General features: G+C 35.9%; 6 protein-coding genes, 1 long non-coding RNA gene and 2 other non-coding genes across 13 annotated transcripts; 7 read left to right on the top strand and 2 right to left on the bottom strand.

The window, feature by feature from the left end:
* Window positions 1–2,655: 2,655 nt before the first annotated feature.
* On the top strand, window positions 2,656–8,037 carry LOC116297417 (F-box only protein 16). 2 transcript variants are annotated; one of them, XM_031705640.2, is made up of 7 exons: window positions 2,656–2,902; window positions 2,999–3,034; window positions 3,939–4,310; window positions 4,684–4,880; window positions 5,294–5,402; window positions 6,872–7,049; window positions 7,366–8,037. In XM_031705640.2, the coding sequence occupies exons 1-7, from the start codon at window positions 2,726–2,728 to the stop codon at window positions 7,434–7,436; spliced, it is 1,140 nt and encodes a 379-aa protein (XP_031561500.1). In that variant the 5' UTR covers window positions 2,656–2,725; the 3' UTR covers window positions 7,437–8,037. The 2 variants fall into 2 exon arrangements, with proteins under 2 accessions (XP_031561500.1, XP_031561508.1); XM_031705648.2 differs by having other exon boundaries at window positions 3,939–4,298.
* Window positions 8,038–11,335: 3,298 nt separating this feature from the next.
* LOC116297409 (uncharacterized) lies at window positions 11,336–14,459 on the top strand. The gene is made up of 2 exons (XM_089028618.1): window positions 11,336–11,454; window positions 14,013–14,459. The coding sequence occupies exon 2, from the start codon at window positions 14,028–14,030 to the stop codon at window positions 14,340–14,342; it is 315 nt and encodes a 104-aa protein (XP_088884744.1). The 5' UTR covers window positions 11,336–11,454; window positions 14,013–14,027; the 3' UTR covers window positions 14,343–14,459.
* A 2,530-nt stretch (window positions 14,460–16,989) lies between these two features.
* Window positions 16,990–20,380, top strand: LOC116297251 (large ribosomal subunit protein uL30). The gene is made up of 5 exons (XM_031705445.1): window positions 16,990–17,061; window positions 17,777–17,876; window positions 18,807–18,973; window positions 19,337–19,474; window positions 20,015–20,380. The coding sequence occupies exons 1-5, from the start codon at window positions 17,048–17,050 to the stop codon at window positions 20,331–20,333; spliced, it is 738 nt and encodes a 245-aa protein (XP_031561305.1). The 5' UTR covers window positions 16,990–17,047; the 3' UTR covers window positions 20,334–20,380.
* On the top strand, window positions 18,493–18,719 carry LOC116297439 (small nucleolar RNA SNORA73 family). The gene has a single exon (XR_004197229.1). It is a non-coding gene; the product is annotated as a small nucleolar RNA SNORA73 family (small nucleolar RNA).
* LOC116297431 (small nucleolar RNA SNORA73 family) lies at window positions 19,014–19,240 on the top strand. The gene has a single exon (XR_004197228.1). It is a non-coding gene; the product is annotated as a small nucleolar RNA SNORA73 family (small nucleolar RNA).
* A 955-nt stretch (window positions 20,381–21,335) lies between the features above and the next one.
* On the bottom strand, window positions 21,336–22,609 carry LOC148911582 (uncharacterized). Its single transcript, XR_016119572.1, has 2 exons — window positions 22,245–22,609; window positions 21,336–21,988 (listed from the first exon to the last, which is right to left on the bottom strand). It is a non-coding gene; the product is annotated as an uncharacterized LOC148911582 (long non-coding RNA).
* A 145-nt stretch (window positions 22,610–22,754) lies between these two features.
* On the top strand, window positions 22,755–51,989 carry LOC116297298 (transducin beta-like protein 3). 2 transcript variants are annotated; one of them, XM_031705513.2, is made up of 28 exons: window positions 22,755–22,905; window positions 23,026–23,077; window positions 28,114–28,209; window positions 28,692–28,736; window positions 29,288–29,365; window positions 29,745–29,808; window positions 31,653–31,737; window positions 32,941–33,033; window positions 33,166–33,243; window positions 33,372–33,462; window positions 34,445–34,538; window positions 35,260–35,459; window positions 35,923–36,123; window positions 36,896–36,999; window positions 37,546–37,621; window positions 38,359–38,412; window positions 38,488–38,559; window positions 38,988–39,217; window positions 39,881–39,959; window positions 40,765–40,842; window positions 41,198–41,256; window positions 41,365–41,468; window positions 43,132–43,203; window positions 48,505–48,570; window positions 49,126–49,218; window positions 50,570–50,604; window positions 50,870–50,940; window positions 51,321–51,989. In XM_031705513.2, the coding sequence occupies exons 1-28, from the start codon at window positions 22,871–22,873 to the stop codon at window positions 51,661–51,663; spliced, it is 2,748 nt and encodes a 915-aa protein (XP_031561373.1). In that variant the 5' UTR covers window positions 22,755–22,870; the 3' UTR covers window positions 51,664–51,989. The 2 variants fall into 2 exon arrangements, with proteins under 2 accessions (XP_031561373.1, XP_031561382.1); XM_031705522.2 differs by having other exon boundaries at window positions 50,870–51,008; window positions 51,321–51,559.
* LOC148911583 (uncharacterized) lies at window positions 43,304–45,526 on the top strand. 2 transcript variants are annotated; one of them, XM_089028601.1, is made up of 3 exons: window positions 43,304–43,637; window positions 43,838–44,063; window positions 44,146–45,526. In XM_089028601.1, the coding sequence occupies exons 2-3, from the start codon at window positions 43,838–43,840 to the stop codon at window positions 45,480–45,482; spliced, it is 1,563 nt and encodes a 520-aa protein (XP_088884727.1). In that variant the 5' UTR covers window positions 43,304–43,637; the 3' UTR covers window positions 45,483–45,526. The 2 variants fall into 2 exon arrangements, with proteins under 2 accessions (XP_088884727.1, XP_088884728.1); XM_089028602.1 differs by having other exon boundaries at window positions 43,917–44,063.
* LOC148911584 (uncharacterized) lies at window positions 45,668–48,170 on the bottom strand. 2 transcript variants are annotated; one of them, XM_089029305.1, is made up of 4 exons: window positions 47,868–48,170; window positions 47,474–47,667; window positions 47,182–47,345; window positions 45,668–46,990 (listed from the first exon to the last, which is right to left on the bottom strand). In XM_089029305.1, exons 1-4 carry the CDS (start codon window positions 47,881–47,883, stop codon window positions 45,808–45,810), a joined length of 1,557 nt encoding a protein of 518 aa, XP_088885431.1. In that variant the 5' UTR covers window positions 47,884–48,170; the 3' UTR covers window positions 45,668–45,807. The 2 variants fall into 2 exon arrangements, with proteins under 2 accessions (XP_088885431.1, XP_088885430.1); XM_089029304.1 differs by having other exon boundaries at window positions 47,474–48,170.
* Window positions 51,990–63,640: the final 11,651 nt, after the last annotated feature.

Below are 63,640 nucleotides of genomic sequence, written 5' to 3' on the forward strand. Positions count from 1 at the left end.
TTTGGGGGGGGGGGGGGGGGTGGGGAGCTATGATTTTCATAATTACAGTCTTTTGACTAAACGTTGTCGTTGATCGGATCATCCCTACGCGCCTATACCGAAAAGGATAACGGGTAAATTACCCAGAACTTGCGTCATCAAAACTGCTCGCCAGTTTAAATCTTCGCCGTATGCTCGAGGCATGGTTTTACCAAATTAAATGGGATCGAAAACAGCGAGCTCAAGACGTGTTAGATAACATATGCGGCAGCTAGTAACTGTGAATTAATTATCCCCATGATCCTGTTCGGTCTAGGCGAGTAGGGATGAAGCCGATCAAACGACAGCGTTTAGTCAAAGGACTGTATATGCAGGGGGGCACTCGTTTTCTTTTGTTTTTATCGTAAGGGGGTCAGAAAGTTGGGATTTTCTTTATGATGAATCGATTTTTTCAATTTCGGAAAATTTTTTAAAATCTATTTAAGGTGGCTGACTACTTTGGTAAATAATAGACAGAAAATTGAAAATTGAAACTTTTTTAAAATGCAAAAACATGTGGTGTCCCGAGCATTTTTTGAGATAATCACTCCCGAATGACATGCGTTTGTACAATTTTTGAAGAAAATTAGCAAAAATCAAGCTCTGTACAAAAAAAAATCATAAAACCAAATCTAAGGAAGAAATATGAGTACTTTTCTCCGAACACGTAACTTACACTATATTTATAACATGCTGATAAAAGTTGTTTTGATAAACAATTGCAGACAATGGAAAAACTTTTTTTCGTTCAGGTTTTACGGTGTGCAAAAATAAGTTATCGTAAAAATTGAGCACAAAACGATTTTTTACATTGTTCTAATGAAACAGAATTGTATTAAACTGTGAATAATAATGGGATATTACCTGTTATGCCGGAAAATAACAAAAAAAGTGTAGATTTCCGTGCAAAATTTGAGGGTTTTGCCCTGTTGAAGTTCAAAACGTGTATGGTTCTTCAAGTAAAATTGTAAAAATTATTCAGCGTTTTTTGAGCGCGCGCACATCGTGGGCTCAAATCGAATGTTCACAAGTAGTCAGCCACCTTAAATGAAAAATATTACATCTCACTCGCAATGCATGATGGGATAACTCTGGATCCTCTTCTGTGTAAGTCAAAAAAATGCACAGAAAGGGCACAGGGTAGCCTGAGGTGCAGACGTTTTTAGTGTCGGCTCGTTACGAGCCGACATAAAAACGTCTGCACGGCAGGCTAGGCACAGAGTACATCCACGACTACTTCGTCAAAGGCCGTTCGATTTACATACATATATTATATATAGGCCTCTTTTCCACAAACAGTCACGTGTTGATATATCACTTGGAGCTGGAGAACAAATCAATTTAGCCAAAGGTACCTTGGGGAAGGCTTTGCTGGATTGCAAACAAAAGGGCGGTGTACTAACAACAAAAAGCTCATGATCTCGATAATAACATGTTTCAAGGTGGTCCCACCTCGTGATCAGTGCACAAATCAGTAGAAGACTTGGCTATTTATAGTCAAGTCTTCTAATAGCTAAATCTTTATTATTGATTTGTCCCGGGGGGGGGGGGGGGGGGTATTACCACCCCAACTTGGGTAGGGGTGTGCCGCCAAGACCTCACAACCCTGACCCTATCCCAGACCTAAAATTTTGATTTTACATACCCTACCCCAGACTAAAACTAAGAATTGTACACCCTATCCCAGACTAAAAGACGGAAAAAACGGTTTTACAATCGATTGCATCAATATTTACTAACATTTTTATTGTTTTTGTGTCGACAGAAAGCGTAGGCTATTCGCCAGACAAAAACGACCAAATCGTTTACCCTATCCCAGACTAAAATCACACCCTATATCCCAGACAAAATGTCAAAAAATGATACCCTACCCCAGACCCAAAAGCCGAAAAATCATACCCTATAGGGCGGCACATACCCGTATAGCAAATATAGGGGAGTACCCCCGCCCCCCGGGTGATTTGTACAACCAATAGCATTATTAGAGTGCAAACAATTAATCTGTAAAACACTAATTACTAACTAGTACAAAATAGTGCTAGTTAAACAATAGAAAACAATGGAATTTCTATGAAATTGTGCTATTTAGTATTACTAAAGTTTCAAGGTTATATTGTTTGCACTCTAACAATCAAACAAACTTAAACTGCTTCGTAACAAGAAATCAAAAGTATCTCATAATAAGGAAAAAAAGTATTTTGGAAGAGGTTTTGGATATAACACAGGCCAGTAGCTAGGATTTTTGTTGGGGGGGTGCTAATTTACAAAAAGTGGGCCAACCATATACATTATTTTTTAAAAGTCCCATAGGACGCATAGGTATAGATAAATTATTAAAGTAAAATTGATTTTTTATGTGAAAATATCATACCAGCCAAAATCTCACTTGCTTAAAAAGCGGACCTTTAGCTCGCGTGGGGGGGGGGGGGGGGGTGTGTGCGAACGCACCCCCTGCACCCCCCCTAGCTACGGGCCTGTAACATTAGTAATCCAACAAAAGTTATTTAAATAAAGAAAGCCTGAATTTTGTTGTCATCCAGTAGTAACAGTCATTGGTTATTTCTGCAAGATGGCAAATGCATTGCTTGGGCTCCCTGTGCCTACCCATGATATCGCGGGCTCATAGTAAACAAAACTGTTCAAATATTCAAAAACTCCTCTGTTTTTGCTCTTGATTCTGTTATAAATTTTTACTTTTACCCAAAATATGACAACTAGAACAGTAGATTTTAACTCAACAGCCTATGCTAAGACAAAGAGCTTCATCGCAAAAGAAAATGTTGCATCCATAGCGAGAGCCAAAGAAAGTAGGAAACAAGTTTCTGTTCCACCTTCAGGGGTAAAAAGTTCGTGGACGCCTCAAAAACAAGAGTTGAATGAGAAGGTTTGGAAGCTTTGTTTCCCTTGTTCTTTCATGATTTGTGTTTTACAAGTATTTTATTATTTCTTAGTAAGGTGTTCTTGTTGTTTTATATCATAGTTGTTTGAAGAAAGGAAAGAATTGGTCGGTAACTGGGTGAGTTAAGCTTAAACATTTGTTAAAAGTACAACGTTATTCTTTTTACCCTATTATCAGTTGTTTTCTGTGTTGTTTTTGACACTTTTTCTTTAAAGTTATTATTTTAGCTATGTGAAAAAAGGATCGTAGAAAATACTAAAATTATAATTAATAAATCAAAAGATCTTTATTAGAAAAAAATACAATTTATTTGCAATATATATATCAGACAATACAGTTGCAGCTGTTTTGAGACAGCATTCATGGACTTCATGTTGTTAGAAATATGTCCCAGACAACTCAACTCATAACATATAGACTAATAGTATGTCTTTTATTGTAATGGCTTTCATCAATTGAATTTAGAGCCGTTCTTGTTCTTCCAATACTAAACTCTATAAAATGACAATTATCTTCCTCCTATTTTGCCTGGGTAACAGTATACAAATATTGTCTGGTCTTGAGAGAAATAGTTGACGGTGGTATTGTTTCCCCAAGAGTCTCGATATTCTTGATAGATTGTCCACAGGGGCGTAAGCGGGGATCTTGCAGGGAGGGTGCACAGGTAATGGAAATGGTTAAGAATAAGAAAGGTAGTATCTGATTTCTTTTGATTGACAGCCATCTAAAACCAAAATTCAGCATGCAGCTCACATTACTACCAAGTAATATCAAAAACTGTAGTAAGGATAAACTAACGTAATTTGAATTAATTTCATTCTACTTAGTACAAAGAACATGATTGTCCTTTAACACAGGCATTATCGAACCAGGACCCCCTGAATCCATTAATACTGGATCACATTTACTATTATGAGACTACTTAGTTTATATTTTAAAAATGTCATACTTTATTTATAATTTAAAAAGTATCAACTTATAATTTTTAATTATGTGTCAATAAGTAAATGTTTCTTTTTAGTTTGATAGATGGTCAGACCCTCAGAGAAGAACCGTCCTAGATATCTTGGTATCCAAGTGCAAGCAACCACAGTTACAATATATCTTCTCCTTACTTGATGCCCATATACCAGTAACCCATGTAGACTTCACAAGGAAGTTACCAAGGGTGATAACAGTCTATATATTTTCATATCTGGATCCTAGGAGCTTATGTCGGTGTGCTCAAGTTTGTTGGTATTGGAAGTATTTGTCTGAGTTGGATGAAATATGGATGCCAAAATGTCTGAAATTCAACTGGGTGTTGCCATTTGTTCCGAGTCCATTTGAGCATGGTGTTTGGAAACGCCATTACCTAGAGTCAGTCAAAGGGCTTCAGTATGTAAGACCAAAGGTATTCACTTGCTTATGTATCTTTTGCATTTTATGAATGACATTACTTTCAGTTGATGATGAAAGAAGTTTTGTCTATATGCATATTATGTGTAACACTCCAATACTCAAGAATGTTTCCATTAGGCATCTACCACATTCTTTGCAACTTATCAGTCAAAACACTACCTATGGACTGGGCCTTCTGAGTATTTGGCATTTGGCCATTGGCAGGTTGCTATTTCAAGCCCTGTATAGGTCGCAAAGCCTAATGGAAAGAAACTTGCAAGGAGTGCTGCTAAATGTACAGCAATTACAACTTTCCTGGCTCTTAATTTTTTTATGGATGAAATAGTCGTATATTAAATGATATTTATTTATTATATTTTTCCCAGTCGCCTCCATCTGTAACATTCCAAAGTATTAGTCGAGAAACTGAAAGGAAAAGCCAAAGCCTGACAAACCTAAGTAGTACAAAAAAAGCTATGAAAAAGGGAAGCAGTACAGACTTACCCCCTTGGAAAGGAACAGACAATAAACCTAATGAAATTATTAGAAAAGCATCAAGAGAAGGACCTTTAATAGGGTGCAGGTAAGAATGTGCAAGCTGTCTCTCATGGCTGTGAAGGTCATGCATGAATTGGATTCTCGTCTGAACAGCCACATTTGAGTTGAGGTGGTTTGATGTGCTGTTTCAGATACCGCAGAGCGTATTTCTGATTGGGGGGCCATAACAGCAGCCCAAGGCAGCCAGAGATCCTCAGAAATGTGATTTCCAGTAATTGAACATGGCAGCAAAATTATTTTCCTAGCTCCTGCCATCCCTGTGTTTTCTTTCTAGCAATAAGGCATTTGTAACATGGGTTCTGTCTCTGATTCTGAACAAAAGCGATTAATCCCCAACCCTGTGCAGGGCCCTAGGCCTTCTAAATGTAATAGTATAATTATTGCAAAATTGATGAATGAATATTAAAAAGCAATTGTAATTAATTTTATAATTTTCAGACGATGCCACATGTCAACACACACAAATGACGATGAGCACAGCCACCCAGAAAACATTAAGAAGACAAGTACAATGCCTAAAACAAAACCAAGAATAAGACCTGCATTGGTATGATATAAAAATAGAACATTTTATTGTTTTCAAACCATGTGTCATTCTCTTGAGAATAAGATTGTCTGGATATATTAATATTATGTCGATAGTATTGTGTAATCTCATGCACAATTAAATAAAGAAATGATACTCATAGGCCGAACAACACATGGTCTGAAATGGAAAAACACTACAGTAAGCTCTCAACTAAAAAAGGTCAATATTAGAAAGGAATGGCAGGATTTCAACTGTAAACCCTTATCCTATCTCATGTGTTATGACATAATTATCATTTTCTAAATTTAAAGCATTGCTGTGCTTTTTAGTAGGTCTGGAGGGTCTGGGTTAAGGTGGCAATATAAATATAAAACAAGAGTAATATTTTACGACAGGTCAAAGTGCACATAAACCCTTTGACAATACATTCAGTACTGGTTCTGCATAAAGTAAATACTTGATTGGTAAAATATTTCTTGATTTGAGTGATGCGTCTCTAAGTTATGAAGGTTTATACTTCCAATATGTTAATGATGGTGACGTCAGGTAAGGTATTTGAGTATTTTTGTTGTAACTAGTTATGCATTCTGGCCATTTTGAAAATACAAATTTAAAATAGCTTTCATGTAAACCATGAGTAAAATAATGATGCTTTTTAAATACTGTTTCTATGAACCAGTTCAAGTTTGTATATTTAATTAAGCCTTAAAAGACCTCACACTTATTGGCAAATGTTTATAAAGGAAGTATAAACTTTTTAATAACTTAGAGACACATTATTCAAATCAAGAAATATCTTACCATTTAACTATTTACTTCATGTATAATCAGTACTGAAATATTAATAACTTAGAGACACATCACTCAAATCAAGAAATATCTTACCATTCAACTATTTACTTTATGTAGAATCAGTACTGAAAGTATTGTCGAAGGTTTCATGTGCACTTTCAAATTTGGAAAACTTTATATCTTGAAGCTAAAAGTTCACCTGGTCATCATCTGATTTGTCTTCCAGTATCTACAGGGACTATGAAAAAACTTTCTTGTTTCAGTCTTTTAACTTTTTACAATAGTGTTTTGGGACCACCTAAGCCTTACTAAAAAATGATCTTCCATGGTTTGCTACAAAGCAAGTATTGCAACTTAAAAGGGAAATGCAGATTCCCAACCCCCTCCCCCCCCCCCCCCTCCTCTTCCCCGCTCTGAAAAAAAAAAAGCTCTAAGAACGAATATCTTCGAGATATAAAAGAGAAAAGAAATTAATATAAATAAAAAACAATAGTTAAAAAATTAATTTGATATTCAAATCTAAGCTACACAACTTGAATGGGATATCTAGAACTTATAATTTGTGCTTCTGAAGTCGCTCTGGAGGCCACTTATCCTGCTATTGCTCTTAGCCCTCTCTCCCATGCTTCCTTGAAGAGATACCTAGACAACAAAATATATATACTTTCTACATCCGATTTCTTTCTCTTAACCAGGCATCTTTCGCTCCCGAAGCTGAAAGTACAAGTACAAAGTTGGATTCCCGGACAGGACGACCTGACTGGGCCGTACAGTCCACGATATCTCCTGTAACCGCGAAACGTCCTCCGCCTCCTGTTGTAAGACCGTCTGCTGAAGCACTTGGCAAGAGAAGAGAGGCCAGACATCCACCATGTAAGAGGATTTGATCCATGCATCTTAAGGGCCAGCTTATTTTCTACCAATAAGAGGCTGGGGAGAGGATGGAACAAATAGAGAACCCGAAAAAAGAAAGGAAGGAAGGAAGAAAGAAAGAAAGAAACGAACAAACAAAGGAAGGAAGGAAGAAAGAAAGAAAGAAAGAAAGAAAGAAAAAGAAAGAAAAAGAAAGAAAAAGAAAGAAAGAAAAAAAAAAAAAAAAAAAAAAAGGAATTAAAAAGACGTACATAAACGACTTCTCCTTTTAATTTTTACTTTTAATATCTGCTATATTTTTTCTTTTCTTTTGCAGCTCAAGACTTGTTTCCCACTCAGCCCTGGGCAAGACCTCCCGACTACGATTCAGACGAAAATTCAATATAATGAAGCACTAATAAGTTTCTAAACGATAATCGTAAATGTAAAAATGCGTACCGCCTAAAATAATATTCTATCTGTAGATAGTATGAACGTGAAAATTGGTGGTAAGACAACATTAGACGGTAATTAAAATTAGTATGAGCGGGGCGAGACCGGGGATTTACCTTCTCGTGCACACTAACTACAAACTCTTAGCCGCTTTCCAACGAAAAATCGAAGGTCGCAAGTTTGATTAACGGTAGCCAAAACGCCAAACGTTCTGGAGTCGGCAGGTCACAGAAACATGACAAGGCCGGCTAAAACAGCGTGAAAGCACAGGGAGACGGGAAATTAAACGCATATTTCAACAGTTTTATCGATTTTAACATGGCACTAACGGGTAGCAGCCGTATCCTCAACAATTTTATACAAACAGCAAATCTTTCTGCGGGAACCGCGAGAAATAGGTACCTTTTAGGGTTCATTTTCAAAACGCTCTGTTTTATCTGTATATCAAGAGAATATGAATATGGCAAGCCAAACAGGACAAAAGTATGGTGACATCAAAATCACATGTTGAGAATAATGCATCACTGTACGAGAATAAAAAATTGCTATGCGAGAACTGAAATCATCATATGAGAATAAAGAATTACTATGCGAGAATAGAACTCGCCATACGAGTTTGCGAAATCAACGTACGAGAATCAATAATTATCATACCAGAATCAGAAACAAAATCACTATGTGAGTTCAGGAAATCACTATACGAGAATATCGATTAGCAATCACAAAATATCGATTGAAAAGTCATCATTTAGAGCATGAAGCAAGATGGCGACTGCGTTGACTTCTCGGTAAAGATTTGACAGAGTTTTTTTTCATCTTTAAAGCGACATCGCTGATGGGATTCGTGTTTCATCTATTAATTTAAGATAGAGATGATGTTCAATTGGCGATCGGCGGAAGACGACTTGAGGAACATTTAAGTGTACTTGTAGCCAATATGTAATTCCCAGGATAGATTTGATTCATCTTTGAAAGGTTTACTGGAGATATTGACTGATTGTTTAGCTGTCTTGTTGAACCGTATTTCACACATTTTAAGCGTAAAAAGTCTTGGGAGTAACGAAAGAATTGCGATACTTCTCCAGTTCAATCCTGTCTCTCACAGCTCTTCAATTTGATCTTTTTATATATCGTACGCTGGTCTTCCTCCGGCACTTTGTGACAAAGGAACAATTCTCAAGTCGTCTTCCGCAGATCACCAATTGAACATCATCTCTATCTTAAATTAATAGATGAAGCAATCCCATCAGCGATGTCGCTTAAAGATGAAAAAAACTCTGTTAAATCTTCAGAAGTCAACTCTAGTCGCCATCTTGCTTCATGCTCTAAATGATGACTTTGCAATCGATATTTTGTGATTGCTAATCGATATTCTCGTATAGTGATTTCCTGAACTCACATAGTGATTTTGTTTCTGATTCTGGTATGATAATTATTGATTCTTGTACGTTGATTTCGCAAACTCGTATGGTGATTTCAATTCTCGCATAGTAATTTCTTATTCTCATATGATGATTTCAGTTCTCGCATAGCAATTTTTTATTCTCGTACAGTGATGCATTATTCTCAACATGTGATTTTGATGTCACCATACTTTTGTCCTGTTTGGCTTGCCATACCGCTTCCATCTTTGATTAGCATACACCCGATTACGAAAAAACGTTGTCATACGAAAATTCTCGACTTTCACATCCCCAAAATGCCTTGCGTTTTGGGGGGTTAAGCAATCAAAAAACTGTCCCAAATTGAAAGGTTTCTTCATTGAATTTTATCTGTACAATACTGATTATCAGTTTATTCCAAGTTATTTTTGCGTGTACAGATCATCAAGAGTTTTGATCTTACAGAAAATGTATTGACTTACGAAAAATTTTTTAAAATATACCTTAAACGTCTTCAAGCTTCTATCTTTTTATTTTTTTTACTTCTTCATTTTATCTTTGGATCCCAAACAAGGTATTTTCAACATTGTCTGATCAGTCTTCAGCAAAATAAGTGGGGTTTTACCCTCTGGTTACCCCCCAAGGACGCAAAGTATTATGGGCAAAGGGGATGTGAAAGTCGAGAATAGGACGTTTGTTTTTTAAATTATTCTTTTCTCATTAAATGTCATTATTTGAAGTGACAACGTGAACTTGCAACGTAAACTGACAAGTGCATTACAATCAATACAATAAACTTTATTAGGTTCCCAATGTGGGATCTTCATACCTAATTTACATTATAATTAATTACAAAAATGCATGAATAAAGAAAAAAATACTTAAATATAATAAGATATATAATGTAAGTGAGAAATCTAAGTACTAAGGACTAGGAGTGTAACCAACGTTCAAGATAGTGAGACTTCAGTTTTCTTTTTGAAAACAAACACTGATGCAGAATTTGTGATTTCACTAGGAAGGGAATTCAAAACAGAAACCCGCCTCTATTTAAAAAAAAAAAGAATTTTTGGCCTACATTCATAATAAAATTGCCATTTATTAGACCGTATGTCAATGTTACAAAGGTTATTGTTTAAACTTATAATGCAGACTGGAGACGGATCTTCAACTATATTTAAAAGAGAAGTATCATCAGCAGTATAAAAACAATCAATAAGATAGAGAGAGAGAGTAATGGGCCAAGCATCGAGCCTTGATTTTTAAAAACTGATCGATTTCGAACACGTTGGTATCTATCTGAAAGATAACTACGAAACCATTTTAGAAGTAGATCACTAATGCCATGCCAATTTTGGCGAGGTTTGAATAAAACAATGACAGCAAAAGAAAAAGAAAATAGTTCTAGCCATAAATGGCATTCAACCCAGGCCTTAACATACTTGAGCCAGCAAATTCCAAACAGGAATGAACTTGCTTGTGGTTTTTATGAAATAATTGAACCATTGCCAGTATCGGACCTATCGTGCTGCGCTCAAGTAGGAAATTTTGAACTTTTGACAAGATATTCTACTTCGTTTCAGTCCATAGGTTTGAGATCTATAACATATAGAATTTGGTTGCTTATAATAATTCTTTTATTATTATCTTATCTTATTTTGGCCTCCTGCGCAGCAGAAGCGCCTCACAGCGGGGTGTTGCTAAACCCCGAAACCCCGAATTTCTGAGTGGTCGAGAGTCGAGAGTACCAGGTCGAGAGTCGAGAGTCGAGAGTACCAGGTCGAGAGTCGAGACTACCCTTTATCTGAGTATCCAATTATAATAGTTTCTATGACTTCTGAGCATAATTAAAAATTAATTTCCTCAAATATAAATCAATAAATATAAATGAGAGCTTATATATAGAGAGTTTAGTGTATTTAGTATATCAGTTCTGCAGTGTTCGGCGCGTAAGAACTTGTTTACATGTTTCTTGGGTCCATCTGATGATGTTGTTTTGGCGCAAGAACAAAATTAACTGCTCATTTTTCTTACAGCGAGGACCCTCATCAGTTTTTTTTTTTTTAATCTATGGAATAGGTCACGGTCGCCTTGTCACGTTGTTCTATTTAGGTCTCAGTCACGTTTTAATCCCAATTATCGGATTATGACAGTACAGCTGAGTGATGACATAAAACTTTCCAGATATACGATTCTTAAAACATTGTAAACTGGTCTTAAATAATATCAGTTGCTGTCAAAATCAAAAGATTCATTAATCTACTACTTTTAACTATTATATTGTAAAGTATTTGTACACTGGTGTTTCGTTTTGGTACTGTATCGGTGTTTCGGGGTTTAGCAACACCCCTCACAGCGGCTGTGCAGGAGGCTAATCCGGCTTATTTAGGATGTGAGTAATCATATCCCGGCTTATTACAAATAAAGCGGTATATATTGCTCATTTACCAGGAATGAGATCTGTTTACAGTACGGATAGAATTACACTACCGTTATGTATTTATAAGCTGGGAACTTTAGCTAGAAATAGTCCAATTGTAGGATACTGTCGAAATTGAAGCTAGCTCAATCTCTTTGAATTGCTCGATACGGTAGGTACTTTGCTATCTTATCATGGTTTATGAATGCATTCATCGATTTTCAGAAATCAGTTACTTATCCCCTTAGTTCTATACAAACGTATTCTCAAAACATTATTACATCACTTTATACACTCTTTCACTGTAAAAAAAAAAAAAAAAAAAAAAAAAAAGAAGAAGAAGAAGAAGAAGAAGAAGAAGAAGAAATGCACTTCAAAGAAGGTTGATGGAACAAATGGAGATATGAACGTACGGCTCAAGTACGTTAAGGCCTGTGTTTGAGGTCATTTGTGGCTAGAACTATTTTATTTTGCTGTAGATTTTTGTTTAAACGTCGCTAAAATTAAAAAAGGCACATAACTTTATGGGCTTAAGGTTTTAGGATGAAAATGTTTTAGAGCACGCACCCAATTTTTTGAAAATTGGGTTGACGGTTATCATGATCATCTGTAGATAAAACTCTATGGTATATTTTCATTCTTCCTAGTTAGAGGTATATGAAACTGCCTTGACACCTGAACAACCATTGATCATTTAGGGGATATTTATCAATTATTCGCCGAAGGCGAAGTGAATATCGGGGAATATTTACCGAGATGCGAGTAACTTATTTTTATATACAATAATTTAACTATAAAAACAAACAAACTGAATCTTAAATTTTAGTATGCATGACAAATTCACGCAAATTATTTAGCAAAACTTCTAGCAAAACTTTTAGGCCATACTTCGTTGCCTTTTTAGTATTGATAGGAATGGCATTTACTTTCATTTTTTTCAATTTCCTCAATTTACTCCTCGAATTAACCAATGAGCGCGCGCGTTCTTAGGAAGTACACAAGTTGGTATATGCTAATTGTCTATATTTGGTTGAACGAGCTGATCGCGTGACTTATTTTGCATAATGTCCCTTAAACGAGCAATGGTAGTTCAAGTGTTAGGTAGATTCATATACATCTTCTGCAGAGAAGTGAAAATATGCCATAACATGATAAACATCACCCCATTTTGATTCTTATGGAAGTCAGGATCAAGGTCACGTGACTGCCTTATCTCAAAAATTAAGAATCTTAAGTTCATGAAGTTATGTGGCCATACCAATTTTGGTAAGGATTGAGTAAGAAAAGACAACATAAGAAAAATACAATGGTTCTAGTCGTAAATGGCCTTCAACCCAGGCCTAACACGAAGTACTTCACGTTAGGGTTAGGTGACAATTGGTGAATTTGTCGCGTGATTTAGTATTCGCATTTCAAGTGGATTCATTTCAGTCGTCATGTTGTAAATCAGTATACAACAACTTTATTCCCATTTCATTAATAATGTTACAATTATAATTGCTTAACCGCAGTTAGCATAAAAAACTATTCGAGGCGGAAGCAATTCGAGAAAAACAAAATTAACATAGCTTAATTAATACAGAAAAGAATTGTAGAAAAAGAATGAAACGAAACAAAAGAAAAGGGACAAATTAAAGGGACAAACTTTCGAGAGGTATATATATCTTATGTAATATACATATATATATGTGTATATATTTCTATTTATGGTAAGTGTGAACTTTAGACTAGACTTAATTGGCAAAAAGACAACAATTTTTGCAGAGGCATTCCTTGAAAAAATAAGAAATAAGATTAAAATGATGTTAATTTAACTATGCTGTAATCGATGTTTTCACGAGATAAATGATTTGTTCCAATTCTATATAATCATTTGCTTTCTCTAAGATTTGTAGGAGAAGGTTTCTGATTTGAGATTTAAATTGTGGCTTCCTTAAAAGTTTTAGTGATAATGGAAGACTGTTCCATATTTTAGGATCCATAGATAGAAAAGAACGCCTTAATATCTCAGTTCTGACACTCTCAATGTAGAAACATTTGTTTGAAACTGATCTTGTTTTGTAGTGATGAATATTTTCCGACATCGTAAATAACTTATTCAAATTAACAAGGGCTGCATTATTAAATATTTCGAACATTATGATGGACATACGTTCAAAGTAAAGAAAATTTAAAGGTAGAGATCTTGCCTGGAGGAAGAAAGGAATAGCATGTTATTTTGTGCTAGAGAAGTTTATTATTGTATAGAACGGTCTGAACCCAGGTGAATGAATGTTAATTGAAGTATAAAATTTATTAGTCGAAGAGCGCATTTTGGAGTACGAGCAGTCGATTTAGATTTGTCTTGGCACTGTTACCCCAGGACCAAATTCCATAGTAAATATAAGTAGGATTTATCAGTGTTTTATAAATATTAAGAATGGCTTCACGTGGGATGTAATGTCTTAGTTAACTATGATACCTATAGATCTACTTATTTTCTGTGAGATATAGTCTATATGCTGTTTCCAGGATAGCTGTGAGTCGATCAACACCCCTAGATACTTAATAAAATCTTTATGTTCAATTTTTTCAAGTTTGTTTAAGTTATCTGAAAGATAGATGGAAGGAATAAATGGAAGTATTTTTTGCCTAGTTCTGAAAATTACGAAGTTAGTTTTTTTAACGTTTAACGACAACCGATTGATTCGTAACCATTCCGACAAACATTCCGTCATGTTTGTATTGCAGATCGATTGATCAGTCATGAAGTCTTCATACACCATCCTGGTCTTCCTGCTCCTGATTGTGCATGCGTCAGCCTGGTGGTTTGATAGTTCGAAGGAGAATGCCGAAATTGCAAACAAAAACTACCCTGACGAACTCATCCAGCGTCATGTCGCAACATCACTTGGTGATGAAATCCCAAACATGAGGGATGACCTCATCTGCAGGAAGAACGCCGGCCAGGGTGAAATCGAGCGACACATAGGTGCTTGGACCACTTTAAAAAACTGGGAAGTTGATCCCAACAATGATGAAAAGGAGGCAGCCGACCCAGCGGACAGCCCTAACGAGTGAACTGTCACCAAAAAGAAACCGGGATCTTTAACTGACAAATTAAAATGAAATAATTATGTCTAATAAAAATACCTTGATTTAACAAAATACTGTGATTAAAAACCTTGATAAGCCAAATGGTGTTTTTGAGGTTTCTATTTCTTGGGGCTTTTAACTGTAACGTAAGCCAAAAAGGACATATCCTAATGAATATATAGTCACTATATATCATCAGATTGGCCTGGTAACATCGATCCGATTGGCACTGGATTACTTGGCATGTTATCCAGTGTAAATCTGATGTTACTTTATCTCAAATAATGATAAGAATTATTTCGCGGTTCGTCAAACCAGAGGGAAGGAAAAACTCGAGTTATGATTTCGAGTTACGATTTTTGAGTTACACATTTTTCGAGTTACGCGATCGGACACACCCATGTTTTGGGGGCCACGCCCACTTTGACATCCTGTGCGTAACTCGATGACCAACAGCGTTGAAATCAAACTCGAGTTATGTAACTCGAACCCAACAGATGGAACCTTATTTTTCGAGTTACGCGCTATTTCAGTATCTCCATTCTAAAAGTGGACAAATATTTTTTCGAATTAAACTTTTATTTTTTTCGTGTTATTTTTTAGACTTATTTCATAAGTCGAGGTGGTTGTCTCGCTCAATTATTCATTTATATTTTTTATTCGCATTTCTTCATTTTATAGTGTCTATATTTACTCGCATTTAATACGTTCTATCCGTATATATCATACAGATATATATTACTCGAATATCATTACATATTTTCTCTTTTTCTCTTTCCGCGACATAGCTCGATTGATAGCTACCGCAATATAAAACCGTTAAAACCATAAAACTATACAGTCCGGTCATTTCTAGTCAATAAACAGTACAATCGCTGCCTTCCTGTATCATTTTTTTAGCCCGCCCGCAAGGGAATTTTTTATTTGATTTGACTTGATGTGTTAATTTTAGTTTTAATTCCGTTAATTGATTGAGAAGAAAATTATTTTCGCTTTCGAATTAACTTGAAAAAAATATTTGTCCACTTTTAGAATCGAGCTATTGAAATAGCGCGTAACTCGAAAAATAAGGTTCAATCTGTTGGGTTCGTGCTGTGTCTGTAAACTCGAAGAAACAACTCTAGAACTCTGAATCCACTTATTTATTTAGCCAACAACATGGCGTAGAACTACACGAGGTTCAATCTCTAACATACTACTGCGCATGCGCTCAGGTTACATAATGATTAATATTCATAAGACATAACAGTTCGAGTTATGTAACTCGAGTTTGATTTCAACGCTGTTGGTCATCGAGTTACGCACAGATGTCAAAGTGGGCGTGGCCCCCAAAACATGGGTGTATCCCTCGCGTAACTCGAAAAATGTGTAACTCGAAAATCGTAACTCGAAGAATACCTTATCTCGTCAAGCCAAGGCAAAGTGAAGCTAGTTTTAGATATCAAGGGCGGATCGAGGGGGGGCAAAGGGGGGCTGAAGGCTCCCCCCCTTCAGCAGAAAAAACCATGCTTTTTTATATTGTTTTCCGTTGTGTTGACGGAAGAAACTCAATTAGCCCCCCCCCCCCCCCCTAAAATTTTGGCTGGACCCGCCCTTGGATATCTAGTGTCAGCCAGACTGAATTAATTCACGCCTACAGCCTGTGTCAGATATATGAATCTGGGGGAGGTCAAGAGTTCTCAGAGAGGAGTTAGCTTTCTTGCCGTAATTTCGAATGTGCTCTATTCATTTTTATTTGCATTTTTTTAAGTAGTACATGTTTCCCATCGAGTCTAGAAATCATAGCACTTGTTAGAAATGCTAACTTTTCTCTCGTGGACAATAAAGGCCTAAGTAGTCACGTACTCAGTCATACGACATCCAGAATTCATTTGCATCGATCTGTTACTTCTTCAAGCTTGTTTAGTATAGTCACAGGGAACCCGGATATATATTTTTGGCTTCTTTTAGAAAAGTAATTTTGCTCTTTGTGGGTTTCCTGTGTTGTGATCGGTTTCCTATTAATGCTGTAATCAGATCTGCGCTGCCAGATCGGCGCTGTAAACTGATAGCCGATAAATTCAAATCAATAACCTATGGTGTTTTGTTTCTTATGGGTTGCCTGTGGTGTGTAACGCACTTTCTAGTAAGTAGTCAAAAGAAGAGAAGGGCTGCAACAAAGCAAGTGTCCGATTTAAACCCCTGGACTATGGCAAGCCAAACAGGACAAAAGTATGGTGAGATCAAAATCACATGTTGAGAATAATGCATCACTGTACGAGAATAAAAAATTGCTATGCGAGAACTGAAATCATTATATGAGAATAAAAAATTACTATGCGAGAATTGAAATCACCATACGAGTTTGCGAAATCAACGTACAAGAATCAATAATTATCATACCAGAATCAGAAACAAAATCACTATGTGAGTTCAGGAAATCACTATACGCCGGAATATCGATTAGCGATTACGTAGTGACCGTTTGTACATGGGTGTATTGAGTTACGATTATTATGTAATGTCATCAACATATGAAACGTGATCGTTTTACCGATTTAGCATTACCAAGCCGGGCTCCCTGTGGAAATGTAATCAAAAAAAACTTATCCAAATACGAGTCGCCCCAGGCTCCGAGTTAGTGGTCGTGTGAAATGCGTGGCTACGTAGTCGCAGCTCCCATGATGCTCTGCCTCTTTTAGCTGGGAAAAATGGCTCTCGAAAGGTTGGTAAAGCGATAAGATAGTGATTCAATCCATGACATCCAAAGGAAATAAAGAAGTTATCAACTTACGTTACTCTTTAAAACTAAAATATGAGGCTTAGTTTATGTTTTGATCAGAGTTTTTGTGCATTTTTCGGTTTTGACGGTCGTATATTTTTGAATATTCTTGGACGTACTCGAACAATCATGGCGACCGACATGCACTATAAAATCAAAAATCGAATCCCTGTGATTCATTGTGAAATTAATTAGAAAACTACACTCAACGCATCTCAAAATACAAAGCAAATCCTTATTTGAAACTATCGCTTATGATGTAGATGTTTTAAATTGCTAAGGTTTTACGAGTAGAAGTTTTAAGCTGACCCAATCGAAGCTGCCTTCGAACATCAGCAACGTGATTTCACCTTTATTTTTTATCTGGCTAAAGTCTTTATTTCAGAAGGATCGAAATCGTCATTCTATGTTCGACCACATATTTCCTTTCAGTCAGAAGTATTACATTTTATTCGTTTTGTGATGCTATGGCTTTATCTCGTGTATACGACACACGTGATTTAATAAACTTGTTGATTTAAGCCGAAGTTATACAAATTATAGAAGATTATTAAGACAATTATTTTTTGTGAAGAGTATTTAGATTCTTCCAGAGTAATTAGGAGTCATCAACTGACTTCCAGATATCAAAATCTAACCTGATGTATCTTCATTTCAGGGAGAAGGTCCCACGAGTTCCCGAAACTCTACTCAAGAAAAGAAAGAGTCTTGAGAAGATCAAGGCAGCCAGGGAGGCAGCCCGGCTTACACAGAAGAAGGTGACAATAACTTAAGTTGTTATAATAGGCATTAGTGTTTTACTGTGCTATATGCTACTTGTATTTTTCATATGAACTACATCTGGGACCTCAGTGATATATTTTCCCTATCCTCACTATTGAAGATATCAACGAGGTCTTTTACAAGTTTTCAGCAAGTTGTTGTCTGTGAATGAAAATTACACGTTGGCTTAAAGATATGAAGTTTATCTTCTTGTGTTGAAAAATATTTCACTTGGTTGATCAACTTCATATCTTCTCACCACTGTGTAATATGTTCTACTTACTTGGCATTGTATGAGATTCAAATGGCTTGCATTTGCACTTATACAATCCAATCATTGGTTACAGTAAAATTATTGTGGGTTTGAATACGAATTTGCTGCTTGCTAAAGAAAATATGTATACCCCTTTGAAGTGCATGATGTTAGTTATAGGACAAGTGGTTATACTTTTGTGAATTCTTTGAAAAGCTGTCATGTTGCTTCACGTTGAAAGGCTTTTAGAATATGACTTTGAATCATTTTATTATAAAACCAAATTTTATTTTTTTGGTTATGGTCTTAAAAGTCAGCTGTAGTGCTTGTCTTGTGAAGAGTGACAGAGAAATCAAATGCCCTCGTGACATCCAATAGGTTGGCCCCTATTGGCTCTGTCTTAATGGTGTATGGGAGCTGAGTGTCTAGCACACATGTTCCTGATGTGTATTCCCTTGCCATGGCGTTGGAGATCAAAACCACCCCCAGTTAATTCTGGTTTGGTGTGGTGCACTGCATATTCCTTGTGCTTCCTAGAGTCATTCTGTGACTTTTACTAGGGAGATAAACCATGCAGTGAACAGCACAAAACTAAACATCAAAATTTAGTTTATGATTGTTTTGATTACAAAAACCAACCCTTAATTGCCCTTGTTTCTGTATTCTCTATCAGACCCAACGTGCCAAAAGAAAGGTTATCTTTAAGAAGGCAGAGCAGTATGTCAAGGAATACCGCCAGAAGGAAAGAGATGAGTTGAGGTTAAAGAAGATGGCAAAGAAACATGATAACTTCTATGTTCCAGCTGAAAACAAACTGGCTTTTGTCATCAGAATAAGAGGGTAATGACTTCTGCTGTAAATGAAATTGCTAGATGCTTTACCAACGTGACATCCAATAGGTTGGCCCCTATTGGCTCTGTCTTAATGGTGTATGGGAGCTGAGTGTCTAGTACACATCTTACTGATGTCTATTCCCTTACCATGGCGTTGGAGATTAAAACCATCCCCAGTTAATTCTGGTATGGTGTGGTGTACTGCATATTCCTTGTGCTTCCTAGAGTCATTCTGTGACCTTTACTAGGGAGATAAACCATGCAGTGAACAGTCATTATCATTTCTTATAAGTTTGTAAGTTGATACAATGCTATTATTGAAACACAAAATGAGGTAATCTAAAAGTGCTATTGAATTTGAATTGTTTAGTATCAATGGAGTCAGCCCTAAAGTGCGCAAGATTCTTCAGCTTCTCCGTCTTATTCAGATCAACAATGGAGTCTTCATTCGTCTCAACAAGGCCACTCTCAACATGCTGAGAATAGTCCAGCCTTACATCGCTTATGGGTAAGAAAAACTCCATGTCTTTGAGACCTAGCATGAGCCAAACTTGAAAGTTTCAAATTGTGCAGATGGTTTGAAATCAGTAAAAAATGCACGAGATAAATTATTTTATCAGAAGATGAAAACTCTTTGTTTGGACCTCAGTGTTAGAATTGGGGCAAGGAGTTGTCTGTTGGTTTTTAGGTTTGAATCAGAGTTAAAATTGCTTTTCCTTACAAAAAAAAAAATTTCTAGTCATTCTTTTCGTATAAAAAAGCAACAGATTTTTAAAGTACAATATTAAGAATAAGTGGAAGATAGTTTCCCAGAACTGCATATCTGACTTGTGGCCAACTTTAAGTATTTCATTTCACAAATAGCTTAAAATCTGGGCAGAAATGTTAATGTTTTTAGAGTTTTCTAGAGCCATGTTTCAGATTGCTTGTGTGTATTTGTGATCAGTCTATTAGAATAATAACAGTGTTTTATTGTATTCCACGTGTTTAAAACAAGTTTTTTTGACAATATGTTGCTTTATTTTAATGTCAACGTTCATTTATTCAGATACCCTAACCTAAAAACTGTCCGTGAGCTCATCTACAAACGTGGTTATGGAAAAGTTGATGGCCACAGAATTGCTCTCACAGATAATGCTATCATTGAAAAGGCCCTTGGAAAGTATGGAATCATCTGTGTAGAGGACCTTATCCATGAGATCTTTACTGTTGGAGAACACTTCAAAGAAGCCAGCAACTTCTTGTGGCCCTTCAAGCTCAGCTCACCAAGTGGTGGTTTTCGCAAGAAGACTACCCACTTCGTTGAGGGTGGTGACCATGGAAACCGTGAAGACCATATTAATAAGTTGGTGAGAAAGATGAATTAAAGCCTGTAAATCTCAAAACTCAATAAAAATGTTTCCATCAATCCAAATGTTGAGTCTCTTTTTGTCTATTTCTTATTAAAAAACTTATAGTACAGTGTAGATCGACTTTGGGATGATAATAAGAAAAGATTTAGGAGTCATTAAAGAGAAAGGGTGTCCATAAAGCATGTATCTGAAGTTCTTGGGTTCATGTTTGGTTATTTTTCTTTGATTGTGTGATTTTTCATCTGGATTCTGCAGATTTCTGCCCAAGAAAACAAAAGAAAATATTTCAAATCTATTGAGTTGGCTGTGCCCTGACTATAAATACTAGGCCAGGAAGGTGATTAGCCCAGAGGTTGTTTCAAGTTTTGATAATGCTCAGATTTTCAATACTATTATAGCTTGTGCAAGGTTTTGTTCCCTCTAAAGGCCGGTCTAGACGGTACGATTTTCGCCTACATCTATCATATACAACACGCTCACGACATCCTACAACTCAAGTCGCAGCCTGTAAATTAAGTCTACAACTCGCCTACAACGGACGTGAGGGTGTTGTATATGAGTTGTAGGCGAAATTCGTACCGTCTAAAGCGGCCTTAAGATGTCAATAAAATGATAATTTCCCTTTTAAGACAGAAAGTGTGGTCAAAAAAAAAAAAAAAAAAAATACAAGCCATAAGACTGAACACTGATGTCTTATGGGATGACTTGTCCTTTTTCACTGTTCATCTTGCTAGGTGCTGGTTTTTGTGCTTATATATTTACTTCTTTTTATACCTCGTTTGATTGATAAAAGTGGGACTAAAATGCTATGTGACAGCACTGCTCTTACTGCTATGCTTGGGTTTCTTGTCTTTAAAACAAGTATTTACAGAAGGCTATCTAAAGGAATTGGTCTTCCCTAAATGAAATACATTGACATTTCTTTCTGGATCAAGGCTAACCCTGTATTTCCAAATGACAAAAGATTTTAACACTCTAATCCTCTAAGACATTTATAAAAAGTTAAAATTCAGTCTCTCAAAATATTGTTTTTTATTTCAGTTCTTTGATTGATGGTTGTCAAAATGTTGGTTTGCAAACGAGACAACTTCTTGGTCCCAATTCAATGATATTAAACAATAGAAACGATCACTGAATTCAGGTTAACCAAGTAGTGATGAGCCATCTAAACAACGAGAAACTGGGGTACAACCAGGGTAAGGGTTAGGTATCTTGTGGTGCCTGCGAGGAGTCTCTTAAGAATTTTACCATCATTAATTTATTATGTTTAGCTATTTTAAGCATCCATTTTAGCACGATAGAGTGCACGTAACTTATCCATTGCATAAATACTAATTATAGTTGGAAACAAAAATTATATATTCCTTTCTCCTGTAATGATGATTTGTCCCTTAATGATTCCATGAATCTGATTGAAAACTGTCTATCTGATATTGATGCTTGGATGACTACAAATAAATTGAAACTAAATAAAGGCAAAACTGAATTCCTGTTATTTTCTTCAAAGCACAGCCCACAGTTAACTCTTCCTTCTCTTCAATTTGGTTCTGATGTGATAATGCCCTCAATGCATGCTCGGAACATTGGTGTCATATTTGATACGCATCTTACTTTGGTTCGTCATGTGAATAATATTTGCAAGTCTTCTTTTTATCATCTCAGAAACATTGCTAAAATAAGAAAATACATCTCTTTGAAAACAACTGAAACTCTCGTCCACGCGTTCATATCCTCCAAACTCGACAACTGTAACTCTCTGCTCTTTGGCTTACCAAACAAACTCTTAGATAAACTACAATCTGTACAGAATGCTGCTGCCAGAATAATCACTCTTTCCCATAAACATGACCACATTACACCTATCCTCGTTAATCTGCATTGGCTACCAATTGAATCTAGAATCAAATATAAAATCCTATTACTTACTTTTAAAGCTCTTCATGGCCAATCTCCTATCTATATCCGGGAACTCATTTCAGTGTATAAACCGAACCGTAATCTTCGTTCTGCATCACAAGTTCTTCTATCAGCACATTCTTATAATCTTAAATCTTATGGTCATCGCTCCTTCTCTGTGGCTGCTCCTGAACTCTGGAACTCACTTCCAATATCTCTCCGAAATGCATCAAGTCTTGCCTCATTCAAAACTGAACTTAAAACTTATCTCTTCAAATTAGCATATTCTTTGTAAATTATTTTATTTTGTCGTTGTCTTTGTCGTTTGTTTACTAGCGCTTAGAACAGATTTGTATTTGCGCTTTATAAATAAATATTATTATTATTATTATTATTATTAGTGTTGGTACTATTTAGCATCCTATTTTGATGGTTGTAATATAATATGCACTTTCTAGTTCAGTCATGACATCTAGTGTTTCCAAGTTTGGGCTACCTGTGGTAAAGAATGTGGAGAGGTCCTGAAAGCACGTGCAACAACTAAGATGGCGGATGAAGAAACAGTTCTCTGAAGGTCGTCTCCATAAAATCAGCTTGTATTTCTTGTCCAGTAATCGTTTTAAGCTCTGTATTTTTAGTAATAATATTTTTACACAATGTCTTCATCATCCACAACAATATTGAAGTCAAAGTAAGTCAGATACTGTGAGATGTTTGGTTGTTTTGTTCGCAGATTTGACTTATAAGGCCAGCGTGTAGATCAAGTACGTTATTAACATGTCTTTATATATATATATATATATTACACTAGCTATGAGATTACCTCAAAGATCGAGGCCCTGTATACTGGAGGGAAAATTCAGGTAAGATACAACTGAGGCAGTCAATTCAATATTAGACAGCCATCAAAAAGGATTAGTGAAGGTTTTGTTTCATGCTGCTTGCTTGTTGCAGACTTAGTTTGAAATTATTATATTAATATGTAAATAATGTCATCACAAAAGAAGGTATGCCAGAAAAACGTAAAGACAAAGTTTTGGAAAATTCTATATTGTTGGGATCGCCATTTCAGACCACATGTCATTCCCTAGAGCATTATTTCTTTGTTTAATGGTTGCCCATGAAAAGATCGGCACATGAATATGGATACAAATCAACAAATAATCTTGATCTCAAGTGAATAACACGTGATTTAAAATGGGAAAACATTACGCCTGAGCTGAGGAGGTCTATTTGGGCATTCAAAGCCTTCACCAACCTTTTTTTTAAAAAAACCTGTATATTCAGCTGCACCCTTTAGCTAGGTGTATTGTGCTATTTTGATCTAGCAATCTAGTCTGAAGATTATTAAAGTGCCTATGACCCTTATTTTCTTACTTTTTTATATCGAAATATAAGCTATTCTAAGAAACGTGTTGAAAGAATTTTTTGATTCTAACGCTTCTTTCTATTTTTTTCGAACGGTCAAAAGTGCAAAAATAGGAAGATTCCAAAACATGACCGAGCGACAGGGGAGACTGGGCTAGTGACGTCATAGTAGCAACACGTTCTTCTTGATTTGCAAAGAAATGTATCGGATACTGAAAACTTCCTTGTGTTTCTTGGGGTTTTTTTAGCAGTCTTTGGACTTTTAACTGCTTTCTTGGGCTTCTATGAGGAAGTTCATTATCTAAATATTCCATTTCCAGTTCTCATCAGGATTCGTAGCCTAATTTACTCCCAGGGGGGTCCTCCGCCAGGATTTGGGTATGGGTGTTCCGCTGGGATTCTGAAAGGGGTACCCTGTTTATGTCAAAAAAAATCAAATTTGTAGACCCTATTTATGACAAAAGATATAATTAATTGCACTGAGTTCCTGTTTCAATTATCATGTCAGCTCGTGTATTGTTTTTTTGACGACCATAATGACCAGTTTCGGTCAATATGAAAGTAGAAACCCTGAATTTGACAGGAAACTTAGGGAGGTTTATCCCGGTTTATCAAACAGTTTTGGTGAGTGTGGTAACATTTCAGTGATTATTAAGCTCTTTAGAAATATTTAGTGCAATGTTAAAAGGGCTGTAATAAATGGTTGAGACAAAATAACCTGTACGATGTCTACGATAATACTACTAGTCACAATATTTTAATGCTTTGCTACCATAGAATGCTCTGTAGATTTTTTACTTGAATTTCCCTCGATAGACGATCGTTTTATCTTCGAAGACAGGATAGAAAACTGATAGAGTAGAAAATATTATATTCGACTATGAAGTGAAACCATGTTGACCTGCAGAGTAACAGATAACTCTAGACTGATGATACGAAGTGTCACGCACCCTTCCTCGACTGAACTACTACAGTATAAATATATAATGCAATTCATGTTTATATTTTGAAAACTGTTAAGCGAAGAAGCCATCTACATTGAAAAAGATTTTGTGAACTACCTGGAGTTATTTCATTGTTTCTGTTGTTTATATTTAATGTTTCTGACTTGGAAACGACCTGGAAGGATTTTGCGCGGCATGGACTCGCATATTCATCCATAAATACATGAGATATTAATAAGAATAAATGCTAAAAAATCTATGAGTTAAAGGGTGTAGGTACATGTAGTGCTCAGAGTTACTGTATGTGAAATATATAAGTTTTTGAAGCTAATTTATTACACTTGATTCTGAGCGTGACAACCTTAGTATGAGGTTTTCCCTAGTCTCCCCCACAGCCGCTTTCAGTGTCGTCACGCAACGCTTTCTCCCCTGAGTAGCGGCTGCTTACCCGAGCACAACATTCCTTTCCTATGAATTAACCAATCACGGCTTAGTTCTCGAAATCCAGGAACCATTCGCGCCACATGGAAAACAAGATGCGTCGTTAGAGGAAGGCTTTGAGATAGCAGCTAAGAAATTTCGCATCAAACAGTTTAATGATCATCAGAAAGACGCCATACGAAAGATTTTACAAGAAAAACAAGATTTCTTTGAAAATCTGCCTACTGGATATGGGAAATGGCTCAAAGGAATAAAATATTGGCGCTCTAGAGCATAGCCCAGTAATTTCTTTCGAGACAAGCTTGAGGACTTTTTGAATAACAGGAGTTCTTGATATTTCATATAAACTGCTAATGCGACGTTAGAAGGTTGGCCATAAGATAACGCTTTAGCTAACGATTCGTGTTCACTTTTCACGACTTTTCTAACAGTGTGAACAAAACAAAACAAAACAACTTTTCTAACAGTATCAAATTTGAGCTAATCATCGCAGTATACGCGAAGTTAATACCAGAACTGTGAGCGTTACCCAGAAGTTTACAATGAATACCCGTAGAAGTCAACGCTGTGACAGTGTCAGATTTAATAGTTATCTAGCCTTTTTTCGATTTTCTTTAGCTTTACACTGCATTTGTTGTTTAAAATAAGTGATCTGCGCGGCTCATCTTCTTCGTTTATTAAAAATACTGTCGGACTTTATATTCGAATTCAATCTCTTAAATCTTGAGTCGTCTCGTTTAACTTCCATGAGTCTAAACTACGCTTTTTAAAAAAGTTTTCCAGTTTCTACTCAGGGGAGAAAGCGTTGCATGACGACACTGAAAGTGGCTGTGGGGGAGACTAGGTTTTCCCTGGGTTGTGTTTAACTTCTCGCTGCTTCTCTTTTTCTTAAAATAACTCAAAAAATATTTCATTCCTGAAGTCTGAAGTATTTAACATCCTCTAACCACAAATATGAGGCCTTTTGAAGGTGTAAAAAAATGGCAAATTGGTCATAAATACTAGTGAAATCTAGAGAGAATGAGGAAGCATCTAAACCCAATTCACTACTATGACGTCACAGCCCAGTCCCCTAGGTTATCATTTCACGCGGCCAGAGGTCAAAGAAATGCCAATTTTTGCACTTTTGATCGCCCGAAAAAATAGAAAGAAGCGTCAGAATCAAAAAAATATTTTGACACATTTCTTAGAATAGCTTATATTTCAATATAAAAAAGTAAAAAATAAGGGTCATAGGCACTTTAAGACTTAGATTAATAATTGCTATTCACCAGCACTCTTTTCTATGATTCCACAATAAAAAGTACAATATAAATAAATTATGTGACATGATTTCACAGCGTCTGAGTATTTTGATTAGATAAACGGTAATCTGACATGCAATCTGGTACAATGCCCTTAAATAACACAGTCTTTGTGATAATTTTTATCGATATGAAATGTGCTTGAAAACATTTAATATTACTTCTCTTTTCACTGCTATAAGGTGATGGAGACAACAGTCGCAACAGGGAAATAGGGCAATACATTGCCGCCAATCAGACAATATAAAGGTATCAATAAATTTATTTGATTGACAGAAGTGTATTGCACAATTTCCCTGTCATTTCTGTTGTCTTGATCAGCGTGTAGCAATGAAAAGAGTGGTAAATAACAGTTCATGACAATATGGACCAATAAATGTATTACCTTCTACAGTATTTTCCCCATCACATTGAGGATATACCCCATATAGATTCCCTTGCTAGTCATCCGAGGACTTTCACTTGTCTTCTATTCTCTGGATAATGGACCAATGGAATTGTCTACTTATTCCATAGTTTCATTGTATGTTTTTAACCTTCCCCACCGACTCCCACAGAATTACGGTCTTTTCGCTACCTTGCACTTTCGCTACTGCACATTCGCTACTAATAGAAGTGGATTCGCTACTTCATAGAATTCGATTCGCTACCTTGAGGTAGCACAATCAGGCTACTTTATCTCAAGATGCCTGTAAACCTCCTCTATAACATTTTGGATCATTTATTATCAGTATTTCTAAGTAATTTGTTATTATTTGAATGTTTTTTTGAAGAAAGAAATTTCAAAGCGTATTTGGCGTAATGGACAAGTCGGCGGAATATCCGTCTCATAATCTGTTATATCGAACAGGTTTCTTGATTTCTCTCTTTTCTTAGAAAATGTTTTGAAGGATATTCATGCAGTCAAGGAAGAATTTTAGTTACGAAAAAAGCAACCTAGTGGAGTTATTTTAGCTTCGTTGTAAAGCAGCGAACAGACTTATGGCGTTGTGTGACAACGAATAAATGAATACCACACAACGCCTCACGCCGGGAGTCCATTCGCTACTTTACTACGAAGCTAAAAAAAAAATCTAAAAAAAAGCTTCACTAGATTGCTTGTTTCGTAACTAAAACTCTTCCTTGACATAAACCCTTTTATTTTGAAGTTAAACTTTTAGTCATCGAGCAAAAGCGGGGATAAAAATAAGCCTTCGTTTCTCTTAGCTTTCGAGAGTCCAATCGCAACTTTACTATGAAGCAAGCCAAAATAACTCTGAAAAACTCGACTAGATTTCTTCTAAAACTAAAACTAAAACTTTTTATTTGTCAAAAAAGTTCTTCATTGAACACAAGATTTTATTAGTCGTTAACTCGCACGTAAATGAGATGTAAATATCCTCTTTTAGCTAGGTTTAGATTACTCGATTGACATCTGAACAGAAAATTTATAAGTTTCGACGCCGTAATTAAAACACAATTTAAATTTATCGATATAGACTCAAAATTAATATATATGTAATATATATTCCTGATATTGTGATATTTAACATTTGAGATGAGGTAGCGAATCAACTTCTATTAGGAGCGAATCAACTTCTATTAAGTAGCAAATCGACCTTTTAGGTAAGTAGCGAAAGTGCAAGGTAGCAAAAAGACCGGATACCCTCCCACACACTCAAATACCTTATCTGCCCTTCACTAAGGTGACTAGTATTGGAATTAAACTCATTAGATTAATACCAATAAAGCAATAGGCATTTAGGTTTTTTGAACACTTCATGGATCACACTAGCCTATCTATCAGTCTCAATTGTTATGTGATATCCTGTTCCTAATTCTATAGTTTTTATTTAATTATAGTTTTCAGGAGATGAGGAGTATGTCTTCTGCTTATGCACTGAAAAGGTTCAGGTTGTTCAAGTTGACAGTGGAAAAATTGTCCATTCTTTGGAAGAGGTGAAAAAATAACCAAAAATTATCTACAGTCATATATATCTGAAATTATATGCTGATACGACAGAAAAGTTGTTATTCCATTCTTTCATTTGCCCAATTATACTGTATGTGGAGGTGGAAGGGGTTGTGCCGAGTGGTGAGATAATGGGGAGAGGAAAATGAAATTTATTTCATTCACTAATACATAAGGGGGGCTTGGAATTTTGCAATGAATGTTTCCAAATAATAATAATTGGACAGTTGAACAACAATAACATTAAAACCTTTAAAATGGAATGTGCTCAGAAAGGCTATATTCTGATGGGTTTGTCAATGCACCCGATCAATAAGGGGACTTCTAATTGGGGGGGGGGGGGGGGGGTACTTTTAGGCAGAATTCTATGGTATCCTCCCAGTATTAATGAATGATCACTATTAATTAAAGTAGCCATGTCTAAATTTTAGACTGCAATGTTATTGAGTTTCTATATTATTTGTTCTAGGAAGGAGATGTGATTTCTTGTTTTGCTTCTTCTCCTGATGATCAAGTAAGTCACAAAGACAGCTTGCTCTAGGTTTTAAGTTCTTCCAGCTCCATATTCCATAAAGGAGAATTGCACTTTTTATAGAAAATTATTTTCTAACATGTGCATAGCAAATTAGGTTAAACACTGGCAGACATTAGAGCATAGGTAGCATCTTAGACTCTACTAAAGAGCCTAAGCATTAGTTAAGCTATAAGGTGAACTGAAACCTTGATGCCCAAAACAACAGACCAAAGCTCAATGCACTAATAATAATAAAATAATAATAATAATTATTATTATTAATGGGTCTTTATTCAATGAATAAACAACATATTGAAGGTTACAACGATAGTAAGAAAAATCATATAAAATCTATGAAAATCTAAAAACCAATATTAATAATTATAGCAAGTACAGATAAAAGGTAAGTAAACGAAAAATAAAAATAGGTACTAAAACTGTACTGCTAAATTATATTTATATTTAATATTTTAAATATTTTTATATTTAATACTAAGCAGTCCAGTTTGTCAGGTCCTTGACTTAACTAAACTTCATTATTTTGTTTACAGTATTTAGTGACAGCTGGTAAGAACTTGCTCTTGAGACAGTGGGATTGGAAGGAAGGCAAGCAGACAAAAACCTGGAAGGTAAAAAATGTTAAACCCTCTACATGTAACTTTTTCTACTTCCAACATGAATTATAAAATAACTGTTATAAATCTTGCGTTCTGATTGGTTGGGAGTGTGTGCTTTATGAGAGCACACAGCACGCATATGCACTTTCAGTTGCATCATTCTTATCAAAAATAATGGTTATTTTAATTTGTATCTTATAAAAGAAAAAAGAAACTTGCTTGCTGTGCTGTATGCAGTTATAAAGCATTTGGGGATTGGCAGAACACTTGAGAAGTGTCTAGAAGCACTCTGCTATGTTCTGCAAACCCCAGTGTGCTTTATAACTGCACGTAGCATATGCGCACATTTTCTATTTCTTCATTAGTTTTTTATTGTATGGCATTATTTCAGGCCATCCATGTCGCTCCAATCTCTTCAATGGTGTTTGACTCAACGTCAACTCTTCTTGCAACAGGTTTGTATGATTTGCTAGGTGTGCTACAACCCTGTCACTTCTAAACTTCATTGTTACCCAAACTATCACACTCTCGTTGTTCAAATCATAATAAATAGTAAATAGATAACTAATAATAATTGTTAAATAATAATTAAACAAAACAACTAACAGCTTTTTCTGTGCTATGCACTGTGGATGCATCCTACAGTACAGCCCAGATGTATGTGACGGTAAGGCACGTGTAACACACGTGCACTCCATTAACGGAGTACACTCATACTAGTGTAGTCCGTCCATCTGCATGTAGTCCACTCTAACAACTTGGCAAAATTACACGCAGCCAAATAGCTCATTAACTTCAGTCTGATTCCTGAGGGATTCGTAATGTTTTTGTTGACCGCTGAATAGGCGATAACACAGATGTTTTTCTTTTCCTACATAAAACACTTCTGATGTTTTGACTTGACGTGTGGCATGTAGCATAAGATCATATTCTTTTAATGATAAAGTTTGTGGCTCCTCTAGCAACACTTAAATTTTCATAAAAAGAATATTGAAACAAAAAAAACTTTCAAGTGTAATTTGCCGTGATAGGCTTTGGCGCCTCTTCAATAATCAAACTGTTAACGTTCGGAGTTTATTTTTAAGACGAGTGTTTGAATAGAAACTTGAGCCAACCTGATTCTACTAATTAATTATTTTGTAGTTTTGATGGTCTGAATCCTAGAATCAAAAAATACTCCTTCATCTTTACCCGAACTACCTGCCCGGACTTAGTTGCAATTCTCACATGCACAGAACTTCAGACAGCTACAGTCTGACGACCAAATAAAAGAGTAATTCTTGGATGCTAAGATACGTATATAAATTACGAGAACTATCCGATAAACAATAAAGCAGTTGTTCTTTGGTCTCAATTATCTAAATAAAGACAAATTTCTAAAATAAAATGGACAGGATAATTAAAATGCAGACTATTTCGGTTGCATTCCACCATGCACGCAGAATACTTGGCGTGATGCGTAGATGCATGAAAGAATACAGAACTTTTTAAATATACGCGTTTCTTTAATATTTCTTTGTTTGATCAAACATTTAATTTATTTTTTAGAGGTTTTTGTTTTCAAAGCAAAAATTAAAAAAATCGTTTGGGTTTCTCTTATCCAGTTGAACAATACATGATATTGTATATCTCTGATTTGAAATCGTTTGGATTAATCCAGTTGAACGGAATACACGCGTACGCATGGAATATAAATGATATTTATACGGAATTTCTATGATCTTTGTTATGAAACAAAGACTGCTTAACAAAAGAATATTACACTCACTGTAGTGCGTCCATGTCTCAAAGCACTGACTACACTAGTACAAGTTAATGGAGTACACCCGTGTTACTAGCGTGGACACCGTGACATACATCTGGGCTGTACTGTATGATTAGTCCAAACCTATGCTTAATTCCAGTTAGCTCAGTAAGTACTCATTTTACATAAGTTTGCACTTCATGTTGGCTCGACAAAGAAGTGTAAAAATTTTAACTTTTGAGTTAAATTCTACACTTTAGCTAACTCATTTACTGTGGTTTTTGATATTCTGCAAACTCAGTAGTTACGAGCTGCACGTTTCTGCCATGAATCAAAGATAATCAGTCAGTAATGTTCTTGACTGGCAGTAGTAAAAACCAATTTCACAACGAGCCATGAAATGTTTGAGTTAGCAGAACATTTACTGCAGTAAATGTGTATTTTTTCGTGCCCCTCCTGTGTGCTATAACATTTGACTGAACAGAACATGGAACAAGCATGGACAAATAACAAAAAAGGAAGCTACTTACTGTCAGATCTCTCATTATCTTTTAGGGTCAAGTGATAGTACAATAAAAGTCTGGGATATTGTAAAACAGTACTACACACACAACCTGAAGGGATCCAAAGGTGTTGTTAGGTAAATAAATAATATATTGTTAGTAGCATTTCAAAGTGATACAACAGCTAAGCTTTACTTTTAGTTTCAAATTGTTTTCTTTTAAATGACCAGATAAAGCACACATCAACTCTCTCTTCACAAACAGCTCCAACTGCAACTCATGCCATAATCGTGCCTTCCTCTGACTACGCCATTCAGAATGTTTTACAAATGGCCTCTCTACGCTGCCCAATCTCTTTAAAAATGGCTCAAAGGAGATATAAGCACGATGTCAATAGACCTATTTAGCTTCGTATGCAAATTGCTCATTTCAAATCACATGACATTCCCTTGAGAACTGTTCTTTTATGACGAACATGTTAAAACATTTACACATGAAAGAATCAAGTCCTAAAAATCACATGAACTAAAATGTGCACAACAAACTAAAGAGGTCTATGAAATCTCTTCTTGAAAAATACAGAACTTGAAACACAGGGTACTAGTTCAGTTTTTCATTTCATTCATTCACAATATGCAGTATGGTGGTATTTCACTGCTTATTCCTATTATCAAAACTTTCTTAATGGATTAACTACAGTAACATCAACATAATAATAAATAATATCTGATTCAATATAGCATCTAATATACTGACACAGCTCTGCCAATACTGATTTATTATTACACTTACTAGTAATACTGTACTTAACTACTGCTTACCAACTACTGTACATGTAATGCTTACCAACTAAAGCATAATTATCCACTACAGCTTGAAACCAACTATTGCTTAACAACTATGCTGTACTGCTTACCAACTACCACTGCTTACTAACTACCACTGCTTACTAACTACACTGTACTGCTTACCAACTACCACTGCTTACCGATACCTGCTCACCAACTACACTGTACTGTTTATCAACTACCACTGCTTACTAACTACACTGTACTGCTTACCAACTACCACTGCTTACCAACTACCACTGCTTACCAACTACCACTGCTTACCAACTACACTGTACTGCTTACCAACTACCACTGCTTACTAACTACACTGTACTGCTTACCAACTACCACTGCTTACTAACTACACTGTACTGCTTACCAACTACCACTTCTTACCGGTACCTGCTTACCAACTACACTATACTGCTTATCAACTACTGCTTACCAACTATTGCTTATCAACTTTTTGAAGCGAGTGTAACTCAAGTGAGGTTTTTTCCTTACATCTAGTCTGGTACAGTTTCATCCTAACTCCGAGGTATTGCAGCTTTTTTCTGCTTCTGATGATTGTAAAATAAGAATCTGGGATCTTAACAAGAGTAGGTGAGGAGTCAGTTCAGATGGTTTAAGTAAATAAGAAATAATTTGCAGGTCTTAATGATAATAAGGAATATATATTCTACATGGTGTTATTACTTATAACAAATTATGCACTATTATGGATTTTCCCCCCAGGTGTATAGTGGTTCTAGAGAGTCATTTTAGTGTCGTCACATCTCTTGCATTCAATTCATCCCATAAGACAATGATAAGGTGAGTATGAAATGCACACTCACTGTTTCTCATGATTCCAAAAGTTCTAGGAGCAAACCAACTCAGTGATTGCGAAAAAAAATACTTTTTTTAGATCCTGTTAGTAATTGGCTTTTGTCTTTCCACAGTTCAAGTAGAGATAATGTCCTTAACATGTGGGATCTTGAAAACATTCATCAACCAAACAGAAAACCACCAAGAACAATACCATGTTATGAGGTTAGTTGGACTGGTCAAAGGTTTCATTCTGAAACCTATTGAATAGCCCTAAACAAGCCATATTTTTTTGATCTTCTTAATATAAAATTAAACTCATCACTATAGTACAGTAGATTAGCTTGGTGTTAGGTGCTTGTTCGGTAGGATGAGAGGGGCCTTCCACATAAAATCACTGTGACCGTGGCAACCCTGTCACAACTCACTGTGCACCTGTCACACTGATGGTCTGGTCAGTGGAATACTTACCTATATAACTATATATCTACTGTACCATAAGGAAAGAGAGTGAGAAAAAAAACGAAATATAGCGTTTAGTGTGTGGTTGCCACAGGCTAGCGATAGCAAATATCATAATGCAAACAATTATTGCTGGCCGAATTTAAGGTCGAGGTAGCGTGATCACATAGATAGCGTGCAGAGCGGAATATTGGTAGATGTAACATAGAACACTTTGTTCTAATTGCACAGTACCAGGTACAGTATTGTAGTTAGGATGAGGTGCCTATCTCTTTAGGCTCGGAACCTGTCCTATCAAAACACCAAGCTATGCAGTACCTGCTTAATGTTTTGCATCATGACACAGCCATTTCAAAAAAAGATGCACTGTTAAATGGTTAATGATGATTGGCAATATTTCCCAACCAAAAAGGAGCTGTGGGCATACAGTACATCTAAATATATAAATAATCAAGATATTTTAAATGGTTTCGTCAACTACAAACAACACAAAATATCTCAGCAATAACATACATCTTCTTGGGGAGAATACTAGTAATCAATTAATTAAAAGTATTTCCTGTTTTCGCTATTCTTGGATCTTGGAATGACCTATCTCCTATCACTTATTACCTATCACCATTTGCGCGTTCAGCCATTTTTGAAATATCTATATTCAAGTTTGAATTGTATAAGTGTAGTCCCAAGCTACATGCTCAAGCACTAGTAAGAAATGTTTTTAAAATACACATTTTTACTTTGTTAGGGCGTAGAATCAGTTGTCATGGTAACAGGAGACCAGAGCCTGCCTGGATTTAGTGATAAAGATGGAGAATGCTTTATTACTGCAGGAAGTAAAGGTAACATAGAAATTAAAGCAGGAATATTTTACTTTACCGCATGAAAGTAAGATAAGAATTACTGTATTGTAATTACATTGTATGTACTGTACATGTACATATACATTTTACACTGCAGATATTAAATGCTGTGTACAGCTAACATCATTCAGTCGTTCCTTCAGCTTGCTTAATTTTTACCAGCTTTGATCAATCTGGTCACTACTTCATATACTACATGTAAGAATGGTGCTAGGTCAGACAAGCTTAAAAATGTGCTTTTGATATACAGCATGGAACAGACACCAATTGCTGAAAATTATAAAATGTCTGTCTTAGAATCAATGCATTCTAATTAGGTATAGGTATATCAAGAAAAACATTGATAAAATATTAATACAGTACTAAAAATTCTTATAAATTCCAGTTTGTTGGTTGAAGATTTTGTATTAATTCCACTGGGAAAACTATTCATTTTTTGGCCACGGGTTGACACTCAAGCAAAGCCGGCACTGGTCTATAGACCCCTTGCATGTGACATCATAGGAGCTCAATTTGGAGGACAAAACAAAATTCTTTTCTCAATTCTAATCTTGTTAGAATTGAAAACCTGTTGTTATGTCCTCCAAATTCAGCTGCCTTCCAACTTGCTGCAAGGGATCTATAGCCATGTGCAGTTGCTCCATAGAGTTGATTTCAGATTCTCTCAGTGACATATTTTTATTTGGTTCTTCATTCGCAGGTCAGCTTCGATTCTGGAATCTAAAAACTGGCAAATGTGTCCACACACTGTCTGTGAAGGAGAGCTTGAACATTGATGATGACAATTCACAGCATATTGTTCATGCTACTTTATGTGAAAAGAAGAACATGTTATCAGTCGTCACTTTTGATCATAATATCATGATGTATGATCTACAGACACTCAAGAAAACAAAACAGGTGATTCAATAATTCAATAATTTATAGTTTTTAGTCTTGTATGTTATATGAAGTGCCAGTTATAATAAGTAAACTTTTACATCATTTTTTAATGCACTTTATTCGTGCCATAATACAAAAAGGATAGCAGTGGGTTGTCGGTAGAGTGTCATTTGGTTGTTAAGCTGCTGGTAGAATGTCAGTGGGTTGTTGGTATAGTGTTTGATATGGTTTCAATTGGTCATTTGTAAGGTGTTGTTAGGATGTCTGTGGGGTGTTGTGTTTGTAAGTTGTTAATAGGGTGCCATTGGGTTGTTGGTAAGGTGCTGGTAGGGTAGAGTAGGTTGTCTGTAGAATGTAGGTATTTTGTTGACCAGTGGGTTATTGGTATTGGCTGGGGTATTTCTAGTTTCAGTAGTTCATCATTGTCAAGTTGATAGCAGGTTAACACTGGTTGTAATAAATAAATGTTCTTTTACTACAGCTTGTAGGATATAATGATGATATCTTGGACATGTGCTTTGCTGGACCTGACAATAAACATCTAGCTGTTGCTACTAATAGTAATGATATAAGAATATATGAGATGGATACATTGGACTGTAGGATCCTGTCTGGGCACTCCAATATCGTGTTATCTCTTGATGTGAATACTGATGGATGCAAGATTGTTACTGGCTCAAAGGTAAGACTGCCTTGGTTGCTTTAAACAGAATAATTTTACATTAACTACAGGAATGCAAATAGGAAAGAAAAAAGACAATAATAATATAGCCTGTGTAGCGGCCCAAAGTGAAGGGGGACTGGGGAGAGGAAGGGTAGGGGGACTGGGGAGAAGAAGAGAGGAAAGGTAGGGCCTACAATGAACCGCCTCGATTTTTCCTACCACCCCCTAATTAATATGCAAACTCCCAACCAATCAAATCAAAGAAATAGTATGTGAATCAACTCCACTGACATCTGTATGGTGTCTCGAACTTATCAATCAATTGAAATTAATGTTCGGAATCTGAACTTTCGTAGGAAAAATAAGCAGCTAATAAGCTAGCGTTGCACTTGGTGTACATGTATGCTTATTTTGTGCTTAGCAACCTCCTGCAAACACCCAAAACTCAATGAAAGCATGCTTTTAAGTTATTTGTTGAGGCCAGTACCTTAGTTTATTCTTTTAAATTATTACATTTTGTAAATATTATCGTAGTAGTTGTCATTCTTAAGGTACAAAAAATTATTTTTGTTGTGGTTTTTGTTGTAATCAATGACCAATATAATAAATATTGATGGTTCAAACCCTGTCTACCCACACTTGTTGGTTGGTTTGTTTATATTATATCTGAAGTGATGGGGAACTTTTAAAGATTAAAGCTTTAGATTTAGATATAGATTAGTTACCAAGAACGATAAGTTATATGACTGTGTTTCACCTGATCACTCAACTTCACTTTGAACATGTTTAGGATAATGAAGTGAGAATATGGAACATGGATACAGCAAACCACTACAGCTGTGTTGCTGTTGGTAAAGGTCACACTCATGCTGTCAGTACAGTAGCATGGTCAAGGCTGGTTGATATAATAATATTACATTATTATAATGATATTAATAATAATAATGATAATTTATATAATAATTGAAATATTATACACTGTTAAATAAATGAGCAGGAGTGTTTTATCGGGTATAAAACACGAGGCACAGCCAAATGGCTTAAAAAAACTCATGATGTATGTTCTCGTATCGTACCGAATTCTTTACGAAATGAACCAAGTTTGATAGAGAAAATCCAAGTTAAAGTTTATGCAAATGAAGTTGAATCTATATCAGATATAAAACCTCCTTCATGGTCATGATTTGTATTGTGTTTCTTCATGAAGTATTAATGAGTTTTTTTAAATGATAATAATAATTATCATTTTAATTATAATATAATAAAATAATAATAATAATAATAATATATTTCATCAAGTATGAAACTATGAGGACGAAATACCCTTAACATCAATAGCAAGACCCTGTGGACTGGATCCCCCACTAAATGTTTTATGTTCTATTTCCAATTCTTGCTTTTTCACACATTTATTAATCTTCTGGCTTATTTCAAATACAGAACAGGAGATGAGTTTGTAGTCAGTGGAAGCCAAGATTCAACCATCAAAGTCTGGACAGTACCTCAGTCAAATGCTGTATGTATTAATAACCCTGCTGATTATCATAATTGTATATATTTGTAACTACTAATGAGATATTAAAAATTATTAAATAAATGATAAATATTGTAGTGATGGTTTGAAAATGATGCTGTTTGCATTGTTGATGATGGTGGTGATAATTTTTAAAGCTATTGTGTGAAAGTAAAGATGTGAACAATTAATTCATCATTAAATAATACACCTAATTGAAAAAATGTAGTCAGGTTCAAGAAGGTCATGTCATAGAAGCTAAGACTAAAAAGGATTTTGGTTACTCGGAAATGTGCATTATATTTGCATGTAGACATGTAAAAATGCAGAGTAGAGCCAAGTTGGTCAACCTAGATTAACAACGTGCCAAAGCCATGATGCATAAAATGTGCACAGGCAGGGAAAACTGTAAAACTCATGAAATTAGCATAATTGTTTGTCTTCCCATGCTCCCCTTCGGTCTTAGCTTTGATGATATAATCTTTTTTTGAACCCGACAACATTCTTTCAATAGACCTAATCGGCTAACGTGTTGCTATAAATGTTTCCACCCGATTCAAACCACATGGGAATAAGTTTCATTGTTCGTTATATTTTGGTTTCAGAGTTGAATTCATAGAGACAAACGCTTCTATTCCCAGAAGGTTTGAATTGGGTGGTAACATACATAGCAACACGTTAGCCGATTAGGTGTATTAGGTGTATACCAAATCTTATCTTGACCTTATTCTTGCAAGCAGGACTTGTCTGTTGCAAACATGATAGTTAAGGTGACTGAGAAAGTGCATGACAAGGTAAGAGCTAACACGTTCTCATTCTGCCTTGGTCACGTTTTTATTCAGATCTAATCTCCAGTGTTCCTTTTCTAGGATGTCAATTCAGTTGCAGTTTCTCCAAATGACAAGCTTCTTGCTACTGGATCTCAGGACAAAACAGCCAAGGTAATGTTCTACTTCCATTAAACCCTCATGAAAAGCAGTATGTACCAGTAGAGATACATTGTATCCCATTGCAATGACACAACAGGAGAGCATTCTGACCTTCGAATAGCTTTGTTAGGAAGAGAAGAAGCAATAAAATAGAGGAGACTTGGGTGGATAGCTGGGGAGGACAGTGGAGGGGATTGCAATTAAGTAGAAAATGTGAAATGAAGAGGAGAGGTTTCTAACTAGCACATGGGGTTACTTTGACCCTCTAACATAAGGAAAAAGAATGTGAAAAAATAGAAGGGATGTAGAGTACAGGAGAAGAAAGGAATTTCATTTAACGAATAAAAGGAATATAGAGGAATGCAGTATATTGCAGTGCAATGGCATGTAATGGCATAAGGAAGTTTTTACCATTGTTTTTACGATATTATTTTCCTAAGGTATGGCGTACCAAAGATGGTACTCTGCTGGGTACGTTAAGAGGCCATAAAAGAGGGGTATGGTGTGTACAATTTTCACCAGTGGACCAGTGCATTGTTTCTGCATCAGGGGACAGCACCATCAAGATATGGGCCCTGTCAGACATGACATGTGTCAAGACATTTGAAGGTCACAGCAGTTCTGTCCTGAAGGTGATGTTTGTGTCCAGGGGAATGCAGCTTGTGTCAAGGTTGGTGTAAAATATAATATAACTACTTGCTTTAACAATTACAGTTTTAAATATGTTTATTTGATGTTAATGATGCTATGGTTATTGGAGATGACGACCAATGATAACAATGACAAATGCAAAAAAGTGTCAGTCAGAAAGGAATCAAGAGTGACATAACAGTAGTACACCAACCTCTCACGCCTGGCGTCCCAGGATGGGTTCCTGGACTTGGGGTCACATGCGAATAGAGTTTGTCTAGGGTCTTAGCTTTTCCTTTTTAGAAAACCCAACAAAGTAAATTCCAATTTGAGCAGATCAGCTCAGAGAGATTTTTTCAGTCATCCTGATATCATTATTAGCAGCAGGATCGTGATCATGGATATGAATATTAATACCCTACTGTGCAGTAGTTGTTAATACTAATATCTAATGTCTAAGGCCACTTGACACCTAAGTTTGTTTTTGGCATATACAGCACTGATTTACTGGATACTGAATGGTCAAGTGGGTATAAGTGATCATTTTCTATTAGTTGTTAATGGTGGCCAAAGGATCATGACGGTGTTGATTTGATGATGAGGATGGGATGATGTGTCAGTGATGATGATGATGACGATGATAACAATGATGTTAGCTTTCCATAATCAGTCATGCTAATAGTTACTTTTGATCTGTTTAAAGTGGATCAGATGGCTTGGTGAAGCTGTGGACCATAAAGACAAATGAATGTGTCAAAACGTTTGATCAACATAATGACAAGGTACCTTTAATAGTTTTTGCTTTCATCTATTGAAATCTCTATCTATAGTATGCTTATGAACTTACCATACACACTCAATCATTTCACAAGGGATTTTGGTTGCAAAGGTCATTCAACCTTCTTAAATAACTCTTATGACAGCACTTGCCTAAAAAATACTGATTCCATCTTCATTTTAAAGCTGCATTTTGTCTGCTCAGAAGGAGATATATTATATACTTAGAATGACTTCTTACACAATTATATTGCAAGTTTCAATTTCATTTTATGGGTAGTGTATAATAATAGAATATTATAGCATTATAGTATTATATCTGGAAGTTATTTTTGTAAACAGAGCTTTGATATCTTTTATCACCGTACCCCCTTAATTATTAAAAAAAATTTGTTGTCCTTGTTGTCCTTCAACATTACATTTGCATAGTTATCGATATGACAGCCGTCTCAAATTATTTGTTTTTATTTAGATATTTATGGGATGACAAGGGGGCAGCTTTTATAATTATATATATTTACTACACAGCTGTCAGTGTGTATTTTTATTAAGTTAACACTTTTCAATAAGAAACACATCTAAAAATCAATTGAATTTGCTGATAATTGGAAAATTATGCTAAACACCAAGACTTCATTTTTTCGTAAACATACAGTAACCCAGCCACTCCATGCTTCATATATTTTCTAATAACTCAAGATAACTGCCATATCAGTAAGAGTCTATTGAAGGAAGACAAAACCCCCGGACATGTGGGATTGGAAAGAGTTTACTGGGTGTGTAACTGTTGCTATATTTTTTTTCTTGCAGGTGTGGTGTATTGCAGCTAATAGGACAGAGGAGTTACTTCTATCTGGCGGCGCTGACTCAGTAATCAATATATGGAAGGTATTAAATCATTTACCAAGGATTCATTCTTCTAAAATACCATAGAAACTAAACATGTGTGAAAATAATCAGCATCATCAACATTGTTGTTACTATCATCAGCACATTGTCATCACAATATTATCATTGACGCCATCAGCAATAATGTCATTATTTGATGCATTACAACCGCAGTACAAATATATATTTCATATATATTCTCATACACTTATAATGTTATTATCATTGTCACTATCACTGTCATCATTATCACAGTTATATTCATCATCTCTTAATCTTATATTTATTTATCACCATCATTGCAATCAGCTTTATAATTGGACAGAGTGAACTTGCATTTTATTTTCCATCGTAGGATGTTACCCTAGAGGAGCAGCAACAAGCTCACGAGGAATCAGAAAAAACGATTTTAATGTAGGTTCATTTACAGAGTTTTTAGTCGTGCACAACTTGTGCCATTTACTATATCTTTTTTAACAAAATTGTCAGTAGTAAGTGATTGTTTTAATTTGTTGCTTAAAGGGAGCAAGAACTTTCTAATCTTTTATACGATAAAAAGTACATTGATGCTGTTGGACTGGCTATTACACTGGATCAGCCATGGAGGGTTTTGAAAATATTCAAAGGTAAAATACATGTAAAACAAAGAGGATATTTTGGATGATAAAGGAAAGAACGAAAAGGAATGAAAGAGAGAGGATAAAAGGGAAGGAAAGAAAATGAATGGTAAATTGCTTTAGATTATATGTTGGGGGATTCAACACACGACTACTGTAATAGCACTTAGCATTTAATTTTATCAATGTTTATATAATAGATTTTCACGGACGCGCGCTCTGATTGGCTGAAGAGCTATGTTTTATCAGAGAACCATGTTTTCTATACAAAATTAAACATAGAAATGACGTCACAGGAATTCGGTTTTCAATTTAAAGCATTTTCACATTTTAAATTTAAGTCATTTATTGATTTTTATTAAAAATATGTCTTTCCTCTAAAGAAAGGAAAATACGTCGTTTTGAAGCACTTTTGATTGGTACTACATTTCGACGAGTAAAGCTTTTTTTCGCTTGTGCTGCGACTATTACACTGACCTTATTTCGCTAAACTAGAATCTTTTTGCTTGACCCCTGATGGCGTTAGAGAAGTCAAAAAATTATTTTAAACATTTTCCATAGTCTAAGAATGAACAAATCTATGGTAAGAAACTTATTAAGCTTACTTTACAAACGAGCATCGGCAATTTTACGCTCCAGTTACGGTTAATTTTTTACCGAAATTTGTTTTCCAATAGCCCGAAACTACGAGTACAAAATACTACGACAAGTGTCACAAAGTTTTCACTTATAGTTCAGGATCAACTAAAAACAGTTTTCCAAGTATTTCACTGCTAGCTTTCTTCCAGTTTCGATCGAAGATCAAGATATTTTTCATTTTCTCGGCTCCTTGTGCATTCAAAGTGTTCATAAGCTGGTTTTCTTGAGTGTTTTTGCAGGTTAAATGTCCATTAAACGATCTGAACATTGAAAATGTTTTTCAAACTCTTCAGTACTTGAATTTTCTTTTTTTCTAGCAGCTAAATGCTTGTTTTCTTTGGCTTGTTTTTCTAAGATTTACGAGCAATTCTCCTTTCTTGTTGAACAAATGCGATAAACCAGTTGTATGCCACAGCCTGAATAGAGCTGTCATTACCTGTCAAAAACTGGACCAATCAGATAGCCATATGTCGCGTTTTTAGCCAATCATCGCATAGATCAAATTTGTTTACGTGATTTTGACGACAGACGCGCGCTCTTTTTGTAAACAAACCTTTTTTTGTGTGTGTGTGTAATTTTACGCTATTTTTCTCGTAAAAATCTATTATATAAAGCGAATAGATCAGGCTTAGCTATGTTCTGTTCTCTGATAAAACACGACTGGAGCTGTAGGACACGAAAAAAGATTTCTATAACTTTTTGAGTGTTCTACAGCTTCAGGAGTGTTTTATCAGAGAACAGAACATAGCTAAGCCTGATCTATTTGTTAAGTAAAATCACGAGCACAGAGAAAGATACCTAAGCACTCTTAACTTGTAACAAAAGATCAAAATCTGGTTAAGGGCATAAACTCTGGGTTGTGATTAAATGTGGTGAAGTTTTTTTAGGAAATAAGAAACTTGTAGCCGCTAAGTAGTTTAAAAAAATATGTTGCGCAAGTGCACTCCCCAGCTCCCCTAAGCAGCTTCCCCACCCAGCTCTCCCACCCTCCCTGAGGACGTCTTTATCTCAAACTGTTATGTGAATCCCACAGATATGCTGTTATCTCAAGAAGGACGAGAACAGCTTGAGCATACCATTAAGGCTTTAAGGGAAGATCAGATAGGTAAGTGATCTTAATACAAACTACATTATTTTATTTTATAAACTAATTTATAAACCATCTATTTAGTAATTAGACTTCACCCCCTTGTGGTCTATGAGTCAATGACCTATGAGGCATAAGGCTAAATGGTATTGAATAGGCCCTTTGCAGCTAGTGGTCACGTGCTTGGATACCGCTTAGCAACACAAAACTGGAGAGCAAGCCTTCCAGTAAACAAAAGTTGTAATAGGTCAAGCACGCGTGGTTTTATACGATAGTTTCATCGTTCAAAACGCTTAATCCTTTTGCCCTATCTACAAACACAGTAAGATAATCTTAAATTCTCTCCTTTGGACTCGATTTTTGGTTCGAAGTAACGATATTCTTCGCGTTATCGCGAAAAAATTGTCACCGCCGGCCCGCTCGACGGCTGAAAAACATGGCGACTTCGCAAGGTATGTACTTCAAAACTCTCCTTTTTTTTGGTTTCTTTTCAATTATTGGACTTCTAAAATCTCTAAAATAACAGTTTAGATTGTGAATGGTGATCGATTGTAATTGGACGGCATTTTAATGGACGATTTGTTTATTTTTTGTGAGAGTGATTCCACGTCTAAAGTCAAGACTAACCCATGTTTACATATATTCGCTGTAGATGTTAGAACTCCCGACGAGCCATCACATACCAAGAAAAATTCTTCGTACTGATATTTTTATATTTATTTTTGTTTTAGATGAAGTAGAAACTCAAGACATCTCTATCTTTCCTTCCCTCACCTTCGATGATGTAGGGAGCTACGCTATAGAGAAGTCTGGCTGCACAAGCACTTCGAAAGCGTACAAATTTATGGCGGAACCAGGCTATTTACATGACGTTAAAGGTACTTGATAGCCAAAATGTTTTTTCTATTTCATTATGATATGAATGGCAGACAATTCACACTAATTTTTCCAATTTTTTAGTGATATATACCGACCAGTGCGTGAGAGTTAAATGCAAGTGTTACCGCTCAATGAGGAAGTCTGAACCACCGCACATTTTAGAGGTGTCAGTCCAGAACAACAATTTGACATTGCTGTCTGGGCTGTGCTCATGTGTAGCCGGGGCAGGTGGATACTGCCATCATGTGATCGGGCTTCTTTACTATTTAGCCCTTCTTAAGCAACTGGGACATCGGACATTGCCTGATGAGCTAACATGTACCAGCATGAAGCAGCGTTGGAGCATACCTAGAGGATCCAAAATCGCACAAAAAGAAATACAAGACGTGCTAGTGAAAAAACCCCAACTTGGCGCTTCATACAGTAGATATATCAAGAGTAATTTGTATTCCCCATCTACCCAGTATCCTACCCTCACAAAAGAGCACTTTAACGGCTTCCAACCACCTTATCCTCTCTTTACAACCATTCTGCCCAATCAAGATCAACTTGGCAATATCCCATTTGTACAGAGCAAGTTTGGAAATGTCCCAAAAGGCTGTGTCCTGTCATATCAACAAAAGATGTCAACTGACTACATCATAAATGATTTTACTTGCACTTCTTTCCCAGAGCTTCCCCTCTCAAGTGCAGAGGACAGATTTAATAACAATGTGTCAATCTGTCTTGACAGTCGTCAACAATCTATATTTGGAACATTGTCTGTGACAACAGAGTCATCACTGAGAGTGCAGCAGCAAACAGTCACTCAAAGTCAGAGTGATGTATGGCACCTGCTCAGAAAAAAAAGGGTAACAGCAAGCAAATTTGGCATTGTCGCTCGCCGGGTGTCACATTTTGACACCCTTGTCAATCAGCTAAACCCCACCAGATTTGTACAAACTGCAGCAATGAGAAGAGGCATTGAACTTGAACCACATGCTGCCATGGTCTATGCTAGCAATGCAAAGGGTGGAAGAGTAAACCTCTTCCCATCTGGGCTGATTGTCCACCCAAAGTGCCCATGGCTAGGTTGTAGCCCAGACAGGAAAGTTTATGACCTTGATGCCGTAAATAATGGTCAGAATCCCTTTGGCTTGTTAGAAATAAAGGTCGTTAAAGAGGGGGAAACATCATTTGACAATGTGAGGTATCTCACCAAGGACCAGAACACTAACCAGTACAAACTGAAAACAACAGACATTTATTATTACCAGATCCAGTGCCAGCTTGGACTCACAGGATTAGAATGGTGTGATTTTTTCAGTTACATTGACGAAAATTTGTTTGTTTGCTCTAGAATTAATTTTGATTCAGTGTTTTTCCAGCAAGCAAAGGACAAAGTTGATAGTTTTTTCTTCAATTACTATTTACATTAATACACTAAGATTTTTGTTGTTGTTCTCAAACCATGGCCAGATTTCTTATGATAACAAATATTATATTATTTTTATTAATGACAAATCAATTCATAATCTTAATTTATTTTTTATTATATTTATATCATATTAGTATTATATTTATTTGTGCTATTTAGATTTTGTGTTTGCTCATTAGTTTTTTTTTTTGAGTTTTCATTTACAAACAAATTGAAATAGTTACAAAAAGCAATCCAAGACACATGATAAACCAACCTGCATTAAAGATTATCTAATGGGTTATGTAAGCCACATTAATCATACATTCACCAACTTCTTACAGACACTATGCCTCATTATTACCATTGGATAAAATAAGTGGGCCTTGAAAATTTGTAAGGAGGCAGGCTACAGTATATAACTGATTGACTGAACCTAAAGTGGACAATGGCACATCTGAATCAAAAAAGTGGTACTCTTTGACTCTTCTTATTGCCCTCTCGACATGAATTCTAAGACTTGCTAGTGTCTTTGTTTTTTGAACATCTGCGGCAGAGAATTGTTCCTGACTTTCAAGAAACGGAGGAATATTTAACTCTACCCGCTTCTCCCTAAGTAAATCTTCAATGTCAAACCCTTTGTCTGCCATGACTGAATCACCAGGTTCTAACAAATCTAGAATGCCGCTGCACCTTGTGATTTCCTTATCACTAATCCCCCCTGTGTAAAGGCTAGAAACGAAGCTAATAGCTCCATTAGGGGTAATGCCTATCAAACCCTTGAGTGTAGTATTACTCTTATAACTAGAATAAAGCTGCGACTGAAGTAGTAGGGAGGTAGGTGTTTGAACAAAAATCTCTGTACAATCTAAAATGACACGTGTGCTTGCATAAAGCTTTTTAAAACCTTCTGGCATAAACCTATCAACATCTTGCCTTGAAGGCCAGATCACTTGACTACCAAGAAGAAAATACAAAAAATTAGTCCATGTGATCAATTTCCTGCAAACTGACGATTTATGTATTCGGAACCTATGAGCTAAATCCTGTCCGAATAGACCTAGTTTGAGGCGCACACAAAACATAAACAATTCATCCACAAGAAGCATATTTCTTGAGTCTGGTCTACTTTCTCTTTCTCCAGAGGCATAACAATATGTCATTTGTGCAGCACATGGCTGCAAAAACTTAAAAAAGAACTGAATATGTAAATAGGATGGGAAACCTGTATAAAATCTTATGATCTCATTGTCTGTGCCAAATCTCTCAAGCCCAAATTTATTAAGTGCTAATTGTTCTGCAGCTTGCCTCTTAATGTCCTCAATTTCTTTTGCAGCTTCAACTTTAACCCTTTTTATTTCAGTGAGGGCAGCTGCAGTTTCATTTCTACTTTGTTCAAGTTGCTTTTGTGCATCTTGGAACTGTGCTCTGAGTGACTGGACTTGTGCTTGTAGGTCATCCATGCTGAAGGTTGTAGAAGTGCTGGGACTATTATCTTCATTGTCATCACTTTCATCTGTCTGAGTGTCTCTGTAAAAAGGTTTTGAAATTATGATGACACTCAGTTCACACTCAGTTCACACTAAATAAAAAATTATAAAAGACTAAATTATTAAAATTATAAAATTATTTTGGTTTAAACCAAAATAAACATCAAGTACAATTCCATCAGTCAAGTCTAAATGAAATGTATTGAAGTAGAAATATGTGATATTCATTACCTATCTACTTGTCGAATTATCTTTCTTCTTGCTTTGGATTTGGTTGACCAGTCAAAGATTGATGGTACAGCTTCTCTTTTTAGCAACTGACGTCCAGAATCAGTGGGAGGATTGTAATCTTCCTCAGTGAAGTGTTTTGAGCACACTCTGGTACTTTTGTTAACCTATTATAAATCAAATGTCCTTTTAATAACAATGTAACTGTATTCAACTATTTTTATCTTCATTACAGTTTTTTAAAGATCCACAGGCAATTCGTATTGTGCATTGATATTGTTAGATTCCTATATACCTTGAAGTGTGGGCCCACATCTCTTCGTATCTTCACCAGCCATTCCTTTTTCAATTGCTCATCCCTTGCACGGCCTGGTAAGCGGTGAAACTTTAAATCAGGATGATATCGAGAATCTCCGTTACACAAGGGAACACAACAATGGTACGAAGAATTTTTCTTGGTATGTGATGGCTCGTCGGGAGTTCTAACATCTACAGCGAATATATGTAAACATGGGTTAGTCTTGACTTTAGACGTGGAATCACTCTCACAAAAAATAAACAAATCGTCCATTAAAATGCCGTCCAATTACAATCGATCACCATTCACAATCTAAACTGTTATTTTAGAGATTTTAGAAGTCCAATAATTGAAAAGAAACCAAAAAAAAGGAGAGTTTTGAAGTACATACCTTGCGAAGTCGCCATGTTTTTCAGCCGTCGAGCGGGCCGGCGGTGACAATTTTTTCGCGATAACGCGAAGAATATCGTTACTTCGAACCAAAAATCGAGTCCAAAGGAGAGAATTTAAGATTATCTTACTGTGTTTGTAGATAGGGCAAAAGGATTAAGCGTTTTGAACGATGAAACTATCGTATAAAACCACGCGTGCTTGACCTATTACAACTTTTGTTTACTGGAAGGCTTGCTCTCCAGTTTTGTGTTGCTAAGCGGTATCCAAGCACGTGACCACTAGCTGCAAAGGGCCTATTGGAATTTGGTAGTTGATTTTTGATGAGGGGGGGGGGGGGGGGTGGGGAAAACTGGAAAACTTACATACAACACGGAGTATGGGAATCAAGCTCAGGTCGCAATGGTGGACGACAGCGCATTACTAGCGCACACAACCCGTTCTTTCCACATGAAAGTCTCAGAGTACTAAAGTCAGTTACAGATACCCAATTTGCTCATAAAATTACACCCAGTTTACTTTTGTTTGGCTGAGAAACTACAGAAATCTAAACTGGGAAAAGATCTGAGTATCTTAATGTGAATCAGTATTTATTTTCACTGTTTTATTGATATTTCCATTTTGATTTGTTTTGATAGATGCCGTAGTACGATATATTGTTGATTGGAACACAAATGCAAAGAATACCCACACATCACAGACAGGTATGAAATTTAAGGGAATGCAGCTCAGTATGTCAGTACACACCACAGGAACCCCACCCATTACCTACACATCACAGACAGGTATGGAGGGAATATGTCAGTACACACCACATGAACACCAACCATTACCTTCACATCACAGGCAGGTATGGAGGGAATATTTCAGAACACACCAAGTTTCTTCCAAGCTCTTATTGAATGAACCTTTATACGATCTTAAATTTTATGGTTCCTGTGCATTTTTGATCTGTGGTTGAGTTAGACTTTCTTTATGTTCAAAACCCGTCTTAAAACGTCACTTTTAGGGCAGGCTTGTTTCATTATATTAATTATTTTTTTTCTGTAATTGTTTTTTTTTTCTTTAGACATTCTTTTTATTTTGTCTGTTTTTTATTTGTTTGTGATATTGTAATATTGTTGTTGTTGTTGTTGTGTTGTTATTATTATTAAGAAATAATTTTGAATAGTCTCTTATAAACTGCTCACACATGCATATGATTATGAACCATAACCTGTATCTTACCACCATTAACTTAATTCTATTTTGCTCTCTAGTTCTTTCAATCATTTTGAAGAGTAAGTCACCTTACGATCTCATGGAACGACCCAATATAAAGGAGACTATTGAGGCTATCCTGCCTTACACAGGTAATTGACCCAAAGCAACTCAGTCGGAGGACAAAACAATAGATTTTAATTCTCATGGGAGTAAAAATAGATCCCTTCAGAATGGGCATAATGTTTTGCCCATTTCAGACCACGTGCCACTCTTGAGATTAAGATTTTTTGTTTGGGATGTATCCATATTTATGTGTTTTCTCATGTGCAACCGTTAAATAAAGAAATAATACTCTAGGAAGAAGCACGTGGTCTGAAATGGGGAAAAAGTGGATTAGGTCTATAGGGATACAGCTCAAACAAAGAATCTTGTTCTTAAGGGAATACAGGTGGTCTGAAATGGGAAAACATTATGCTCAAGATGAAAGGTTCTATTCTGTTGTTTTGTCCTTCAAATTAGCTGCATTGGGGAATATACTAGGGGTTTTCACAAAAACGAACGTTTTCAGTGGATATCAATTGAGACATTCACGGCATAGACATTGTCATGGAAACATTCTGATTGACGTATAACAAAATCTTGTTTATCGCAACTAATATCACCCTTATCTTATTTGACTAAAATAGTTATTATTTAGGTCTTAAACGAATGGGAATTTTTCAATTTCTTTATAATCGCCACCCGGTTGGCTCAGTTGGTTGAGCATAGGGCTTTCGTGCGGGAGATCGGCGTTCGAGTCCCAACTGGACCAACGCTCAGGGTCTTAGAATAACTGAGGGAAGGTGCTGCCATCGTAATTGCAGCTACAAATGGTTAAACCTTCACGTTGCTCTCCACCTCGCAACGGAGGGACGTCAGGTAACCTTTCAAACGTTACTGATAAACGAAAAGATAGTACTAAAGGGAATGACATGTTCTGAAATGAGTAAACATTACACCCAAGCTGATTCGATAGACTTCTGAACCACCTTGTATCTTATAGTAGTATATGCAGCACACCAGTCATTGGTCCTCGCGGGATGACGTGCAGGGAAAACTGTTCGTCCAAAATACAGTTATTTCGAAAGACGTTGTGGTCGACCAACTCAAGCGTACGCGATTAGTTCTGCCTCGTGTTTACAGCACGAACCTTCGTAGGCGAGCGTGAAGTTTCGAAAGAAACGTTTGTTAATGCTTTCATATTTCGAGATAGTGAACTAAATCATAACTACTCCTTTTTCTTTCCCTAAACCCAAAGACCTGCATTTAATGGGTTATTGCTCGCCATTATTATCTTATTACTAGCAGAAGCAATGAATTCAGAACGTATATTTATCTTTTCGGTCTAGTCGTGCAGGCTTGAGCCGGTCGACGACAACGTTTTTTGAATCGACTGTATACTGATCAATTGTATGTAAAATTGATGTTTTCTAAATATTACCGTTTTATCTTTGACTGTAGAAAGACACATGAGAAGAATGAACCGACTCTTACAAGTGAGTTTCATTTCATGCCTAGTGTTATTGGAATAGAATGGGGGTTCAAATATCTTTGGAATTAAAATCTCCTCTCTATTTGGCGCTATATTGGCAAAGAAAAAGTACTCCAGCAACAGGAGTTGTTTGAAATGGGGGAAATTACGTTTGATTTCATAAAAATGAAAAAAAAAAGAGACATGTTTGCTGATTGTAATTTTTTGATGACGTGAAGATTATGTAGATATTGCATGCGTTTTTACTAAGACTTGCTTTTATGTTTTAGCAATCTGAATTTTTGGAATACACATGGCAGCGAATGAAATTGTCATCTGCCACAGATAGTCATTTACAAAGGTATAATCTACACTCCGGGAATCATTGTGGGGTTCAAAAACATAGAACAAGGAAGCTGACACCGAAATGTATGTTGGGAAATGATACATTGTCAAATAATCTAAAAAATGCAAGTTTAAAAAGTGGCGCTCAGGCTAAAATTTGCACTAATCTGATTTTTATAATTATAGTTGAGTCATATTATACTCGAATACCTCAATTATTCGGACTTTCTAAAATCGGGGCGTTTTCATCCACTTTCCCATGTATTATTAAATTCAGTATTCAATAATGCATTGTACGTATTAAAATGGATGTATATGGTGTCGTGCAACCGGCCCATAACTTGATTCTAATTGATAGATTTGAAAACGGTTGTCTTTGTTGTCTTTGTTTCACAGCACACAAGCCTCGACGTCCGAAAGAACCTGTGAAGAGTCTACTTCTAGGATCATTCCATCACCACCATCACCAACATCAACAACAAAAGTAACAGATAAGACAGTAGAACCTGCTGATGATCCCGCCATCAAAAGTAAAACACTTCAAGTCTTTAACTCGTTAGAGAAAGAAAATAAGGAAAATGGAAAAATTGATTCTGAGAATGAGGAGAAAAAGGATGAAGAATTAAGCGAAGAAAGTAAAAAAACGAGTAAAAAGAGGAAACTAGCAAACGAAGTGAAGGGGGAAAAGGATAAAGCGAAAAAGAGAAATACGAAAACCCTTCAACAAGTAGCACATTGACCTTCTAATAAGCCTGAAGCGAGATGACATTTTACCCCCGTCTCTATACCATAATAGTTTTTAAAATTCTTTCATATAAATTTTTGATTCCTTAGAGAATACAGGAACAATAGTCATAATTAAAGAACAAAAGCAGTTTGAAAAGGATTATGGTCTCGAGACGGGGGTAAAACGTCATCTCGCTTCAAGTTTATCAATGTATGAATATGAAACAAGGCAACATCATTGATGTAAAATAAATAGAGTGCCGTGATTTTACTTCGCCCGTGAAACAAGTTGTATTACTTATTAACTAACAATCAAAATAAAACAAAAAAGTGATGGGATTAGTCTCTTCTACTTTGTATTATGCTTACTGTTCATTTATCAGTTGATATTTTCCTTGTTTTGCAGATATTTAAATATTTTAGCACTGTATAAACCTAATAACGTCGGGTTCAAAAAAAGGTTATATCATCAAAGCTAAGACCGAAGGGGATCATGGGAAGACAAGCAATTATGCTAATGTCATGCGTATTGCAGTTTTCCCTTCCTGAGCAAATTTTATGCATCATGTCTTTGGCATGTTGTTAATCTAGGTCGACCGACTTTGCTCTACCGTGCATTTTTGTATGTCTATATGCAAATATAATACTCATTTCGGAGTACCCAAAATCCTTTTTGGTCTTAGCTTCGATGATATGACCTCGAACCCGACTACGTTTTTTCAATTAGGCGTAGTGTAGTACAGTATAAATGTCTTTCTGAAAATATAATCGCGCCCCAATGCGCCCCACGTTATACCTCAGTTTTCTGGATTTCAAAACTGTGCTCTTGTAGTCTGATTTTCAACGAAGCCTCATTTAATAGAACTGTCATTGACTGCAATGACAAGCAGCCCTGAAGTAAAAAAAAAAGCAAATTAAACTTTGATATCGTTTTAAAAAAGCTACACTAAAAAGTGTAATGCATTTTATTATGTAAACTATAGTTGTTTACAAAGATTTCTACAACTGAGAAATTTCGTATTTCAACACATGTAAAAATACGATAATTTTCACATGTAAAATTATAACCAATCAGTTTGCAGTATTCTGTGACGTCATTGCTCTCACAGGCGCGGGAAAATCACAACGGTCGGCAGCTTTGTCTCGTATGTGGTTGCAAATATTGCTCACTGGATCGATAATTTTGTTAAAATTATCGAAAATTAAGTTCAAAAACATGGCTGAAAGGTTTGTCACATTTGATTTACAGGACGTCATAGATTTTATCGAGGAGGAGGAAAATGCAAACAACAAAAAAAGACAAAGAACGACCTGTCGCTTATTCAGTTATTTCTCACAACTGAGAAGGAGACTCGACCGTTTGAAGAGATTTCCCCTCAAGAACTCGACTCGCATTTGTCCAGATTTTTGCTATCAGTCAGAAAGAAAAATGGTGAGGAATATGAACCAACAACCCTACGAGGGTGAACAGTGTAGAGTTGAACTTGATTTGGGTTTGTTTATTAGAGACCGTATTTATAAATTCGAATGTCGAATTGAACTTTGTATTTGGGATGTTTTCTACAATAAAATTCAATTGTTTTGAAAAAAAATACAGTGCTATGGTTTATATAATAAACAGAACGCTTGGAGATATGGAAGTTATCTTCTCGTGTTCAAATTTGATATCTCGCTCGTTCGCTGCGCTCACTTGTGAGATATCAAATTGAACACTCGAAGATAACTTCCATATCTCCGCGCGACCATGTATTATTCTCTATATCTTTGGTCTTATAATTCTTTAAAAGCTAAAATGATCTTGGTTTTCTACTTTACAAATTATGCACTTGGTGTTTTGATTAAAGCAATAATTTTGAATGCTAGTTTTATAATTCAAGTACATTTTACTACAAAATATTCCGATATCCTATATACAAACAATTAGTAGTGAAAAAAGTATTATGAAAGGCTCAAAACATGGAGATTGAACTAGGAGATTGATGTACTCTGGATCCTAACGTGTTGCATATTACTGGTATTGCACAATACACCAGTAATGCATTGCGATCGGAGTGCGAACACTCCTGGACTTAGAGACACTAGAGTCTATTAACTGTTTTCTGTCTATGGACCAAACAAACAAAGATACGAATGTCTATTGTGGGTATTTATGGCTACGTATGCACTGTTTAGTGTCTATTTGCGTGTAGTCTATTCTGTCTATTGGCCAAACAAAGACACGAGTATCTATTTATGGCTATATGTATACACTTATTTCAATGAAGTTAGTCACCAAAAACCTAGAAAGCTATGATCGCTGATAACCATGGGAAATATTTCATACCCAACAAGTAAATGCTTTTGACACAAACTGTTCACAGGATGTCCAGAGGAGGTGAGACTGTAACTAGTAGAAGATGTGCAAGTCCATCAACAGTTATCAAGCGGTTGAAACATGAAAAATGTATCTACCCATAATCCTTGCCGGTCTCAGCTTTGTAGCTTTTTTGGTGATTAACTTTATTGAAATAAGTGTATATACTGTGTAGTCTATATGTGTTTTTTCGGTCATGGACAAAAAATCAAAGATGCGACTGTCTCTTGTGTCTATAATGTTTATATACATACACGGCCTAGTGGCTGTTCTCGATGGAAATGTCTATTGACACGTGTCTATAAACATACCAAATAGAAACTCAAAATACACGTGTGTTTATTGTGTGTATTCTTCAATATCTCAGCTTAGAGAGTTAGAGACATTAGATTATGGAGGTGGGGCAATTGCGTAAATCCCCCCCAAAAATATCGGAAAAGGACTAGCTATACTTAGGAAAAACATATCGCGCAACCTCTCCTTTCTGAAAAATATCAAGCAAACACAAAAAAAGTGCGTTTGAAATTGTTTTTTAAACATAATACACAAAGAGAACTTTTTCATGATATACTATTCTTATAGCCGATCCCCCTCCAACTCCCCATGCCCCCAAACTAAGGGCCGCTACGCAGGCTACTATTTTTATGGACCACGTCTATAAATACATGTGAGTTGAGTTTTGTAAAAATCAACATGTTAGTTGAGCGTGCTGCAAAAATCAATGTGAGTTGAGTTCGTGTAAACATGGTAGTTAAGTGTTGCAAAAAACAACATTTCTATTTTTCATTTATATGTATAAATTTTATGAAGTCGTTTTGAAAGCGAAACTATGTGAAAAGTGTATGTTCTGCGGAAAATAAAAATTATTTTTTTAAAAATCTGAACATTAATAGCATTTTCCAGAAAATGTGAGAGAAAAACTGTGGTATATAGAGCGCCTAACAGGCACTAAACGTCTCAGGGCCATTTAGATCGATTCGATTCGTTCGCTCACTTTAGACTATTTTCGCTTACATTTAGATCGATCACGTGATCTAAATTAGAGCGGCTGGAGAGGTGGTTTATTTTAGATCAATTTTAACTAACCCGATCTAGCTGCTAATGTGAACGATATCGATTCATATTACGTGGATCTATTTTCAGTACTTCTACTGAACGGTAGCTTTTCGCCCGGCAAAGCGGACGCTTGCTCGCGTTGTCTGCATGCTAGCCGAAATCGGTTTTGCCAGCCTGTACAAAAATTGCATTGTTTTTACCATTACAAAAATGGCTAAAAGAAGACAAACTTGGAGTTTTGAGGAAACAAACTTGTTTCTTTATGTTTGTAGTGAATCTAAAATTAAAGCAATGATAGAAGATTGCCCTATTGAAATTGAAATATTGAGGCATTTGTAAAGGACTTTGCTAGCGCGAAATATCAGAATGTCCTCGTTAACATCTATTGTATGTATAGACAAAATAGACACTATTAGACCCCAGACAGTCAATAGAAATGTATTGTGTAATACATAATAGACACATGCTGTAGAAACATGATTTTGAATTTTTTACTTTTTGATTCATTAAAAAAGGACCATACTTCCAGACATCGAGTGCTGAACCGTCGTATGGCAGCGCGAAGCATTTACGGCTACGCCAGAGATTTCGGCCCCGACACCGCTATATCCAGTGACTAATCAGGAAGCTCGGCCGAAGCCTAAGGGAGAGGTTAGTCGGCCCCGAGACCGTAGATGACTAACCACTTGCTATGACCAGCAAACTCAAAAATGTTGATGGTGACGCTGATGGCTTTGAACAAATATTCACTCTTTTCCATGTGGGATGCGTCAAGAAAACTAAAAAGAAAGTGCATCATAGTAAAATAGACTTTTTATGCATATTGTATGTATTCTGCACTATTGTACCTCGCTAGTATAGCATCAGCATACAGTATACAGTATACTCTACTGAATAATGTAGAAACGTAGCGAAACGTTGAGTGACAAGAAAGTTTTGTCTTTAAAAGCAATTTTGAATATGTTGGAAAATTCACGGAAGAATAGCACTTTGAGCATAAAAGCAACTAGCAAAAAACTTCCAATGCATTATAAGACCCCGTCCACACTAATGTGTTTTCGTTTGAAAACGCAGACATTTCGATGCGTTTTCCACACTAAAACGATCGAAAACGATGAGCATAAAACGCTCGAAAACGATGAGCGGTAATTAAAACACGCATTATCCATTGATTATCCCAACGAGATAATGTAGGCATATCATACGTTATCCCTGCGTTATCCCAGGTAGGATAACTCGGTAAAACCTGCATTATTTCTTGATTACGAGATAAATAAGGTAAGTTATACGTTATCCCTGGGTTATCCCAGTTGGGGTAATTCTGTAATATTGTGGAACCAAACTAATTCAGAGCGAATTTTGGACAATTTTGTTCTCGCTCGCTTCGCAAAACAAATGCGTCAATTTAACTGTATTTTTCATATAATGTACTTTAATTATCCTAGATTCTAACAGTGTATTTTATTTTAAGATTATTTAAATGTTTAGCCTATTACGGCCGAAAATCAAACAGTGCTATTTTTAGTTTTTGGCTTTTTTCTCCTCATCCCCAGGTACGATTTTTCTGAAATTTTCAGAATCTTATACCTAGTACTATTGCAGCCTGTGTATAAATTTGGATGGAAAGTCTTGGGCAGAAAAAAAGTTATGACGCCGCTTGCAAATTCGATCCAAAATTTGAAGCATATAAGACATCGCGCTTTAGAAACATTCCCATTGAATGGATTGCCTTGAAGTTTTCACATACCTATTTCCAAGTATTGCGGATGAGCCTTACGAAAAATCAGCATCAAATCTTAAAAACTCATCGAATAAATGATTTTTTACTAATTGTCGTTGTAAACCTCAAATATTAGAGTTTTGCTAAAAATCACATTTTCGCCTTTTTCTTCAAAACGGCTCCAAGTTTTTTCTTTAAACTTCCTACATCAATAGACCAGAGCTTTATCTAGATGTTAGTGAAATTTCTACAGCTAGATGTGGATAGGACGAGCTGTAGAAATTTCTTTTTTTTAGCAAAACTCTGGGAATGTTTCTAAAGCGCGATGTTTCATATGCTTCAAATTTTGGATCGAATTTTCAAGCAGCGTCATAACTTTTTTTCTTCCCAAGACTTTCCATCCAAATTTATACACAGGCTGCAATAGTACTAGATGATAAGATTCTGAAAATTTCAGAAAAATCGTACTTGGGGATGAGGAGAAAAAAGCCAAAAACTAAAAGTAGCACTGTTTGATTTTCGGCCGTAATAGGCTAAACATTTAAAAAATCTTAAAATAAAATACACTGTTAGAATCTAGGATAATCCAAGCACATTATAAATATGAAAAATACAGTTAAATTGACGCATTTGTTTTGCGAAGCGAGCGAGAACAAAATTATCCAAAATTCGCTCTGATTAAGTTTGGGTCAACCTTAAAGCGGAGCTCCAAATAGGCAAAGGGAACTCAATTTAGATTAAACTGAAAGGTGATAGTCAAAATCGTGCAATAAAATCTCCGAATATGTTTTTAAATCCTTTTTGTATTTCATCCAGCATTAAAATAATTTACCTTTAAAGATATTGAATTTTTTGAAAGAAAGTCTTCATTAGGAAAGTTGGTTAAAAAGAGAAAGTCTATACGATAGTTGGTTAACTGACAACCTAATTCACTTGAAGATTTATAATCTAAATAAAGGGCGAATATTTGTCGTAGTATACATAGAGGATATCATAACATGGGCGCGCGAAGATACGAATTTTATCTTCGAGTGTTCAATTCATATCTCACTGAATTGAACACGAGAAGATAAAATTCGTATATCCAAGCGGCCATGTAATGTTCTGTTTATTACATAGATATCGATGAAACTTAAATAAAACAAAAGCTCAAAAATTCTTTATTTATTTAACAAATAGATCAGGCTTAGCTATGCTCTATGTTCGAGTGATTTCTATAAAGTTTTGAGTGTTCTACAGCTCCAGTCGTGTTTTATCAGAGAACAGAACATAGCTAAGCCTGATCTATTCGCTTTATATGATAAATTTTTACGAAAAAAATAGCGTAAAATTTCAAAAAAAAGATTTGTTTACAAAAAGAGCGCGCGTCTGTCGTCAAACTTACGCAAACAAACTTGATCTATGCGAGGATTGGCTAAAAACGCGACCTATGGCTATTTGATTGGTCCAATTTTGACAGGTAATGACAGATCTGTACAGACTGGCATACAACTGGTTTATCGCATTTGTTCAACAAGAAAGGAGAATTGCTTGTAAATTTTAGCAAACATGAAAGCCAAAGAAAACAAGCATTTAACTGCTAGAAGAAATGAAAATTCAAATACTGAAGAGTTTGAAAAATGTTTTCAAAGTTCAGATCGTTAAATGGACATTTAACCTGTACAAACACTCAAGAAAACCAGCTTATGAACACTTTGAATGCCAAGGAGCTGAGAGACGAGGAGCCGATTTTGATCTTCAAAATTGGAAGAAAGCTAGCAGTGCAGTACTTGGAAAACTTGTTTTTTTAGTTGACCCTGAACTATAGTAGTGTAGGTAGTATTTTGTACTCGTAGTCTCGGGCTATTGGAAAACAAATTACCGGGTAAAAAAATTACCGTAAATTAGCGTTAAATTGACGATGGTAGTTGTAAAGTAAGCTTAAGCATAACAAGCCGCAAGGCCGTTTTTTTGGTGAATATTTGTGCCAGCATGTTCCCAGTATCACTATGGTTACTACCACAAATTCTAGTATCGTGTCAATTGGATTAACACTTCGATACAAAGCAGCGTAATATGATCAAATAGCAGTGCTGTTATTCTCTTTACCTCTTCGCATTTTGTTCTAACTATGAAATGTTTTATAACTACGATTAGAGATTAGAAATTTAAAATGTGGCCTCTCACAGAATTACGGGCGAGCCACCTGAGCAATTCCGTTGCTTTCGGGCGAGCCGCCTGAGAAAGCAAAGAGAGAGGGTTCCATTTTCTAACTACTATAAAAAAAATTAAAACTAGACTACGATCGAATATAAATTTAAAATGTAGCCTCTCACAGAATTACGGGCGAGCCACCTGAGCAATTCTGTTGCTTTCGGGCGAGCCGCCTGAGAAAGCAAGGAGAGAGGGTTCCATTTTCTAGCTATATATTAAAAATTTATTACAGAAATATAACATTAATTTGCGCGGGAACATATGCAGCAACAATGCAGCATTTATTGTCAAATTTAAAGAACATCTTATCATAAAAGCTAAGGCTATATATTCAAAATTGGCATGCACGAGTGTGAAGGATCTTCTATAGCTATAATTTTGACGTATTCGACAGAAAGAGCATCTCTAAATAGGACATAACATCGAATTTTTTGCCAGACTTCAGTTTTCGCGCCAATTTATATTATTAGACGTTTGGCCTAGAATACGATCATATATCATCAACTATACTCTAAATTCCTGGATCAATACCATCAAACACTAAGTAAAGGTTCTTCTTGAAACATTGCTGTACCATAATCTACTCTGGAATTTTCTGCTAGATCGAAAATGTGAGCTTTGAGCCGAGAATCATGTTGTACATTACCAAACGCTGACCATTCGACGGCATATTTCGAACAACATAGATCAATTTCATGATCAGAATAGCATCGTGTAGATTCCATTAGCTGTCCAGTATATTTAGTAACGATCTACAGCGATCGAATTCATTAAAATCGGCTGTTAACCATGGAGGTACCGGCATAGGATAGCAGAGCAACATAATCATTCTAATACAATCTTAAAGTAAACACTGCTTCGGTCTAAGGTGGATACCCTGCTGTGGCACAAACGCCTCGCCCACCACAAGTATCGCCAAAAAAACGGGCTTGCGGCTTGTTATGTTCTTACGATAGATTTGTTCATTCTTGTTAGACTATGAAAAAAATTTCAAATTATTTTTTGACTTCTCTAACACCATCACGGTCAAGCAAAAAGCTTCTAGTTTAGCGAAATAAGGTCATTGTAATAGTCGCAGCACAAGCGAAAAAAAGCTTTACTCGTCGAAATGTAGTACCAATCAAATGTGCTTCAAAACGACATATTTTCCTTTTTTAGAGGAAAGACATAATTCTTGATGAAAATAAATGAATATTTTAAATTTAAAATGTGAAAATGCTTGAAATTGAAAAGCCGAATTCCTGTTTTGTATTTTCTATGTTTAATTTTGTATAGAAAACATGGTTTTGACGTCATATCTATGTTTCTATACTCTGATAAAACAGCTTTTCAGCCAATCAGAGCGCGCGTTCGTGAAAATCTATTATATAAAATATAATAGAATCCTTTGCTTTCTATTGTTTAATTATCACTATTTAGTGCTGAAAATTAGTATTTGTTTCACGGATTTAGTATGAGCATTCTACTATGTCAACAGCGATATCTTCACGTGTGAAAGATAAGGTATCTTCCACTGGTGAAAGATATCAAGTTTTCGACACTAGAGAAAACCTGGTATTTCATCGATATCTATATAATAAACCTATTTATTATATAATTACCAATGAAATATCTATTTTTCTCTATTTCGAAAAATTGATATCTTCACACATGAAAATAACATGTTATTTTCACGTGTGAAAATAACACCATTGCGATGGCTATTCAAAAATACACGGAAAGAATTGCCTGAAAAAGCCAAAACATACTTCATTGATAATTATATAATAAACAGAATATTACATGGGCGCTTGGAGATACGCAATTTATCTTCTCGTGTTGAAAATCTCTCACTCGTTCGCTGCGCTCACTTGTGAGAGATCTTTTCAACACTCGAAGATAAATTTCGTATCTCCGCGCGCCCATGTAATATCCTCTATATATCAAAAAACGTTGTCATCGCCAAAGGCGAAAGGCAATACTAGGCGATTGGCGAAAAGCGATAGGAGATAGGTCATTCAAGATACAAGAATAGCGCTAGCTGATATAATTTGTGTTTCTGCTTCTTATTCTCGTCAAGAACCTGGACCTTAGTGCTGAGACTGATTCAAAAAGTTGTATTGAAATTGAAATTTATAGTCGACAAAACCATTTCCATGTCGGAAACACCTATCGCCCATCGCCTTTGGCGATGACAACGTTTTTTGAAATAGGTGTATAATACTTTTTTATATTTCGACCATTTGTGTCTATTCTGTCTATTGAGCAAACAAACAAAGGCACCAGTGTCTCGTGTGTCTATTTATGGCTATGTATACACTATTTGGTGTCTATTTGTGTCTATTCTGTCTATGGACCAAACAAACAAACAAAGACACGAGTATCTCGTGTGTCTGTTTATGGCTATGTATACACTATTTAGTGTCCATTTGTGTCTATTCTGTCTATGGACCAAACAAACAAGGATACGAGTGTCTATAATATCTATTTATGGCTAGGTGTAAACTGTTTAGTGTCTATTTGCGTGTAGGGTGCAAATAATATAACCGCGAAACTTTAGTAATGCTAAATAGCACAATTTCATTCAAATTCCCTTGTTTTCTATTGTTTAATTAGCACTCTTTTGTACTATTTAGTAATTAGTGTTTCACCGATTAATTGTTTACACTCTATTCTGTCATGGGTCAAACAAAGATACGAAGTGTATATTTATGGCTATGTATATGTCGGTTGTATAGTGTCTATTTGTGTTTTTTCGGTATATGGTGACAAAAAAAAAAAAAAAAAAAAAAAAACAAAGATGCGACTGTCTCATGTGTCAGTTATGTTCATAATATACGTGTGTTTATATTGTGTGTATTCTTCAATATATTAGCTTAGAGAGTTAGAGACATTACATTATGGAGGAGAGGTGGGGGAATTGCGTAAATCCCCCCAAAAAAATATCGGAAAAGGACTAGCTTCACTTACGAAAAATATATCGCGCAACCTCTCCTTTCAGATAAATATCGAGCAAACACAAAAAAAGAACGTTTGAAATTGTTTTTTAAACATAATACACAAAGAGAACTTTATTTTGTATCTATTTATAGCTACGTATACACAGTCTAGTCTCTATTCTGTGTATGGACCAAACAAACAAAGATATGAGTGTGTATTGTGTCTATACATATGGCTATGTATATACAGTCTAGTGTCTATTTGTGTTTTTTCACAATTTAATACGTGTGTGTAAAAACTGAGCTTTTCAGGAAAAGAAAAAAACGTCCGGCCTACGTGTCAAAACTGGCTAATTTATTACAAGCTAGTGAAAGCTTTGCGGCTTACGATTGGATGAGAACCAACAATGTGGCAGTTGATTGACAGACATATCACAGACGCGTTGATTAACCAAATGCCATAAATAAGAACGTTTCAGCCTAAACGAATGGTGTTGTAAAAATGGCCGACCTACAGATCGTTTTTCGCAATGGCCAGAAATTTCTTGAAAATCGACGCACTATTCTGCTAGGAATCAGCCCTGGGAATCCACATTACTACAAAAAGGAGAACTTACAGAAGCTGTTCTCCTTGGTAAAAGACAAATCAGATAAGGTATGACTTTATATTAATGGTCCTGAAGTTAATCCTGATAACAAAGCAACGCAAACTGTCAAACGAGCTCATTTGAAGCTGAAGGCTTGATTACTATTTCATCATGTTTTTGTTTTTTGGTGCTGTTATTCCTTCCCGATAAACTCACTGAACATAATTTCAAAGCAGTTGGTTCAACAAACCCAGAGAAATCTGCTCGAGCCAATGTTAACAGGCTACGAAACAAATGCAAAGATGTCATGAAGCAAATCGGTTGTGATGAGGAAAAGTTCAGTTTTGTCAAGTGGGTTGAAGACGTGGAGCCTTGTCCTGCCTACACCGAAGCTTTTCAGTCCATCAGGGATCTTTACCAAGAAAACGAGAAGTTTCGCTTCGATATACAAGAAATGACACAGTCTGCCCTGACATCGATTCAAAAAAACCGTGAAAAGGTACCCGACGCACCAGCACTGCCTGATGATACCTCAGTCATAGATATAGAAGAAGGGGCCATATTCCTGCAGAAGGAGATAGCATTTTTTATGACACTGCCCAGAATTTACGCGAACTGTGAGGAATTCGTCTTCGTGTATCATCTCCCTTGCCCAGTTTTAGAGAAGTATTGTTGTGGGGTTTATGATGGTATTGTAAAACCTTTTATTGGAATTGTTGTTGTGCATTAAACTAGTGCCGGGCAGAACCCCATTGGACTACTTTGTTGTTGTTGTTGGTGTTTGGTTGGGGGGTGGTTGTGGGGGGATTTGGAGAAATGAAAATGTTACCTTAAGTACCCATGGTCAAGACAATGTTAACGCAAATTGTTTAAAATAAATCAAGTTAAATTAAGTTGTTTGCACCGTTATTCATGCGATACTTTTCATTGAATGTGGTATGTGCATGATGTAGTAATCAAGTCAGTGAGTCCACCTGTTAAAAATTACTTATACACCTTATTCACGCGAGCTGATTTCTTAGAACAGAATCAAAACCGGGATCCTTCTTGATCCCTCTTGGATCCTCTTTTAGCCAATCAGAATGGCGAAACGAATGTCTTACATGTAAAAAAAATCGGTTTATCCAATCACAAAAGAGCTATCAAGACGTATCGCTATTTCG

The sequence above is a fragment of the Actinia tenebrosa genome, unplaced genomic scaffold, assembly GCF_029948245.1.
Source record: "Actinia tenebrosa isolate PJP-AT-01 unplaced genomic scaffold, QUT_ActTen_1.0 PGA_scaffold13__45_contigs__length_12533684, whole genome shotgun sequence".
Lineage (NCBI taxonomy): Eukaryota > Metazoa > Cnidaria > Anthozoa > Actiniaria > Actiniidae > Actinia > Actinia tenebrosa.

Excerpts from the sequence above, each read along its gene's own strand:
- LOC116297417 (XM_031705640.2), top strand. The coding sequence starts at position 2,726 with ATGACAACTAGAACAGTAGATTTTAACTCAACAGCCTATGCTAAGACA. Across the intron at positions 4,311-4,683 it reads TTCAGTATGTAAGACCAAAG|TCGCCTCCATCTGTAACATT; the intron begins GTATTCACTTGC and ends TATTTTTCCCAG. Across the intron at positions 5,403-6,871 it reads CAAGAATAAGACCTGCATTG|GCATCTTTCGCTCCCGAAGC; the intron begins GTATGATATAAA and ends TCTCTTAACCAG.
- LOC148911583 (XM_089028601.1), top strand. The coding sequence starts at position 43,838 with ATGTTAGAACTCCCGACGAGCCATCACATACCAAGAAAAATTCTTCGT. Across the intron at positions 44,064-44,145 it reads CTATTTACATGACGTTAAAG|TGATATATACCGACCAGTGC; the intron begins GTACTTGATAGC and ends CCAATTTTTTAG.
- LOC116297409 (XM_089028618.1), top strand. The coding sequence starts at position 14,028 with ATGAAGTCTTCATACACCATCCTGGTCTTCCTGCTCCTGATTGTGCAT.
- LOC148911584 (XM_089029304.1), bottom strand. The coding sequence starts at position 47,749 with ATGGACGATTTGTTTATTTTTTGTGAGAGTGATTCCACGTCTAAAGTC. Across the intron at positions 47,346-47,473 it reads ATGTGGGCCCACACTTCAAG|GTTAACAAAAGTACCAGAGT; the intron begins GTATATAGGAAT and ends GATTTATAATAG. Across the intron at positions 46,991-47,181 it reads ATAATTCGACAAGTAGATAG|AGACACTCAGACAGATGAAA; the intron begins GTAATGAATATC and ends ACCTTTTTACAG.
- LOC116297251 (XM_031705445.1), top strand. Across the intron at positions 17,877-18,806 it reads CCCGGCTTACACAGAAGAAG|ACCCAACGTGCCAAAAGAAA; the intron begins GTGACAATAACT and ends ATTCTCTATCAG. Across the intron at positions 19,475-20,014 it reads CAGCCTTACATCGCTTATGG|ATACCCTAACCTAAAAACTG; the intron begins GTAAGAAAAACT and ends TCATTTATTCAG.
- LOC116297298 (XM_031705513.2), top strand. The coding sequence starts at position 22,871 with ATGTCTTCATCATCCACAACAATATTGAAGTCAAA. Across the intron at positions 23,078-28,113 it reads ATACTGGAGGGAAAATTCAG|TTTTCAGGAGATGAGGAGTA; the intron begins GTAAGATACAAC and ends ATTTAATTATAG. Across the intron at positions 35,460-35,922 it reads CACTCAAGAAAACAAAACAG|CTTGTAGGATATAATGATGA; the intron begins GTGATTCAATAA and ends CTTTTACTACAG.